We start from the raw sequence: 72089 nt of genomic DNA, 5'->3' as shown, positions 1-72089 counted from the left end.
TTACAGGGGTACAAACTCCAACAAAACAAAGAAAAATAACTTTAACGTTATAAAGTAAGGAAACAGCCACATAAGTTACGTTACCTTTGACGAAGTGGTCACTGCACACACGAGCATTATCCGACTCCGCTCCTCCCGACCGCAGACGAAGCCATTTTTGCCGGCGTTTTTCGGTCAATTTCTTGCATTTTTCCCCCTTATGAACAACAACTTTTGGTACTCGATAAAAGCACCTCGTGGTTTCTCGGTTTGATCGATTTGAGCAACCGTAAACGACGCAAACCATAGGCATTTTGAGAGCTTGTGATAGTGCCTCTTATGTACAAAATCATTTCCTGGCAATCTGACGTCCCTGTTGACAGTCTCAGCTGTTTAGATGCTTCTGGTCTTATGTGGATTTTAATAGATTTTGCTGTCAATCCATCATTATCTATCTAGACAGGGGAGGAGGCTCAATTTAACTCTCCCCTCTTCTGAATCTAACATTTGGTCTCTAGGTCACTCCTATTAAAGGATCATCATTTTCATTCCTCATGCTGGCTCACCGAGGGCTTTACACACATCCTGTTGGCTTATCCAGCCATCCTGCTGGTCCGTCCCGATACGGCCAGAAATCAAACTGAGGTTACCGAGGACAAGCCCTGTTTTTTTTTTTTCCAAGATTTTGGAATGCACCCACTGCCATGTTTTCTATAGCTTGCTCACATCCATCAAGCATCCTGCTGGCCCATCCAAGGCCATTACTCGATTGTTCTCCCTCTGTCACTGAAGCCATCAGAAGCACCTAAACACACATACACACACACACACACACACACACACACACACACACACACACACACACACACACACACACACACACACACACACACCAATGATACAGGAATGGTAGCAACACGGCCTGCCAACATGTCTGCACGTCTCCGAGTTGCATGCAAGGCCATGCATAAGAAGTTGAAACACACACGCTAATATACACGCAGGTACGTGCACACACACACACACACACACACACACACACACACACACGAACATACTGTATATACACCTAAGCACCTTTACCAATGCACACAGGCTTGCACACACTCTTTCACTCTCTCTCTCTCTCTCTCTCTCTCTCTCTCTCACTCTCACACACACACACAAACACGCCCACAGGGTAACATATACTGTACACTCACACTGTCTTCTAAGATCTTTCCAAAAACAGCCAGAGCGGAGTCTGGAGTTGGTGACTAACTGATATAGTGTAACCTGTCAGCACTCAGAATCCCTCAGGATCCACGTAACATCGATCTGTACACCTCAGCTAACTAATATCTGGGGAACCAAAACTAACAGATCATCTGTCCCTCTCGGTTTCTGATTAAGTTGCGAAAGTGTTTCTGAACATGTGCTTGTGATTTAGGGTTGCGCACTTTGTATGTAAGCACAAGATGTTGGTAAGATTTTGGCAAGTTAGTTTGGCTCTTTGCCTGAAGAGTTTCACACACTGACACTCTGTTATGAAAACTGGCCCAAAACAATCGGAAAAAACTGTCAATTCTTATCTAGACCAGATTTGGTTTCCTTTCAACAACAACACCCCCAAAAAGCGAAATCTGTTCCTGCCCATGAGGGTTTCAAGAGAGTGAGTAAAATACAATACTAATGCAATGGTCACTGAACCACAAAACTGTATTGCATGTGATGTGGTGAATAGTGAATTTATCCATCAAGTAGGTGTTTAATGTGTGTATCAGTAAGCTTTTGGCCTGCCTACCTTCCACATGATTTCAGGACCACAGAGAAAACAAGTCATTCAATTTTATTGTGTTATCCTAGTAATTATAACATCGTATGCATGCGGGCATATTGTGGTGTAATTCAACAAAATCAACCAGTTAATCAACCGACCAATCAATAAATGTTGCATATTTGCTTCAGTGATTTACTCAAAGCCCAGATGATGAATCAGAGAAGCAGCCCAGAGCCATTACCTAAATTACCATGTTGCAAATAGTTGTATAAAGAGCGCTAACGTGAGATTTACTTCATCACTGAATTCAGTAGGAATACTGGTCTACTAAATCAGCACTGATGAATTGCTCATTATCTTTAATTTCAGCGCACACAGGTGGTGGTGAAACACAGCAGAGTTGCACCTCAAGAAACTCGTTTATCTCTCTCACAACTGCCAGAACCCCCATGTGACTCGCTCGCTCGCGGTGTGAACAACTGCTGTTCGGAAAAACAGAGACATAGACGAAACAAACAGGAGATATCGCTATTGAGTTCTCACTCTAAAAGCAGAAACACCACAACTCTTCCTCAGTAAATCTGACGCCTGAATTCACAAATCAACCTTGACCAAGACTTCTTACTGAGTCTTCTCACAACTTAAAACTGCTTTTGCCTGTGTAAATTAGACCTTTAGGTTAAAATACTGCCGTGCATAAGTACATATTGATCAATTTCTGTGCTTTTTATTGAAACCAAATTCTTTTTCTATTCCTAATGTTCTATCTTTTGTAAGATAAATTAATTTCAGAGACTGTCACAAGACCCCTCAACTGCATGCGGACCACATGGCAGTGAGACACCCATATGATTTACTGAGATGCATCTGTCATGTGCATGTCGCTATAACTGTCTGAGTGTGAAACCAGTCAAAGCAACGGCCGAAAAACGCAGCGGGCCTCACTGTCGTGAAATAAGGATCCAACAAACAGGTTGGATCACGCTGAGTTTCAATTCCACACTTCTATTAAGTAAATACCACAAATGAATCAAAAATCGAATTTCAATGTTATTACGGAAATGCTCTTTTGGATTTCCCATACAAAAATACTGATTTGAATTCAAATGAAACAGACAGCACAGCACAAGTGAAGCTTTAGTGTTTTTACAGTGCTGTTCGTAGTTGTTCACTGCGGTGAGCAGCGTGGCTCTGAGGTCAGGATGAAAGGCACGATGAAAGGTGAAACCTCAGTTTACAGATTAAGCTGTCAGTGGCATTGCTGGCTGGCATTTACGGATAACAATCAATTCTGGCAGGTTTTCAACATCTAATAGAGTAGCAATCTAGGTATACATCAGGCTACACAGTTTATTTTAAATGCATTTTTATACATTAATGGATAATTATTGGTTAGTTCATGTGATATTCAGATGATCCCTTTCCTTGAGTGAAAGTCTATGAACCGCTTTAAACTGGAATGAATGGTTTGGCTCTCTGATGAAAAAATGAAAAAAAAAAACACAATTGAATAGAAGTTACAGGGGCAACATGTTCCAAATTTGGGTAAAAAGTCCTCCAGTTTTAGCATAAAATAAAGGTTGTTTCCAAGATAATTAGATACATTAAACATGGAGTTACCCCGTCATGCTGTCATTTAGTGCGAAACAAAGACAGACTAATTTAGGCTGAGCATGGAAACAGCAGGGACTGAAGCCAGGTCCCGGGGCCATGTGGTTTCAGAGGTGCAGTTCTTAAAACCTCCACAGCCACCAGTTGTAGTCTGGGACTCGTGTTAGACAAGCGTAGCCTGTCACAGCACAGGAGTGGGTACGGGGTTTGGCAGGCCAACAGAATTAGCCGACTAAACTATGCTGAAGTTGAGCTGTGTGGTTGTCTGGTGAGTTACAGTCGTCTAGCCAGGTTGAGTAATGTTGTCAGAAAGATCCATTGGAAACTCAACAACACTGAGCCACAAGGCTAAAACTAACAAAGTGTGTGTGACAGAATGCACCAACCACTAAAACATACTCTATTGAAGACTCAGGGGTCATTTCTTCCCAAGGATCTGGCTCAGCCACAGAGCTCTGCATCACTAACTGGGTCAGACAGGGGTATGGGGTATTACTCAGGAATCTGACTAGAAGTAGAGCAACATTGTTCCTCCACCTTGAATATCTTGGCTGTGTAGACATGAATCGGTAAGGCTATAGAGAGCCTAAACCAACCCTAAGGGGAAACACACACATACCTCAGCAACAGCAGAAATCCCATCAATGACTGGGAAATGGGATCCTTCTAAAAGCCTTACTAAATCCATGGGACCTTTGTTAGATGGACAAGTTTGGCAACTTTACTGAGTCTTCACATCTGTGACTCATCCAGGGATAGAAATATTACATTTCCATTAATCTGTGGCTAGTCATTTTCAGCCTAGGTTAGTGAAAAGTTGTTTCACTAGCAATAATTTTAACAGTGATGAATACAGATAGTATGGATGTGGCAGCCTAAGAAGGGCCGGTGCCATTATCCTTAACATTCATCCCTTAATTCATGTTGTGTGTGTGGTCCGGCCATATTTTTGGGCTCTTTTTCAGACAGGACTATGTTTCCCAAAGGCACCTCAGTACCAAGATCATCACTGCTTTTTGGAAATCCATTCCAGTAGAGGCATAGTCTGCAGGATATAGCCTGAGCTGACCATAGCAAAGTATCAGGACATGAGGCTAAAGTCCACATCGTTTTTGCTGAATCTGAGGCTCCACCATCAGTTTTCCTTTCCAGCACTTTTGGAATAGACTTAGGGAGGCTGAGCAGTGTAATCGGCCAATAGTTGGAACATTTCCCCGGGTCTGGCGGTGCTCCAAATTTAGTCCCTTTGCTGTTTACTGTTTTAAACTGAAATGTATTAGTGTATTATAGAGCTTGATTAGCCATTCTTTATACAAGAAGTGGCTGTGGGTGTTGCAGTCTGCAGGATTTCCTGATTTCTGTGTCAGTACTGAACTTTTATTACAAACAATATTTATACAGAGAAAAGCTATGGAGGGTTGTGGAAGATCATGGGCAACAGTTCAAGTTGATCATTTTACTAAAACTGGACAAACACATAAGAATTATTGTTTAAAAAGCTCTATACTTCATTACGAGAAGGCAATTCACTTTGTTTATAGTGGACAGCAAAACATGAACAGCGATAGACAAACTGTTAAGTACCAATGTTATTCAAAGGTTTATAATTGCAACCATATGTTTTTGATCATCCGTAGGAGTTTCCTCAAACCCAGTTGGGGAGGTTATGTAATCTCATTCCTCATGCAAAGTTCTTTTCTTAGAATTCTACTCGCGATGTTGAAAGAAATGTGACAGCACCAAATATTTTTACTTGGATTAGATAAATTTCAGCAATGCGAAGAAAACACATCTGTGTGGATTTGCTGACAAAAGCCAAACTGACCCCAGTTTACCTCCTCTAAACCAGTGGTTCTCAGCCTTGGAGTCGGGATCCCCCAGGGGGTCGCAAGATAATTTTGGGGGGTCGTGAGATGATTTATGGGATAAGAAAAACGCAAATTTCTACTACACAAATGTATTATCATGTCTATTTTTCAGATTTTTCTCTACTTTTTCTTTTTTTTTTCTTCTGAAATACTGAATAGGTTTCAGCCTCTCAGCCTCCACTGATAATGAATCAAATGAAATGACCTGAAAAGGGGAAATCATTCTTTGGTTGAACTCTGCAGCTTGTGACAGCGGGTCGCGAGTAGAGAACCACAGCTCTAAACTCAACAAACGTATGTATGTGTGTGTGTGTGTGTGTGTGTGTGTGCATGCAAGACGCTTCATTCAAGATGTGAAAACAAACCTGAGCTTATTTACTTATGGAAAGTTAATGAGCGCACATTCCAGCGTCTTTAAATTAAATATAAACTAAGGATCCAGATGTATTTTTTGAACAAACGTCCCGAGGAGCAGACTATTTTACCATAGCCCTTCATTTGATTATTTTTTTATCAATATTTTCTCGTAACTATCCTCCCTCAATTTTTCTCAGATCTGCTGTTTGTGAGAGAAAACTCTATATTGCAAACATCTGCGTCTGGGTGTTATGACTACAATGACGATTTGATGATCCAATCTTGGTCCCTGGCTGCCACTGCATCATATTACCCTGCTACTTCTGTCCTGTCTGTTGCCCCCTCGCCTGGTTTTCAGCTCAAACTTTCTAATTATAGCAGTCTATCTAACTCAGGACACGGGGCTCTGGTGGAGGACCAGGTGCTCAAGACAGACGAAAAAAGAGAGAGGAAAACTGGGCGAGGGGCGGACAGCGCTCAAAGCACAAACGTACGAGAAGAGAAGAAGCGGCGTTAGGCCTCGGTGTGCATTTAGACGCTCTTTTCCAAGCGACTTACAAAACGTGAGCATGTAGGGGTTCAGTGTCTTGCTCAAAGACACTTCAACAGGACACATGCAAGGGTGGAAGTAACTAATTACAATTACTCAGGTTACTGTAATTGAGATTTTTTTTGTGTACTTGTATTTTGTTACTTTGTTGTACTTTGTTGAAGTCAATAATTTTACTTTTACTCAAGTAACCCTAACCCTAACCCTTGTGGCTCTCCATTAGCACAATAGTAAATTGGCCACTTATAGAGCCATTGCAAGGGGAAAGTCAGTCAGCAAAGAAGAGAGGAGTAATCTGGCTGTACTTGTTAATGCAATGTTAATGTTTACATTTTTTCTGATTAAATTAAAATAATCTCCGCCCTCTGCCTTTTAGAATTGCATGGGAAAGATCACATGTAACAGTTTTCTCTTTTCTAAAAAGTAACTCAGTAACTTTTACTCTGAGTACATTTTAAATTAACTACTTTTTACTTTTACTTAAGCAGATTTTTACACCAGTACTTTTACTTCTATTTAAGTAAAATATCAGCAAAGTAACAGTACTTCTACTTGAGCAGGACTTTCAAGTACTCTTTCCACCACTGGCTGTAAACACATGGCTGTAGCAAGTATTGAACTTGTGGTCTGGGACCCCAGTTAAGGGACGTCTCTCTAACCACTGGGCCGCCCCGCCACTTCGGAAGGAGTGAGGAAGAGGACTGTCACACCGAGCTGTACTTTTCACTTGTATGGAGACATTATGCAGGCATGAGGGCACTTCATTAATGACAGACCTCTAAAAATCTATAACCTTCCCCTTAAGTGTGTAATACTGTTGACTACAGGTGAAAACTGACCCATATAGAGCAGAAACATGGCTTATCACTGTGAGAATGGCAGCTTTCTAAAAGCCCCAGGACCACTGATAAGCATGCAGCTTAGAAAATTATCAAACACACACGCACTACCAACGTTACGTCAAGTACAGTAAGGAGATTTTAAAATGGTGTGTGGTGTGTGTGTGTGTGTGCGTGCGTGTGAGTGAGTGAGAGAGAGAGAGAGAGAGAGTGTGTGTGTACGCGCTGAGTACACAGTAGGAAGTGTTTACATGATACAGTAGTGCTTCAGCTCAGTGGGGTCTATTCTCGGCCCTCTTTCATGCCGCCCCCTGCGGTGAAGTGTGTGTGAGTGAGTGGGATCTATTCTCACACTGTTGCCTGCTGGGATACCTTCACTCAGATTGTGTACATGTCTTAACCTCTGGCCAACAGCAAAGTTTCCCTCCAAAGCTAGGTCAGCTTTCAACTTTCCCTACAGCTATCATAACATCTATGCTGGGTCAGTGCAAAGAGAGAGAGAGAGAATGAGGAGGGAACGTAAATATTGAGAATGATTTTGTAAATTTTGTCTTGTAAAAAATGCACCCCCCATTCCTATATTGTTATACACTGACTTCAATTGTATTGAATGTATTGAATTTAGGGATGGGACAATATATCAAAATTCAATATATCGCAATACAAATACACACACATATCATGGGGCATAAAAATGAATCGTGATATCACCTACATTTCATTCTGCTTAGTAATCACAAATGAGATGCCCATCAAAATTTCAAAAGCTCTCCATCAAAATTATATTATTTGCACTTTATAATGATATTTTTAAATTGTTGTTTACATTCTAGCAAGCAAGTGCCATTGCTAGAAAAATGTAGGTCTCAGAAATAAACAGAATTCTGCACATCCCCAATTGAATTCCTTTTATATAGGCTACTACTAGTGTGCTTTCACGTGCTATTGTTGATATGTACAGAATGTGTAGAATTGTTTATATTGTATCCATTATGTATTAGACTTTATCCTTTGCGAATGTTTTGGCAACATACGAGATCCTGTCTGTCATGCCACTAAAGCAGATTTGAATTTGAGAGAGAGAGAGAGAGAGAGAGAGAGAGTAATGAATTGATAGTCATCATAGTAGGCTAATAATCATCATAGTAGGCTATCAGCGCAGTAGTCATGACGGGAGGGTATCTGATAGTACCGATGCTATCAAGCAGCTATCGGTAGGAATGAAGTTAAGTGCAGGAAACAAATGTCCTTTCTCACGCAAATCACCTGGCGCACTTCTCGCCCTGCGCGCTGTCAAAAGCTTGACGCACCTGTCACGTCCAAGCAGCGCACTGCGACTTTGCGACCATCTGACCTTCAGCTTGTCTCCTATATTTTCTGTTATTAGCTTTACTCCTATGCTGCTGCATCAGGACGCATGTGTGCTGCCTCCATTGTAGATAAAGCACATTTAACCGCCGCTGCAAACCAAATGTCTGAATTATCTAATGATGCTTCGCAGACCAAACCGCTTGCACTTTGTAAGCATCCCCCCCCCGCCACTCCCCCTCCTCGCTCAGTATTTTTGGCATGGGTAGGCTGTGTCAGCAGTATATATCGTCCGTCCCCCCCCCCCCCCCAGGAAAGATAGACTTACCCACAAAGCTGCCCCTGCGATGTCCTCACATTTTAACAGCGCTTCATGTCGTAGGAAACGGGCTACACGCATGCATTCGTCTGTTTTTGCTCTCGTCTCAATTTGGCAGCAAAACTCAACTCAACGCTCCGCATTCATGCAGCTGGCACAGACAGACGGGCGCAGGGCGCAGGGCTGCAGGGAGGGGGGAGGAGGAGGAGGGGGGGATGGGGGTCAAACTGGTCCAAATTCCAACAATAGCCGTTTAGGATTTTTGCAAATACCAGATTATAATCCTTCTACAACAAAAAATCGCATCAGATTTCAAAGCACAGTCAGATATGGAAAGTTCTACTGACATGGAAATATTAGTTTTGATTTTTTTTCTTCCAATCTTCCACTTACAGGCCATATTTATACCACAACAACTACCATTATTTCAGATGTGTTGGCATTAATTATGTAGGTAACCAGGGGCGTAGCTAGGAATTATGGGTCCTGTGTGGGACTCTGGATCCCCCTCCACTTTCCTCTCCTCCCCACAGCACCATTATTCTATCTATGGCAAATATCTGTGTCTACCCATCCACAACTCAAACACATCTCCACGCATTCATTTACTGATCAATTATCAGACACATCCCTAATTGAAGTTAGGGGTTTGGGGCGCTACACTAGATAGTGCTAATCAGTTGTCAGAACCAACTTCCAGCAGTAGTCCCCTGTTCAAAATATATCTGAGGAGGACAATTTTTTCTAGTCTACACCAGAAAAATCGAGTCATATTTTATTCCTGATTGTCTCAGATAACAAAGCCCAAAAGTTGTTGTATCATATTTATGCAAAAGTTTAATTTGTTTGCAGTTTTGTAGATTTCAACCAAACCCTGTTTCAAAATTATAGCAGTGTGAAATAAAGTGTAGCCTAAAATATTTGTCAATATACACTTGAGGACCACAAACGGTATTTTAGTCCAGACTTGTAAGCAACTCATAAGGCAAACATGCTTTATGGTTTTCACCCTATTCTCACATAAATTACAACAGCTTGATACCACATGCTATGATTTATACTACAAATTAACATCATGAAGATTCATATCAGCCTAAAAAGCTGGGTAAACTGAATTAAGGTGTTTTTACCCTCCACTACGTCCTCGGTTGGCATTGTGTAGCACTTGACAAATAACAGCACAGAAGAATAATGTTTGGGTACAAGATGCTCAAGTTGCTCAGTTACTGGAGGTAGGCACTGAGCTGACAGAAGGAAGTCAGTATATAGAAATTAATATATAAAAACACAGTAAAGGTGTGAGGCTTTTAAGTATCTTCCTCGTTTTTCTCCCAGCTCTCTGGTTTCAGTGGGCTGTTGTGTACGTTGAGACGTGCCCAGACTCACAAAGGCCACAAGCCATAAAGATCCTAAGGCAGTTATTTCAGTTGGATGTCACCGCACACACACACACACACACACACACACACACACAAATACACAAGTGCATATTAAAGACTTCACTTTCTTGTTTTGGTTTGTTTATATTAAAGACATTTGTAAACTCTAATTTGTAATCACTGACTGGCAGAAAAAACAGATTCATACCATACTCCATTTGTGAAAAACATGTAAACAACAACACTGGTTTGATGGCCTGAAATGAGTCATGGGCGTTCCTCTTAGGATTCCCCACATGACACAATAAGGCGATATGATTCATGGGCTTGCATCCCAGTTTTCACTTCGGTGCCTGGCTGAAATAATTTAAGAAACCCTACTGAACAAAATAGGTAACAGTTGACATGTGAGGCTTCACCCGATCCAGTGTCATCAGATCTGTAAAGGACAAGTGAACAAGGATATGTGAGGAAACAACTGTGTTGGAAGGCATCCCAAGGCAACAACTGCAACAGCAGTGTCAATCACTAACGCTGCCTTGCTTTTAATAGCAACACTTCTCACAGCCTGAAAAGTTCAGCCAATGATTTATATTCACTGGCCTAGTAATAGAAAGTAAACAATACAGCAAATGCATCCTCTGGCCTTCCTTGAGATCTTTCAAGTTGTACTTGAGTTTATATTATAGAGCTAAAACATTGACTCGAGGAATGTGTCAGGACAACAAAATGCAGGATATAATGGGAGGAATCTCAGGAAAACAGGAATCTCGGTCAGAAAAAAAAAAAAAACTTCTTTAAATTATAAAATTGAAGTTTACATGAAAGTTGCATTACCGCTGTATCCTCATGTATACTTTGTCTCTTCGTCCATCATCTCTTACATCAGACAGATATGTGCATGACGGATGGATACTGTGCAATGACTCCCACAATGAAATCTGCTAAATCTGCGAGTTAAATCTGATTCTAGACTTCAGTATCTCCCGCCTTGATTAAAAAATTATTTTCATTGCACCAGATCCTGGTTGCCACTGTGTGTGTGTGTGTGTGTGTGTGTGTGAGTTTCCAGAGGATGTCCGCCAGATGTTTGCTGTCCTCCTCCACACACCAAACCAAACCCAACCCATGCGGTTGTTATCGCTGCCAGATCTCCCCCTCCATTCCTCTCCTCCTCCGCACCGGTAATTGCCCTGGACCACCACACCCAAACCTGGGTCAAAGTGCATCTGGAATCCCCTCAAATACTTCAGTTCGCTTTAGCCTGTGTGGAGACATCACTGGGTGGGCAGGAGTAACTCAATGACCCATTTATGCAACCGAATGCCAGCAAAATTCCTCATGATTGTTGAGTGCCAGTGAAATTCTTGCTGAGAGTGTTTTTGAGTGCAAGTCATCACTTTATGTGTATGTGTCACACACATACACACGGAAAAACTACTGACCTCACCCTAACCTCCCCTCTGGTAATCACAGCACAGTTTCTGACCTGACCCAAATGAAGAAAATCCCTCCAATTCTCTTGAATAATTTTCACGTAATTTAACTTCGCAGGGGATTAACCTTTTGCCCCCTTTCGTCAGAAGAGTATGGAGCAACCTGCTCAAATAGCCACAGTCTGCATGAAATCCTTCCGCTGCAACAGGTCAAATTAACCCAGGTCAAATTAATTAATTAGTTTAACACCGTATAGATCAACCTAGTTTTGTCCAGAATAATTCCAGCCGAGGGTCTTGTATATAAAGGATAGATTTGAAGCATCGACCTAACCTAATCAATGAATAATCTCCATTAAAATACATTTATAGGCTTCAGGCTACGTGAGCTGACGTGGGAAACTGGTCCCAAGGGTCCAGCGGTGGTTGGTGGTGATTTTTGTGTCTTTGGTTCCATAACCAGATTAGGAGAGTTGGTTTAGCGTTTTGGCTGCCGGGTCACTAAGGCCAAGCTCCATGATTAGGCCTTTAGGTTCAGAATGTAAAATCTGAATCCCCTAAAGCAGCTTCCCAAACTCAGAGATTCCTGACTGAGCTCCCGTTCTGTGTGAGATTTCGAGGCCACCTGGGACTGATCCAAGTTTAGATATCTAGGCCTTTATGGTCAGCTACTTTGACAGACGAGAAAGTCATGGATGATCAGTTCAAACACTAGTGACTGAGTGAAGGAGTTTTCTCAAACACTGATATTTTGCAGCTGATTTTCTATGAAAGTGTTCAGCATTACTTAATGGTTGAAATAAAAACTGAACAGTAAAGCCTGAAGGAGTTCAGATCTTTGGACAAAAAACAAACAAACTACAGAGCCTATGGTTAAGCGCTTGCAGGCTCATACAGTAGTAGCTTTTTCAAAATGGCAAGATTAATGAAATCACATTTTGGTTGGCAACATTCTTAACTTGACCGCCCTTGAACTGAAACTGCACATGATCTGCCAAATGTCACAATAATAACCGCTGTGGCAACTAGCTCAGCATAAGCTATATTTAAATGACAGTGCTGTGCATGTGACCTACAGATACTTTTAACAGTTTAGTTCTGTGGTTAAAACATGGACAGACAAACAACAAAGAAATCTACTGTTCTTTTTTGTTTTTGTTAATTGAACCTTGACAGGTATTGTCATTATGAATATGAAGTATTAGGTTATCTAATCTCTGAAGACCTCTAACTGAGTTGCAGAGTAAATGGATAAATGAACGGCTTCTGCCACCTACTGGTAAATCACTATCCCACAATCCCACAATCCTCTCAGAACAGAAACAGGTAATACAGGTACCAAATTAACATAAATCAGTGTCTTCTCCAAGTGGTCCAAGATGGCTTGCTCATACATCAGGGATTGTTGTAATGATGTGTGTTCAATGTCAAACTAGCCATGTAGACTTTTGGCTAATCTCACAGATCACAAACATTGATCAATCGATTGCCTCATCTGTCAAATCTTTTCCCAGAAAAGCACAGAGCTTCACAACTTCCCCTCTTAGGTCCTGTCAAATAAAAATGTATATCATGATTTTGATGAGGGATTATTTGCTTTGTTTGTATCTATGTTTATACAGCAGAAGCTCACTAATCCAAAATCCAGAGAAATTACAGTCATTCAAGCATGTGAAATGTTAATCTGAGACACACGTTTAAAGCTCATCAACTTGAAACACATGAACCTATTCCACCCATAATCACAGTAAAGAACAACCTGTCAGATATTAATTAAACAAGCTTGCTACAGCCAAAGCAAAAGGCCATTAAATCATTACAAAAGGGAGATATGATTCACAACCTTCAGCATATCCTCATACTTAAAGAAAAGGATGTCCATCTGGTCTCTCGCTGTGTAATATTCTCTCACATGATCAAACCATGTAAACTGTTGAAGAATGACACAGAAATAAATCAGTCACACAAATGCAGCATCTTCTCCTAAATCCTGTTAATGCTGATATCACAGAATATCAAAATACAAGGGGAAAAGTTAACACAGATGAATGAAGACATTTTTCATGAAGGATCTGAATGAGCGGTTCATTCGTTTTACACAGAGGTGGGATTAACAAAGTAAAAATACTTCATTACTGTACTTAAGTAAGATTTTCAAGTATCTGTACTTCACTGAAGTTTTTCTTTCACTGAAGACTTTTTACTTTTACTCACTACATTTCAAAAGAAAAATCTGTACTTTCTACTCACTACATTTTCAAAACAGACTTGTTACTTTTGGGAAATTGAGAAGCAGCACGAAGAAGAGAGAAGCAACGAGAGAGAGAGAATTAACGTTAGTGAATTCAGCTGCTAGGGTTCGGGTTCGTGATCTGAGATGCAGACTCTTTCTCATCTGGGATTCAGAGGAACGCTCAACAGAAAACCTTTAGAACATTAGAAATTACTTTTTTAGAGAACAACTTTTACTTTTATACTTTAAGTAAATTTAAGTCCACGTACTTTTATACTTTGACTTGAGTAAAGGATTTGAAATGGTACTTCAACTTCTACCAGAGTATATTTTTAAATGAGTATTTGCACTTTTACTTGAGTAGGGAATTTGTGTACTTCTACCACCTCTGGTTTTACATCATTTCATATTTCTGCTACTGTCAAATTTTGAGTGTCAAAATGGTCAAATTTGGCCCACAGCCCCTGGTTTGAAACATTGGCACAAGCCATAGAAATGGTAATGGCTGCAAAAACTACTCAACAAACTACCTCAGTTATAAGAGAAACAGATAAAATGAGCCGTGTGAGGGTGAGGAATAAGGGAGAGAGGAATAGGAGATTTAAACCTTGCCTTCCATCGGTGGTCATGGGGAACGTGAGATCGCTGGCCAACAAGACGGATGAACTCTCTACCTTGGTGAGCAGTAAGACTCTATTCTATTCTATTCTATTCTATTCTATTCTATTCTATGCTGGTAGGCACAGCATGGTTGCAGCAGATCCTGTTGCAGATCATGGACGCCGCCCACCCTGATCAGGTGGAGGACGCCACCACCAGAGTGCGAGTTCCTTGGCTGGAGGCCGGCACCCTGGACAACTCTCTGAGAGAAAGACCCGACCCCCGACTATTCTGCACTCACCCGGCTATCTGTCTGTCTGTTTATCCTTCTGCCTCCACCTGTTTTACCTGTATTGTCAGATACCGTCCCCCTGCCATTATTTCTGTAAATCTCTTCTTCTCACACCTTTCCATGTTTCTCTCTGTCTGCCTGTCCCCCTTGTCATTCTTTGTTTCGTTTGTGTATACGTGTGTGTGTATATTTACACGTGTGTATGTGTGTACATGCAGGGAAATTCTGCAAAATCTGGAGCCGTGCCACCACTTGTCAAATGAGACAGGAGGAGAGCAGGGGCAGTCAAGTCTGTATAAGTGTTGTAAAAAAAAAAAGACAAAATTATTGTAATGTTCCCAAGTTGGCAAAAACATGCATCAGCAATAACTCCTAAATTCTTGAACTTTTGGAGGTCAGGAGATCTTTGAAAAGAGGGCAGGTTATAAAACTTGCAGTTAAATTGCAGGCCGATTGCAGGCTTTTTGTAAACTTAAAAGCCTTAAAAAAATATTGAAACTGCAAAACAATGTTACATCATTTCTGAATAATTTACCAGTAAATGAAAAAGTGAATCCTACTACTAGTAGATTATAGGTTTATAAGTTTAAAAGCTTGTAGAATTGAGATGGAATAATTTGTCACCTCCTGTGCATGAGCCCATAATTTGTAGCCACACCCCTGCCTATAACTAACATATTACTTAGTCTACAGTTAGGTTGCCACTAAAAATTTAGACCATTCCCTTGCAAATCACCAAAGAAACTTGTCCAGAGCTGAATCTCTTCTACAGCACCAGTGACACCGGTAAGGGGCGGGATTTCACCTCAGTCTGACAGAGAGACAATACACTCCACACAGATCGCTTAACACAAGAATCCTGGGAGGGGTTATGCATGATTGTAGTGAGTGAAACTACATTGAACTCCCTCTGATTCTGTCTGCATCTCATCGGTCTTCAAGGACGTCACGTGAGCCTCTATGGATTCTCTGGACTTGCTGAGCCCTTACCTGTTCAGGTACAAGAAGAGGAACTTTGTTGTGCAGGAAGGGTTGCGGCCCAAAGACCTTGATGCTCTCCAGCATATGGAGATCCGCCCTACTGATGTCTTCCTCACTGCATACCCCAAATCAGGTCAGTGACTCGCTATGAAGGAAACTCAGAGCAAACTGGAACTGGGAGTCCTGTTTTGTTTTGTTTTGTTTTTTAACCCTGATGATTGATAAAGGTCGACTGAGCATGATGGCTCTTTTTCTGCAGCGCCTCGTTTCACAATCACAAACTCAACAACTCCCTGCCTGACAACCACAGAGCTGACTCTATTCCATTCTATTCTATTCTATTCTATGCTGGTAGGCACAGCATGGATGCAGCAGATCCTGGTGCAGATCATGGACGCCGCCCACCCTGATCAGGTGGAGGACGCCACCAACAGAGTGCGAGTTCCTTGGCTGGAGGCCAGCACCCTGGACAACTCTCTGAGAGAAAGACCCGACCCCCGACTCTTCCGCACTCACCTCCCCCCCGACATGTTGCCCCATGGAGTGAGAGCCAAGAGAATCAAGGTAGCTTACACTTTTCACTGAAGGGGAAACACTTTATTCAGCCGTCAAATCACTGACATGAACTCTGAACAGGCAGATCTCATGTCCCAGGTCCAGTCATGAAAATGTGTGCATCTCCTGATGTGAAACAAGCTGGTGATGTGGCATGGAAGAAATTATTAACTTTTAGTGAAAATCCAACACATAGAACTAGGATTTATTGACAATTGCATAGCGTTGGCAGAGGTATGCGCTCTACTGAGTGCCATCTAGTTTTATTGGGATTAATTCAAAGTCGGCCTATTGAAGATAATTGTAAAAGCTCCATCTTATTGTAAATAAACATTATTATTATGATTATTATTATTATTATATAACACTGTACTAGTGCAAAGGAGCCAACCAATTTTGTGTGCTACTATTCAGGTTGTGTATGTGATGAGGAACCCCAAGGATGTCCTGGTGTCCTCCTATCACTTTGCTCACAGTTGGACCATGCTGGAAGCACCAAAGAGCTTTGAGGATTTCTTTCAGCAGTTCCTGGAAGGCGATGGTAGGTAAAATACCAGAGAGTCTCACTCACCAGTCTGTCAGACTTTATCTTGAAAGGATCGTTTTTATCTTATTTCTGTCTGTTTCTCTTATAACTATATCTATCTATCTATCTATCTATCTATCTATCTATCTATCTATCTATCTATCTATCTATCTATATACTGTATATACTGTATATCTAAGTAGTTTGATATGAATAATATGAAATTGTAAAATGAATGAACCGCTCATTCAGATCTTTCAATTAAAAATGTCTTCACTTGTATTTGCTTTTTGTTATTCTGCAGTGATGCTCTGTGATATCAGCATTAACACAGGATTTAGGAGAAGATGCTGCATTTGTGTGTTATTTCTGTGTCATTCTTCAACAGTTTACATGGGATCATGGTTTGACCATGTGAGAGAATATTACACAGCGAGAGACCAGATGGACATCCTTTTCGTGAAGTATGGGGACATGCTGAAGGTTGTGACTCATGTTTCCTTTTTCGTAAAACAATTTAACTGCCTTCTGCTTTGGCTGTATCTTGTTTAATATCTGACAGGTTGTTCTTTACTGTGATTATGGATGGAATAGGTTCTTATTTGTGTTTCAAGTTTAAATGAGCTTTAAATGTGTGTCTCAGATTAACATTTCACATGCTTGAATGACTGGAATTTTGGATTAGTGAGCTTCTGCTGTATAAACATAGATTCAAATAAAGCAAATAATCCCTCATCAAAATCATGATATACATTTTTATTTGACAGGACCTAAGAGGGGAAGTTGTGAAGCTCTGTGCTTTTCTGGGAAAAGATTTGACAGATGAGGCCATCGATCAGGTTGTGGAGGCGTCCATCTTCAAAAACATGAAGACGAACCCCAAAGCAAACTATAAAGACTTAGTTGAGACCGACCGCTACAAGAAAGAAACCATGCGCAAAGGTCAGTTTCTATTCTGTTCCAATTTTCTACATTTTGTTGAGGGGGGGAAATAATTGCTAGAAGCATCTAGAGGTGGAAAAGATGGAAATGGAGATTTTGCATCAAAACGTGTTCGGCCTGTTGTGTTTCATAAACTTGAAATCATGAAGATTAGTGACTTGAAACATTTCCCATGATTAGAGAGAACATCATGACACTACAGTACAAAACCATGCTAGCACATTATTCTCGTTATTTCAAAGTTTCCTCCTATCTTTTCTCTTTTACTTTTTACCTTTTTTTTGTACTTTTTCTTTTAGCTTTCAACCCATGCTTTAATGAAATGTGTGTGTGTGTGTGTGTTCTGTGCAGGTATCGCAGGTGACTGGAAGTATTTCTTTACAGTGGCCCAGAATGAGCGTTTTGATCAAGCGTTCAAAGAGAAAATGAGTGACCTGCCTCTCACCTTCATCTGGGAGCTCAAGCAGTAGCTGCAGAGGAGTCATTCATTCATTCTTTCATTCATTAATTCATTCATTCATTCTTTAATTCATTCATTCATTCAATATTTATTGTTCTGTAAGGGAAATTTGGTTCGCAGACAGGGCCACTAATCTTATTGGTTGTTTTCACTCTGTTCTCCAGGTCACTTTGCTTAAGCCCAACTTGCCAAACAAGTGTGCAATACAAAAGGTTTAAACAGATTTGATTAAACTCCAGTAAAACGATGTCATGATTTCACCACCAATGATAAAAAGTTGAGGAAGAACAAACACTGCATCTGTATTTGTCTCAATGCAAAGTTTGCCCACAGACAGTTCTACACCAGTTCCCTGATATTTATTGTTGTCCACCAATTGAGTTTCCCGTATAACCTGTATTACTTGAATTTTGTTGGCTTTTAAGTGCATAATTATCTTGAAGTTAAAATAAAGAATTCCTACCTGCAACACATTGTTTTGAAAGGATTGCTGAGAAATACAATGCCCAAACAAAAAACACAAAAGTGGTGCAAAGTGAAGAATTTAAAAAGGAGGAGAAAAGACAGCAGGAGGAAGGAACATCTAAACTCCATAAGCTGGACAAGTTTGAGAATGTAGTTAAAATTCAAACCTTCATGACTGTTATTTTTTCCAAGACTTATTTTGCAGATGAAGAACAGTTGGCCACATGGTTTGGTCATTATGAGTTTCTTATTTAAAGGACATTCAGTGAAGTAAATGCTTAAATGTTCAATGTTTAGGAAAAAACGGTTTAAAGCTGTAATTCTTAAACCAACACTACTAGTCTATTTCCACATTGTTAGCATATGAAACATAAAGACAATTAAACACAGAGGAGCAAAAGAAAAAAGAAGAAAAAAATCTACTGCGAATAGAAATGTGAACAAAACCATTGGGGCCCGTCTGGACCATGTAATACAACATAAACATATCAGGACAGAGGGTTCTTGATGCAAATAAAAGAGGCTTACATGTACACACTGACAATACACATTCTTGAAAAATGCAGTCAAAAAGCTGTTAACAAAGTAGTTGTACATGTGCAGACACAAGGCACGCTGTGGAAAGGGCCTTTGTTCTAAGAAACTGGACTGAGCTGTTCATATCTCAGCTTGTTGTTAATCTTTCATGACTCATTTAGCATTAGCTTGAAAGGTCTGGGCTGGCTTGTCAGTGGCTAACTTCACCTTAGTTATAATAGTGTGGTGTTTGCCTCTGACAGTAGTTGTTGATAGAAATTTGGTGTGTGGTTTGACTGAAAATGCTAATGGTCTGAAACTCTATGGGATAACTGATAACACAGAGAAAATATAAATCACAACCCTCCCATCCCTGTTTGTGAAAATACATAAGGTGAGATATTTATGAGGTTTTCCTGACCAATTTGTCTATTGATGAAATAAATGAACTAACTGGAGATTGTCACCACTGTTGGAATGCAATTTGAGCAAAGTGAATGATGTTGGTTTGCTAACTGACATATTGTTCAGAGGACTGGGAAAGACTTTTCTCCTCTCCTCTCCTCTCCTTGTCAAGTCAAGTCAAGCCAAGTTTATTTATATAGCTTTGTCACAAGCATGTCTCAGAGGACTTTACAGAGAATATGTCTAGCTAGGTCTAACTAAACACAATCAATGATGACCAAAATTATGTAGGACAAACATAGCAAAAAAAAGAACACAGGTAGGCAAGAGCAGATTTAGCAAGACAAGCAATCTACCTATTCTACATAGCCTAACCTACCCGGCACCCCAGCCTTAGACCCTAAATGCACACAAGGAAAAACTCCCAAGAAAAACCTAGTAGGAAAACTTGGAAGAAACCTTGGGCGGGCTGAGGCGAATAGGGATCCCCCCCCCGGGATGGCTTATTGTGCAATAGGTGCTCGGCAAAACATTGACAGAGTCATGGGCAACAATAATGACAGAAGCAAACAGAGAGAAACAAAAAGAAGGAGAAGCGGCATGCGGCGATGAGAGGGGGGTGAGGCCAGCGCTAGAAAATTCAGAGAGACAAGGGCAGCGGTCGTAGTTCAGCATCCAGGTGGGAACAGCAGCAGGGAAGAGCAAGGCCAGCACTGACGACGAAGAGCCAGGGCAGCACCCGTCAAGAGGAAGGGGAGAAAACAGCTGCACACAGAACACACTCCTCCTTCTCTCCTCCTCTTCTCTTCTCTCCTCTCCTTCTCTCCTCTCCTCTCCTCTCCTTCTCTCCTCTTCTCTTCTCTCCTCTCCTCTCTATGGTGGATGGTGACTCCGTCCAGAGCCATTTTTCAGCCAATTTATTTCTTGATGTGGTCTAACCTGGGGCGTCTCCTGCTGGGGAGGCTTTATGTGGTGATTAATGACGGGTATTTAGCCCGGGTACCTGGGGGAGCCGGAGCCCATCTGCACAACACTGACAGGTACAACACTGCACTCCAGGAGCAGACAGGACAGGACAGGCTGCTGCAGACTGCAGAGTGGCAGACAGGTGTGATGAGTTACTAAGCGGTCGCTGCCTTGTTTATCCAACTGGAAGTTTGTACAAACACTGCAACAGTGTCATAAATGTCAGGTGTAGGCTTTCAGTTTTAGTTCTCTCTATCTCTCCCTTCATCTCTCTCTGTTTTAGTGTGGATGTGACACCAAAATATTGACCCCTACCAGGGTTGGGGTCAATTCATTCATGAACTCATCGATTCCAATTCAATTGAGGAATTGAAATTGGAATTTGAAAAACACCTACAGGAAACAGAAATTGATTGAATTGGAATTTCAAGAAGTTGAATTTAAATCAATGAAATTCTGTGGAATCGCATGTTTTTTTGGGGTTTTTTTCTTACCAAATATCTGAGATTACACATAGTGTTATACATAATCAATACTAAATAAAGCCTTTCAGGTGGTATTTGATGCAATTCGTGTAATCATAATACATACATTATGATTTAATGTTTTATTCAATTCATAATGTTTGATTTTTAATGTTAAGCCAAGTCAAGACAAACTCTAATTTCATGTAATTTAACGAAATTCAATTCTGTTTCCTGTCATTCCAATTCAGTTCCAGTTCTGTTTCCTTAGAGCTGGGTGACATTCCAATTCCAACTCCAGGATTTGAATTGGAATTTACCATGCATTCGAAATTCAATTCATGAATGGCCCCCGACCCCGACCCCCACCCACTCAGACACTAGAGAGTCTCCATTCAGGTACTTCACAGCTTTCATTTTGTCTTTCCTGTGCGTTTCCCCTCATACTTCCAGGACTTCCAGTGAAAGTGCATGAGGACCCGCTGGCTGAGTCCAGATGATTTAGACGTCTATTATACACTTGAACGCCTTGTCTTCTCCACTCCATCACAGGCCATCTCTCAGCAGAACAGGCCCATATGCCAGAGGGAACCCAATGAGATTGTGTTGCGGACAGGTTGGTGGCCAGTAGCAACTACTCTGTCTGTGTGCGGAGAGATGTGTGTGTGTTTGTGTGACTGCTTGTGTGTGTAGATGTTTGTGCATTTGTGCATATTGTCGCTGTTGGGTGAAAATCTCATAACTCCAAAAAGAAAAGAAGACTTGTTTTTAGCTTGACCACCATGCATGTTTGAGTTTCTCCAGTGGGGCCTGAAGGCGTTTTATAAACCCAAGGATGACAGAATTTTCTCAACCCATAGAAAGCCATGCCATCCTTCAACTGAAGTGAAAACATGAAAATTGGAGTTTCAAGGTTTTCACGTGACAACAGCATGATATTTGTAAAGTGAATGTTTTAAGTTTTAGTGTGTGAGAGCATGCTGCCTCATTGACGATGATTAATGATCGAGGTAATCCAGTCTTGTTCTGACTCTTCAGCAGACAGCAGGGCCTGATGAACACACTGCATCTCCATCAGTCCACACAAACACACACAGGAAGGACAAATAGCCTGAGCCAACTCCATGTCACTTCCATCTACTTTGTGACAGAGTCCTGCTCACATTACTTTTTTGTGAGCGTGACCAGCATATTCAAATTATGTCCCGATAATGACTTATAATAAATAAATGCCCAGGTTTTTTATATTCTAAAGCCTCTTAGTTATCCTATGGTCTCTCACTCCATGGACCACGGACTAGGTAAGGAGTGGAGGCAGAACGAGACGAATGGATGGAAGGAAGGAGGGAAGGAAGGAGGGAGGGAAGGAGGACAAAGAGTCCAGGACAGGGCCGCTTATTTCGGAAGATAAAATCATATTTTGAGGGCAGGCGTCCAAAAATCCCCCTCTGCCTCCACCTCCCCTCCTTTCTTCTCTGAATATGGACAATGACGGTTTGCGTTTACAGAACCATAAATCAGAGGTGCCCATTGCCACAGAGCAGCTGGCACGTTTGCCAATAAATGTAATTATTAATCATGCTGATTTCACGGCCTTCAGCGGGACGGCAGGAGTCTGCACGGGACCGGGTGGGCCATGGACAATTTCTAATTCCATACTTAAGTGAAGAGTGATAAAACATAGTCGTGAACTGATATATGAAAATATAGTGAGAAAAACACAGAATAGACAAAAATACAAATTTGTGCAGGTAAGTTAAAAAGTAGTGACAGTGTAGTGAGTGAATGAAGGGTGTGTGTGTGTGTGTTAGTGTCTGTGTGCTGGTGTGTGAGCCTGTTGAGAGAGAGAGCATTTGTGTGTTTAGTCTCTCCCATGTGCCGACTCCTCATGCTGAGTTCAATGAGAGCAGCGGCATGGTGTCTCTCCTGTGCAATCCTTGTATATTGTCAGTCCATCATTTCCTTTGAATCCTTTACCACAAATCTGTCACCTGAATGGCTTCACCCCCTTTATGATTGTAGTGAATTGTTTGTTGTTGTATGTTTGTAGATGGGCTGTCAGACCATCGGTGGACTGTAAACATTTCCCACAGACGCCAAAGGGCCTCTGTGTCTTCTGTGTAAGTTTGAGTGATTTCAGTAAGCTTTCAAAATGTTTAAAAATTTTTAAATGTTCTATAAGTGCTATGATATTGTGATTAAACTATAGGCTGTTATGTCTTTGGGAACCATTGGCCTAAACCAGCACAACAACTACCCAATAATTAATGACAGACACATAATTCGTTTTAAGAAGGAAATTCTGATATATAGGAGGAATGACAACAAAGTCACAAATTATTATTCAATCTCAATGGTAACTGCAGTATCAATAGACAAAATAGTAATTTGTTACACTACTCATTCCTGAAAAAAGTACATTACTGTGATGTGTTAATGAGTAAAAGTGTTCCCACCCCAACCCGGGTCAGGAGAACAGTGGAGAGTAAGGCTGAAAAATTAATTGAAATAAAAAAAAAAAAAAACTGAACAAGGTGTTTTAGAGCTCCAGAAATCTTTGGTCCATGAATTAAGTACATTACTGGTTAAAACTTTTCATCATACTCAAATTCAGTAAATCCTGCACACTGACATCTATCTTTTTTATTTTTATTTTATACTTTATTGACAGAGATAGTGTGAGAGAGAGACAGGAAGGTATGGGAGAGAGAGGGGAGGACATGCAGCAAGTGACCGCTGGGCTGGATTCAAACCCGGGTTGCTGCGGGAAGGACCGAGCCTTATATGGTACGCGCTCTACTCGGTGACCCACCGGGGCGCCCCAACATCTATCTTTTTTTAACGAAATCACTTTTCTTTAAACAATTTTAAAGTTTGAAAGAATGTATAACAAGACAAGATATGAATCGCAATCGTTTAAATCGCAATTGCAATATTCTGTCAAATAATCACTTTTTTTTTTTGTCAATATCGTTCAGCCCTAGCGGAGAGCAACTCCTGCCTTCAGCGAATAACAAACTTTAACTCAATACTTGGGCATGAGTCCTCAAATGGCATTTCAGGTGTGTGCTTTGAAGAAATCCTCTGCCGCACACTTCACACTGGTGCGGCCTCTCTCCCGTGTGGCTTCGCATGTGCTTCCTCAGGTGGCCGCTGTGCGTGAAACTCCTGCGACAGAAAGAGCAGCAGAAGGGTTTCTCCCCCGTGTGAATCCTCATGTGTATTTTCAGATCTCCTTTCCGACTGCACTCCTTCCCGCACACGTGGCAGCGGTGCAGCTTCACCCCGGCGTGGCTGGCCATGTGTTCGGTCAGAGCGGTGCTGCCGGTGCAAAGTTTACCGCACAGGCGACAAAACCTTGAGCCCTTGTGCTTTTTGAGGTGCGTGTTAAGACTGTCAGCGGACTCCAGGTTTTTGCCGCACACACCGCAGAGGGCACCTGCGTCTTTTGAATGGATGCGCTGAACATGATTTACCAAGTGCTGCATATAGGCAAAAGACTTCTGACACAAATAGCAGTGGTGGTCAGGTTCGGCTGATTTCCCAGAAGCGATAAGGGACATCTGGGTTTTGCCTGTCAGTGTGTTGTTCGATTTAAGTTTATTAAAACTTGCCACAGGTCTTCTACTCTCACTACCATCTGGCACACTTTCATCATTTTGAATTTGAGGTTGCGAAGATGGAGTTGAGGTGAGACGAGGTAGTGTGAACTGCATGATTTTAGCTCCCTGCAACTCCTGAAGCCGCTCTCCGCTTTCAGCGTTTTGAATCTGAGGCTGCAAAGACGGACTTGGGTCTCGCTCATGTTTCACCCAAGTAGAGGAAGGAGAGAGGTAGAGGACATCTGCTTCCTCGAACTCTTGAACCGGTTCTTCTTGCTGACTTGTCCACGATTCCTGATCTTCCTCTTTAATGTGTGGGGGCTCCGGGTCCCACTGGCTCTGCTCCTCAGGGGGGATCTCATCCTTACAGACAGGGGGCTGAGGCGGGTCTGGAGACAAGGGAAAAAATGTTAGCATCTCCATCTCTCACATTTTAAATTTATTCACCCATGTTCTCATCACTGTTGGTATAAGGATGTGGTTGCTGCCAGGTGTCTTCTGGTCCTAAAGGTAAAAGCATGACACCAACGCTGTCGAGTTTAGGGGTGTGATCCCTACTGGGGCCACCTATGTTAAAACTTTATGCACTCACAGTATTATAAGGCGCATTGGATAAAAGCATACACAAATTATACTTAACAATTTAGGCATTTAGCAGATGCTCTCATCCAGAGCGACTTACAATTAATGCAAAAGTGAAATAAGTAAACATTCCTCAAGGGTCATTCCGTGTCAAATCAACCAAATTTCAGAAACTTTGCCGACTGATTTTGATAATTTTTCTTCTTTCCTTCATTAAAACAAAATTAGGGCAGATGTGACAAAAAACAAGCACAGATCCTGTGCAGACCCCATGACCGCCCTCTAGAGGCCATCTGACGAAGTGCAGGATCCTGCAAACCGTCCATGAGCCTGACCTGACTTTGCCACTTTCTGCCCCCCAGCCGTGAATTTCATGAGAGGAGCAGTACTTAATTCAATTTACAGGCCCTCTGCACAACAATGAATGTATTGGTTTGTCACATATTGCCAGTGTAGTGTATTTCTGACCCTCGAAAACATATACTTTTTTTGTCATATTTGCCCTATTTTTTTTAATGAAGGAAAAAGACACATTTCCAAGTTTTATATTATTTTTTACTTCAGAACCTCTTCTTTATGGACACAAAAGACTAGCTTCCTACCATGTGTCACACAGCTGGTTTTTGACCTTTGAAAACATGTCAAATTTGACTACCTAATTCTGGAGCAATATTCACAGGTCATTCTCTTAAGAGAAAAAAAAACACCCAGGGCCTTGCAAATGCACAGACACTGAGATATTTCTATTTTAAACCAGGAAGGAAAAGGATATTAAGGTGTCTTTGATACTTTTGGAGTGACTGATATTTAAACTTTCAGAAAAATCACTCACTCATGTGTTTTTCTGTTTTTCGGCTGCTGCCATAGGCACACATCACAAAATCAAGTGCTGAATCTACCAGAATCTTGTAGTCTACCTCCAAGTCTCTCTGTAAAAGAAAAATAGTGGAGCTGCTGCCTTTCTCAGTGTCGCTTTTAGACCCCTAAACTTGCTCCAAACCATAGGCGAAAATTATCGTTTTGACCCTCACTCTACAAAATTGGGGGAAACTGAGTAAATAATGATCAGTGAGCTTTAATATTTGGGCCTTCTTCATCATTTATGTATATCTTCCACCAGGAGAAAAAATATCAAAATCAAAAGTTCAAGCCGCCGATCTCTGGTTGAGTTGACACGGAATGACCCTCAAGCATCACCAGGGTGTAAGTAGCCAGATAATTTAGTGCAATGAAAACAAAAAGTGACACAACATTAAACATGAAAAGTTCAGTAAAACATCATTCCTATTAGCAGTTATGTCAAGTCAATAGCACACAAAATGGCATGGAAGTGATGAACTTACGGCGTGGGAAACCCGCTAAATACGTTACAGTTTCCACCTCCAATGCCTCGACAGCCATATGTTATACGCTTGACTTTTATTTTCAGGATAATATTAGACATTAAGACGTCTGATATTAGCAGATACATGACCATGACGGAGAGATAAATGACGAGCATTCAGCATTAACGTTAACTCACCTGTTTTCTGATTTGGACCAAAATCGAGCAGCAGCCTTCTCAGGCGCTCGATCTCCTGCTGAGAGCTGGAAACTTCTTCCTCATATTTTGATATTGTTTTTTCAAACACCCCAAATATTTCCTCAGCAGCGGCTGTCAGTCGCTCGTTTACGAAAGCCCTGAGAAGCAGCGGTGCAGACATTTTTAAACCCTCACAGGTTTTTGGTGTGGCTGGTCCAGGTTTTAGGTTAGCTTGCAAGCTACGGAAGTAAACAAAACCAAATCACCGCGGATCGTCTTCTCGTGAGATTTGAGGCGGTTTGGGCGAATCCCGGGCGTGTTGCTGCTGCCCTCCAGAGGAAACGGACTGGTATGGACGACAGTTACTGTGCTTTATACAAATTTTATTTTCAGGATAAAACCGCTGGAGATGTAGGCTACCATCTCGTTTTCGAGGGGGTCAAGACAAAAGACAAAATAAAATATACACAACATAAGATACAACACAATATGCAACAAATAACAGACATGGTTACAGTTACAATTAGACTAATTATAAAAGGACAAAAACAAACACACACACTCACGCACCATGCACACACCAAGAAATCTAGACACCCACACCCGTATTATAACAACAGTAAATAGTGACAATTAACAGGAGCAGTCTGTTGTGAGGTTGCTTGGCGATAGTTCTACTAAATTCAAATCTGGACAGTGTTTCCAGTAGTTTATTTCTTTTTTTGAGGCATAGACAGCCACTGCAATTACCAACTATGTTTTAGCTATAAAAGAAAATAAGGGAGTTATTTTATTAGTTTTAGCACTGCATCTCATGTCTTGATCTGATTCATCCTCCCTTGAAACTCCTCCACCTCCCATTTTCTTTCATCCTGACCACTGTGAAGGCCTGATTTTGTATTTATCTGACACTGCAGATGGAGATATGATCATTTTTTACAAAACGGTTTGAAGTACTTTCTCTACATTACTTTAGTTAACAAAACTGTATTTCTCTTTGCTGTAGTTCAACTGGTAGCTTGCAAAACTATACTTTCAAAGTAGCTTTCCCAACACTGATGAGATGGAATCATAACTTAATAATAGAAAACTAACTACACTGTAAGCCCGGATAAGTTGAGTTTACTTAAAAAATTTTAGGAAACTGGTTGCCCTAAAAAAATTAAGTAATGTTTGAGGAAAACTTGAGTGAATTTAACTTAAAAAAATGAGTGGATGGCATTGTTATTTTGAGTTCAGTAAACTTAATACCAAGTTTGTTTAACTTAAAATCATTAGTAATATCAATTGCTTTGCCCCTTTATTCCACTGAAAACTTAAAGTTAAGTGCACTAACCTCCAAGATGATTAAACTTAAGAACATTAGTAATATTAATTGCTTTACATATTTACTTCACTTATAACTTTAAGCTGAATACACTAACCTCCAAGTTGATTTACCTTAAAAATTCCTCTACAATCTGAAGAATAAAATAAAATCTGTTTAATAAAAAAAACTATACAGATTAAATGAATTAGGAAAATAAAAAGCAAAACCAGTACATTTTTGTCTACATGTTTTATTCATCTTTATCATGCAAAATCAGTGGCAATGCATAAAAAAACTTGCATATGAATCAGTGCCAACAGTAAACATGGTATTTTTAAAGTGCAATACAAATAACCAAGCACTCAGATCCAGAGCAGTGGTCTAAGTATTCAGACCCCTGTTTTAAACAGATAGTTGATTCTTCAAAGACTGAATTTTGGGTTTCAGCTCACCTCTGCCCAGGTTTAGCATGACCTGTTGAATAAAGTGGAAGGTGTTTTTCATGCACTTGGGGTAATCCAAGTGCAGGGCATACATCAGTCCAAAAAGGACACAGAAAGCCTGTGGCAGGTTGGCCAGCTCCTCCATTACCACACTCCCTTCCAAGACGATGCTCACTCTGGATGGGTTGAGTTGAGGATGTTCGTCAATGCAGAGGATTCCCACTGAAGTTTCACTGTACAAGTCCTTGTCAGTTGCATCCTAACAGAAAAAGAAACAGACAAAGAGAGGACATTGTAATGTAAATAGTGCTGTGTTGACCACAAAAATTGAGAAAGGACAACACCAATGAATTTAAATTGCCCTAATTTGAACTGTGCATTACAAGAGCTGTATAAAAACATGTGTACTGAAATGGTTTTGTGGCTCAACAGAGATGGAGAGCTTTTTCAGTCCCAGTCAAGCTGAAAAGTTGTGTAAAAACTATTTCCAGTACAGATGCAATGGGCTCTATGCATAGCTCCACTACTTGCTGAACTTAATGCTGCTCTTTTATTTCCTGTCTTACATTATTGGACAAACTGATTAATCCAGGTGTGTCTGACCAGTGACTACTCAGACACACCTGGATTAATCAGTTTGTTAGTCTATAGTGCTTAAATAGCTGTGCTCTCTTTTCACAGATGAAAGGGCAGTACTTACACGTCCACAACATGTCTTCTGGAGACCTGCAACACAATAAAAAAGAAAAAAAAACATAAGAGACGGGGAAGTAATGTTAGATTATCCTCTACAATCTATCTGTATTTTGAGACTAATTCTGGGTAGTGATAAAACTGTACAATGCCATTTGTTTGACGGTCACTTCTTAAAAAGTAATGTTACTTTGTGGAAGTAAAGGGTCACATACACATTGCAATATCACAGCCTGGTCACATGAATACAGTTAGCATTTGACAGATGATTTAGGCTACTAACAATTAATGGCAGTTATCTTGAGTGAAAACAAAACAAACAACAACAAAAAATATCAAATTAGCATGGCAATAGCAAAAATTTCCAATGCTGAAAAACAGGAGCTTCAAATATCTGTTTAAGCAACCTTTTCAACCGGCCACAACACTGGAGGTTAGAAATGTCGGTTTTGAGCGGGAGCACTGCTCACAAACAGCTAAGTTACTAAAGTCTTAGAAGAGAAAAATGTCCGTTGAAACGCTTTACACTGCTAGCCAAATGTGTCTTAACACGTCAGTTTAGCTAATGAACACGTTTTTTTTCACTGCTAACAGTCATTGGAGCTAGTGCTAACTTTAACAGTAAAATCAAAAGCCACAGAGTAAAACGCGGTGGCTCACTCACCAGATTCAGTCGTCCTGTCGCCCTCTTTTTTCGTCTCTACTCCACTCAGGCACACGTCCTCTGGCAAAAAAAACCCCTAATAAGTTGTAAAATGTCTCTCTCCGACACAACAGCAGTTGAAAATTCACGCAGGAGAAGTGACGTGCTGCAACATGCCTTCAGGTTACCTATGCTGCATTCAAGTCCTGTCAGAATAATCGGCCAAATGATTTTCCGACTGACAAAAATCACACGAACACTGATAGGCTACAGTAAATTTCTGCCCATGTAGAGTAAATTAGATAAGTGAGTTATTTATTTGCATAAATCCTGATATCAATGAGATCAAGTCAATATTTTGTGATTTTAGGTATTATAGAGTCTACTAGTAGAATACAACAACAAGTCTGAGATAAAAATCACTGATATAAAGCTCAAAAGTGTTTATGCATAGTTGATAACAACATGAATTATCACCAGAAACGGCTAACCATGTCTTTTTAAAATGTTTTGAGTATTAAAACATAAAACATTTTATTTGTAGCATCCACAAAGTTGACTAATGACCTCAGGAATACCGAACCTTCCTACACTACTTGAATGCAGCGGGAAGTTTAGAGGCGTGGTCATGACCAAAACTTAAAAATGCCATCCCACTTAACTTAAACTTACTCATTCATGACATTACTTTCAAATGTAAGTATATTCTACTTCAAATTAGTAGACTGCACTTAAATTTGATAGTTATACGATCAAACTTAAATTATCTATGTATGTTGAAATTGATTGATTGAGTAGAAATGAAATCCAGGCTAACAGTGTATCCATCTTAAATCTTTCAACTCTCAGAGGTCTATTGTTACTATATCCCCAACAGACAAATGTACTGAGAAACACAATCTGAAATCCTTCATTCAGTATTTCCTGTAGATCATTCCCTGCCACATCTTGGACATTATCAACAGGTTTTCTGACCATATTTAGGCTATCACCACCTCCATCCTCTCAGACTTTCTCTCTTCCTCCACACAGCAATGAAAGCAAGACATTTGGTTTTCACAACGTAAATAAACCTCTTTGCTCCTTTTCACTGCTTCAACAAATGACACTATCACACCAAGGCCTATTTATGGGCAGAAACTCTTTTTAAACGGCAAAGGATAAGGAGTACTTGTAACACACCGATAATAAGGCATTATTTATTTCACAATTAAAACATGTTTCACATAGATACACTGTGCAAAGTGATTGAATTGGCACTTTGTTGTGGATAATTACTGTATACAAATGAAACTGACTTGAATGACTACAAGGGAAAAGTGTGACAACATGAAAGACACCAGTACAAAAGAGAATATCTTCATGAATATACTGCTGCAAAATCAACTGTGATAGCACATTATAGTAAAATGTTGCACTGTGAACAGTAAGCATAGTGAGCGATGGCCACTCCTTTCATTAGGAACGATTTGGGAGGTTTTTGGTGGATTTCCCACATGAAAATGTCCTTTGTAAAGTGATGTGTCTTCACAAAGGACAAATACACCATTAAATATGGAAACAGATCACATGAGGCAACTGCAGCAGCAACGGCCATATTTTTAGTATCCTACTAAAAATGTAATAAGCTATTATCCCCCAAATCTCCAAAAGAGATCAAATAGTAGCCTAAAACAGAAACAATGACCTTCTGTTTCACTGTGAAGCTCAACTCTACTACACTCTGTTGTGTGTAGCAGAGTGAAGGAATGCGGTCTGAATTTTATTTGAATTCAGATTTCTACTGCCAGTGCCCACTGACAGTGAGTTTACATGCACACAGTTTCCACTTGATACTTCATATCCTGGTTAAGGTGTCATTTTGGGGAAAACCAAACTTTGTATATCTTCATATGTATTGCGTAGGTATTGTTGAGGAAGAAATGGAAAAGTACCTATACTTAGCAACATTCCTAATTGGTCAACTTTTTAGATTGGCTTTTCTGTAAACTTTTTGCTCTATGCATTTTCAAGTTATCATTTGTCATTTTATGGTTGTTTTCTCTGTGTTGAATTGTCACTGTTTTACTGTGTTGCTTTATTATTCTTTTACTGTGTAAAGCAACTTCTGTTTTGAAAAGTGCTACATAAATACATTTATTATTATTGTTGTTATTTGGGCATTTGCACATTCCACGCTCACAGTTATGTGAGAAACACACAAGATGTTACTTTTAGAGTTTAGTCTTATAATGGTGAAGCAGATTCAGTATTCTTGAGTTTTAGGCACTTAAGGTGTAAATATGGGTCAAAGGTTACATATGAATAAGTGAGCATGTGAATGTTGCTTAGTATAGGTACTTTTCCATTTCTTCCTCAACAGCATGTAAACAGAATAATCTGAATATTACCTAGGAAATACAACTATTCCAGTCTAGGCACCAAGAGGCATAACACAGATTCTTGTCATACAGACCGAAATTTGGAGTAATGTCTACAAATTAATTGACAGGCGATACATTCAGCTGCAGACTGTGAGCCTCAGAATGAGAAGTCATGTGTCGCATCAGGCGAGACGTCTGAGTGAAGCCTTTGTCACAGACCTGACAGCGGTACAGTCTCTCTCCTGTATGGCTTCTCATGCGCTTCTTCAGGTGGCCGCTGTGAGTAAAGCCTTTACCGCAGAGAGAGCAGCTGTACGGTTTCTCTCCTGTGTGTATTTTCAGATCGCCTTTGCGACCGCACTCTCTCCCGCAAACGTGGCAGCAGTGAAGCTTGACCTCTCTGTGGCAGGTCATGTGTGCCACCAGAATGTTGCTTTTGGCGAAACACGCGTGCCACAGATGTGACACGTGTGTTTGTCATCGTGAGGCCGGTGAGGCTCTCCAAAGACTGGAACTTTCCTCCACACACGCCGCCAACTGCCTCCTCCTCCTCCTCTGCGTGGGTTTGAAGAAGATGCTTTATCAAAAATCCCTTGTGCTGGAATGACTTTCCACATGCTTTACAACAGAAGTTTGCCGATTTCCAAAGTGAAGACTCCACAGACTTCCTGCTCTTCCTGCTGACAGCAGACCTCTGCCTTTTCACCGTTTGCATTTGTTTTGTTTTTTTAAAGCATTTTATAGAGACAGTGAGAGAGAGACAGGAAGGTATGGGAGAGAGAGAGAGGGGAGGACATGCAGCAAATGACCGCGGGCCAGATTCAAACCTGGGTCGCTGCGGGAAGGACTGAGCCTTGTGGTACGCGCTCTACTCGGTGATCCACCGGGGCGCCCCCGTTTGCGTTTTTGTGGCCTGACACCGCTGAAGCTGCATCTCATCCACCTGTTCGCTGTTTTGAATTTGAGGCTGTGGGGATGGAACCGGATCTGGATCAAAGTCACTCCTCGCAGCAGGAGGAGAAGGCAGTACAAACTGAATGTCAGCCTCCTTGTCCCTGAAGCAGTTGTAGCCCCTGACTGGCCCAAAGCTCCTTCTGTTCCTCTTTATGTAAACTACAGGGAGTCGGAGTCCCTCTGGCCCAGACTGGGGCTCCAGTCCTGCTGCTCCAAAGAAGCCTCTTCTCCACACACAGCAAACAGTGACGGGTCTGTAGAGGGACAAGTGAGAACAAACATCATCAACACAAACAGTGATCAAGTAATTAAAAGACAGCCAGTGAGCATTGTTGTTTTTTTCCTGGAACCTTTTTGATCAATGACAGCAAGTGGTGTAGGGGTTTAGGCCAGAGGTGGGGACTGACTTGGACTCGAGTCACAATTTGAATTGCTTGATGAATGAAGAGAATATTTGAGACTTGACTTGAAAAGGTTTCTAAAGTCTTTATAAAATATCTTCTGTTTGTGTAAATGACTTAAATTGAGAGTTCTGTCTGTTCCACGAGACAAGTGAATTTAAATTCTGTTTTCTGAATTAGAATAGAATGATTGAATGATTCTAGAAATCACACTCATGATGCACTCCAAGTTTTTATACTACTGAAACAATATTGCATTGAAAAATTCAAGATTTTTTTTCTTTAAGATTTTAAAGTGATACTGGACTCTTGATTTGTTCTGACTTGACTTGGTAACCTGCATTTAGACTTGAGACACGCAACACATATAAACTGTAAAGCGGAATGATACATATGATAAGAGAGAGAGAGAGAGAGAGAGAGAGAATGTGTGGGATCATTCAGGGAGGAGGAGAAGTCTAAATATTCTAAATTCCCCACAAGGAAAGAGACAAGGAAGTGTCACATAGCATTTCAGTAAAGTGGATGTGATTGTCACATATAAGTCCATGTTGGGAAATAGAATAAAATAAAATAAAACCTAACATGGAAGACAAACTAATAACTCTTTCAAGTTACCAATGTTCCCTTACAAACAAACCTACCTGTAGTACTCCAGGTTAGTGTTGTTTGCAGTGTAAAATTGAATCATTTGTCTGGGGCAACTGCAACATCTAATACCTCTAATACAGCAAAGGGGCCGAAACGTTACGCTTTGTGGTATTTGCATCCTTCACACACACATACAAAGCAGTGGGAGTTGCAGATGTAAAATGGGGTTAGTGTAGTGGCTGTGGGTCCACTTCACCTACAGCCAATGAGCTTATATGGTACATAATGTATAAGCGAGGCCCAATTTCAGGCGGCTCTCATGGCCCAGTTTCGTACCTGTGGTCAGGGTCTGGCACTTTGACGTTAAAGACGTAGATGGCACTGTTGTTTTGCGAGAAGGGGAGGCGGGTTGGTGGAGCTGCGGTTCATGATCTCATAGGGCTGGTCCAGGTCGCCACGGCTCGTCACGGGTCACCTTGAAACAGCGAGAGAGAGAGAGAGAGAGAGAGAGAGAGAGAGAGAAATTAACTTATTCATTCCACTGCTCTATTCTTTTCACTCCCAATTCTATTTCATCATTCATCATTCTACCACTCTATCATTCATATGAAATTAATTAAATAGATGGATAAAGATAAAATAAAGCCTTTCAGGGGCAGATCTGTGAGCTTGTTAGAAGAGCCGTCCCAACAAACCACTTTTGGGTTGAGACCAACAAGGTAAGACAAACTGAGCTATTGTTTTTCATTCACTGCTATTTCTGTTGTCATGTGTTGTGTTTCTATTCTCAACTCCGGGCCCCAAGCCTCCTCTAGACTCTTGCCTCCCATCAGCATGGACCTCCAGGATTGGTACATGCCACCCACACACACACACACACACACACACAAACACACACACACACACACACAAGCATGTGCATACACAAACACAAAATAAAGCCATTATTCTCTCTCTCCTCTCTTACACAAACGTACATACAAAAAAAAAACGTTATCCACTGTACATTCATATAGGGTGAGCATTCTCAAACACACACACACACACACACACACCTTGTGCAGAGTTACACACAGGGTAAGCATGCACACATACACACCCCTGACGCATGGTTTCGTTGAAGTAGTCTTGCCAATCGAACTGCAAACATATCTCCATCATACCTGGGATGTTGTGCAAGTGAAATCACTGTCACACCATAATAATTACACAGGAAAAGAAATTGCCATAATTGCCTAGCTTACCGTTGTCAGTATCATCATCAGTGTTATGCAAAAAGCACATATCTCTAAATTGGTGTTTATATTACTCTATTTGACAGCTAGCATTGTCCACCGTGTGCCAAAAAATGAAAAGGTAATGTCATCAATGGGACAAAGACAAAAAAGAAAAGACCTAATTTTTCTAATTTCCTGAAAAGGTGAGTTTCTGGAGTTGTGATGTTTTCGCGTGACAGAAAATACACTGTAATGCTTTTTCGCACCAAACGAAAATGAACTGAACAGGTTTTAACATACAAGACTGACACTGACACACACACACACACACACACGCACACACACACACCTTATTTTCATAAGTAGTTCAACAGTATATTTGAGTATACTTCAGTCATTTCTTTTTCACCACTGCATCTACCTTGCCACACGGATGTGTTTATTTGGTGGGCAGCCAACCTGAACTTGTGAAATCTGGGACGGAGAAAGAATGACAGTTGGCAGACAACAACAAATATCACAAGTCCAGAACCCAATGTTGAGAAAGATGAGATAATCTGCTGCCAACTGCCAAACAAACTGAAGAAATTATAAAGGGATTTATAAGGGACGGAAGGCTCAAATAAATCAGCGATGCAAAAACAAACACAAAATCCCCACTGAAAACCAAATCACCATTTTCCTCCGGCAATCCTGTGAAAGCCAGTGTGGTGTGAATCTTAAGCGAGCAAACTCGGAGCGGACATACCCGGTGCCGAGGCAATTTGCAGGTGTTGCCAATCTGGCTGGGAAGCAGTTCCAAGTAGTTCAGTACACCACTGTCTGTTGATTGTCTGTTTTGGTCCATGCAGACAAACAGGTATGTAGATATCCTGCCAGACACAGAGCCCATTGTTTTGCCATGCCTTTTCACCAAGCTGTAACCACTCACGTTAAATCAGTATCGCTGTAGTCCAATCGCTGAGAAAATCTTAAATGTCTGGAAAATAAAAAGCATCAAATAAGACGTTAAATGCTAAGACAACTGGTTTACCCACAGACATTAAAAACACAGATAACATCTTAATATGGCTTACATTAAATTATCTTTGTATTTACGATTTACACACCACAAATATCTACCTGATTATGATGGACTCTGATCTGACCACACTCACAAAGGAGAGACTGTCCAACTATCACACTGTAAATGTAGTTATGGTGCCTGCCTGTATGTGCTTTACTGCACTGTTACATACAGATTCAGGATTCTCTCTGTACAACAGCTAGAACATCCTGATGCATATCTTTTTTAAAGGGAATAACAGGTTTTTCTTCTAGAGCTTCACTTTTTTGCTTCATGAATGATGTGAAGGAGTAGTGCATGTGAAGCAGGGCGTTGCTGAAAAAGAACATGCATAGTCAACCTTCCCAGGATGAATAAAGGTTGAAATAAAAGACATGAGGCACAGGCCATTGGTTGGAGTTGAACCCACAACTTTTGCAAACACATGATATTCACATTAAAGTGGGACTTCTTGGTGACCTGCAGCAGGGCCGAGTTGTTTAAGAGCATGTTGACATGCACACTCTTGTCCTCAGGGTGCACCAACTGAACGCAGTGTAACGGACAGCACAAGGAAACAACACAACACAACAGGCAGGGACCAGGCACACATCTAGCTAGGCAATGTGGACTGATTAAATCTAATATTAAAAACTGAAATACAACAGATAACTTGTTTATGAGCCATGTTTGTCTGAATACTGACATACAGCAAAACCCATTGGGATGTCATCATTAAATAAAAAAGGCTTCTTCTATGAGGAGCCTGAGGTGTGACCTGTGCCCATTGCTCCAAGCTGTCTCCCGTGTCCAGGTAGTAGACCATCTGTCCCAAGCTGTGCTCAAAGGAGGTGAAAGGACAGTCGTGGTGCGTGCGGGACATGGCACTGCGCGTCTCCATCTGCAACCTGTATCTCTTGTATCCTTGTATCTCCAGGCACGGACAAGAATGTCAAGTCCATACAATCAGCGCTGTCTAAAAGTGGATATTTTTTACATGGTGAATCAGCAGAAAAAAACGCAAAATGATTTCAGAATGACTGAGAATGAATGTACAATCAGCCAGAGCTCTTATTGCTTTCTATTTTTGACACAAAATTGTGCATTCCACATTCTTTTTCACCAATGTTTCACAAAAAAGTTTCCTATTCTCTTGTGTTCTGTTCTATGTTATGGGCCCTAGTTCTGGATGTGCAGCCGTCCCTCAGGAGTGAGTGTGACCATGTTAAACTGATCTTGCTGGTTCAGGTACAGCACCATGTGGGCTTCAGCTCAGTCACGCCCACCTTTTGGTGAATTGAGCAATAAACTTTTATGTTTATTATACCTGTGTTTGTAATTATAATACATAATCATCTATGGAAAACCATGAGAAACTATTACAATTCAAAGAGGAAATGAAGCATTGCTAGAGATGCTGTAGTGGTTAAGACCCAGTGGAACCAAATATACCATTAGCCTGGGAACAAAACTCCTGCTGGATGTTCTCGTCTGTGTCTCCCACGCTCCACACCTCTCATCCTCTGTACTATGTCAGTGAAAAAATACATGGGGCAGGTGGACTGCCCTGCAAAAAATACTAGTCAAGTCCAAGTCACAGAGGTGCAGATTTAGACATCAGAACTCAAATTTGTTATATTTTCAGCCTTCATAAGGAATGGTCTGGCAACCAGGCATTTGAAAATAAAAAAAATGCTCAGTTCTACTTTACAATATCTGGCAATGCATAGGCTGCAGTGCCTGCTACAATACTTTTGCAGGATTAAATGCAGGCTAGAGGCACAAGGGAATTTCTATCATGACTAGCTCTGTAGTATGTGCGGTGAACCCACCTTACAGTAGAACAGATTGTTGTCCATCTTCACCAGCATGTTCATCTGGTGGTCTAGAGAGAGGAAATACACCAGTGTAAACACACACAGATACATGCCCTCTCTCTCTCTCTCTCTCTCTCTCTCTCTCTCTCTCTCTCTCTCTCTCACACACACACACACACACACACACACACACACACACACACACACACACACACACACACACACACAGTCATCAGTCTAACCCAGGGCTACTTGGTTTATAGAGCTGTTTCCAGAGGCCTTGCTCAGGTCTGATGAACTGGCCGGCCGGGGCTCTCCCCACTCATTGTTGTTTTGGAAACTGTACATGATTCTCTGGTCACTCCACAGCAGCAGTGATACTAGGGAATGCAAGCATGCACACACACACACACACACACACACACACAGATGTACTTACTTCACACAGTGATCATTAATAACACTGTCATTGCAAAATCATAGATTGGTATCAAATCTATTTAACGCTTTCGTCTGGGACCTCACTAGGTTTGGAGCGATTGAAAAATATTTAAGAATTTTAAATATTCATACTCAGAGCTGAATCCAGGAACAGCATGAGGTAGGGCCCTCTGGTAATGTCTTCTGGCCTGTACTTAGTCAGGAAGGGAGAGACTGTCCAATTTTCCAGGTGCCTAGAAGACAGAGGAGATGAGATGAGAGCAGAAGATAGGATGGGGGAAGGCGAGGAAAGGAGAGGAGAGGAGAGGATAGGAGAGGAGAGGAGAGGAGAGGAGAGGAGGAGAGGAGGAGAGAAGGAGAGGAGGAGAGGAGAGGAGAGGAGGACAAGAGGTGAGGAACGAGGGTGAAAAAGAGATGTGTGGAAGGGATATGACAAAGGGAGAGAGAGAGAAGACAGCATAGCAGAAGAAAACAGATGAAACAAGAGATAAGTGACGTCAACCAGCGAACTCTTCTCACTCGTTCCAACTATGTTTAACAAATCACAGCCATTTTATGAGGTTTAAAGGGCATTTTCCCTTTATTTCAAGTTTCCCTTTCAGTTCTGGCCCTGGTTACAAAAATAATTTGGTGGTTTACAATCGATTGGACTAGATATGAATGTTGTTTGAAAGTTAGTCATCACAACTGACTTCAATACCATTTTGAAGTCATATCAGCTGATCTGTGACTTAAAGCACCTTTTGGAAATTGCATGCTTTGTTTGTACTTTGTACAACTAAAGAATAAGTAATAATGGCAAAGAAAATTTAGTTCCCTTAACAACATTAGTTAAGTTGTTTTGATTTTTTTTCTTATCTGTAAAAAGGATCATGTAAGCAAGCATTTCTTCAGTTATTTTCCGTATAACTAATCCATTGTATCATATGTATTGCACAGTGTAATGTCACCTTGACCTCCTCATAGGTGTGGAAGGCGTCATTGGTTTGGAAGGTGCCCATGTCAGAGAGCACCAAACAGCGGTAAGACTGGCGAGACAGGATCCGCAGGTTGTCATAGCATTTTTTCCTAGGGATGACCAGGTTCCAGTACCTACAACAAGAGATAGACAGACAGACAGATAGAGAGACAGATAGATAAGACAGACAGACAGACAGACAGACCGATAGATAGATAGATAGATAGATAGTCATGACCTACCCTGTTTCGTTGAATTTGCTGTGAACTGCAAACCTTTAATTTATTTCTGATGCAGCACACTGGGCTCTCCGGTATGGCATCTCATCATGCTAATCAAAAGTCTCACTCGGAGGGGTTAATGTGACAGCAGTGGGATGCATGTATGCATTTATTACACCAGATGGAGGCAGCTAATATCTAACAGAAGTGAGTAAAATTACACAACTCTGGGGAAAATGTCTTCATCAGCTGCTTGCAGCATCAGAAAGCCCTATTTACCAACCTTAGAGAATATCTGAGTCTATTTTATTTCAAGGCTGAAAAACCTTCTGTAGCAAAGGCATTATTCAAGCTACTTCACCACACAACACAAGATTAATCCTCTAATACAGTACATCTTTGATATGTTTTTTGCCTGCAGTACACTGATGAGGTAAACACGTACACACACACACACACACACACACACACACGCACACACACACACACCACTGGCCTCTCACCGTTGAGGGAAACAGAGCAGTGTTGTTAACTTCTGCCTCGTCTGCTCGCTCAGGATCAATGATCCACATTCTTACTCTGCATGACGAAGGAGGCAAGGCAAGGCAAGTTTATTTATACAGCACATTTCTTACACAAAGACAATTCAAAGTGCTTTACACAAGGTGTATAAGACATTAGATAAGAATGGAGGAGTGAATCAGGACAGAGGTGACAAAGTTAGGAATAAGTTAGGAATATGAAAGTAACTCGATCTCACTGAGAACCATGGGAGCCATTTTAAGTCCAACATGGGAACAGCATTGCAAAATGCACTGTGCCTTGTGTGATGACACAGAATTGTTATTACACAACGTCAACTGCCAAAACATCAAAAACTGTAATCCACTCTCTGGATAAAATCGCCTGGGCATTTCATTTGAGGATGGATAGGAGAGTTGGCATCCTCCAAAATGATTAAATGTCCATCAAACTTGATCCATCCCCCTTGAAAAATGTCATAACCTTTCTCTCTACCTCGATGTTGCTCATGCACCATTATATTATGGTAACTACATTGATCAGAAATAGATTTAGAAGATAGGCTACAAAGAGATTTTGCTTTTCATCATCATACTAATGGTGCTAGCTAGCTGGCATCAGTTAATGACGTCATTATGTCTACGCCAGGCAATATCAGGTGAGTTACCTCCACACCTCTAAACTTGGTGCAATCTTCATGAGCCAGAGGAAGGTGAGAAACATCAGTGATCCAAGCATCTTGCTGCTAAATTGCTCCTGTCTCCCTGCTGAGGTTAAGAAAGGAGACATATTTTTTTTTATCCATTTCAGTTACAACATTAAAGCTACTTACCAATAAAAATTAAGTTGTTACTTTTGTTATTACCCCCTCTAATGATCAGATTGAAGTTCACTTATCCAAAAACTATTTCCCTTTATTTCTTTTCGACAGAATATTAGCCTAACGTTAGCTAGTAGGCTATTCCTAGCTAGCTCTGGATGAAGTATCCGGACTACTTTGATTTTGTTGAATGAAAGGATATAACAAAAACATTGCACATTATTGCTTTTGGTTCTCTTGATCACTCACAAGAAATGTAGCTACTGTACATGACTTATCCCGAGTTTTGAAGAGAAGACTATGGGGGTAAATCGATTTCGCCAAATTCTTGTTTCTGTAGCCTAGCTAACATTACAGCAAGTTCACACCTTCCCTTCTTCCCCGTGTGTTCACCTGTTTACTAAAATGAGTGCAATTCTGACAAAAAGGTATTGGAGGGGATGGTGGGTGGGAAATAGTTTTTGGATAAATCAATAAATCTGATAATAATTACAGGGCGTAAAAACAAAAGTATCAACTTATTTTTTATTGGTAACTGTATTATCACTGAAATGTAACTAACTATATTTTTTTTATAAAGCCTAGGTCTGATTGACATGGGTTATGTACAAAAATGTCCCAAGATTAAATGTCTATGCATTATTCCCAATTTAAAAATAATATCAAATTAAAAACTAATGGAACAACCCTGGATGTTTTTTATTGGGTGAGGTGGGGTTGTGCTCTCTTGAACACACCCCAGTGGGTGTGTCTGTATGGGCTATATTCTCCCAAAGATGATGTAGAAGCAAGGAATATCACTGCACATGCTTGAAACCAAATCCTTCCGCTAAAGGGGAAACGCACGCGTACAACTGTCTAACGGACGCGTACAACTGTCTAAAAATCACGAGTTTGTCTCACCTTCAGATAAATATAATTTTTTATGCAAGATGGTTGTTTTATTTAGGCATAACAGCGAAATGTTTAAGGTCTTGGTAAGCTATGGATAGCGGTATTACATCCAGACGTGTCTTGAAATGAGTAAAAAAAAAAAAAAATTGTTTAGCAGGTGCCGCCGTTTCGCACATGCGTTGTATGGTTATTTTAATTGTAAACAGTTGCACGCATGTGCGAGATGAATTCCCCGCCCCTACGCGATTCCGCTGTAGCGGTGAAGTATCTTCCTCCCCTGTCCCTCTCTGTTATCTTTGGTACAACACAGCCCAGTGGGAGAGAGCGCACAAGTCAGGCAGGGACACAGAAGACATGTCGGAAAGTGGGAGTCAGGAAGCCGCTGGGGCCCCAAACGGCAGTGGCAACACAACGAAACCCAGACCGACCGTCGGCAACAGAGTGACTGTGGTGCTGGGGGCTCAATGGGGCGACGAGGGAAAGGGGAAAGTTGTGGATCTGCTGGCACAAGACGCGGACATGGTGTGCAGATGTCAGGTTGGTTAACCCATGCTGCCTTCATTGGTGCTGCGTCTGTCCCCGGCTAGTCTGCTCAAATCCAGCAGGTAGCTTGCTAGCTAAATACCGCCGCTCACAGTTTAGTTGACAGCTGCGAGCTAAAGTTAGTGTTTCCAGCAAGCTAATGCGAACTTGCTAACCAACATTTCAGTCAGTGTGTTGTTCTCAGTATCTTGCTAATGTCACCTTGAATTCTTGCTAGCTACTTAGCTCCCCAGACACCTAACGCTGTGATGAATTGTTTCCTGTCGTGTACACATGGCTAGATCGCTACTGCTGTGAGCTAGCGAGGTACCTTTGGCTAAATGAAGTGACCAAGTGCATCACTTCAGAATTGGCTTTTTGGCCGCCGGTAAGGTTACTCCGAGACAGCTAGTTAACTTAGCTCGCTAGCAAAATGTGTCGATTATGTTGCAGTAGGTTGCGTTTTTATGTTATTTTGGCTGTACAGTGCATCACATCCTACCAGTGAGAAGTTTGATTCGATCAACCAGCGACCTGCATAATCAGATCGTTGTGTTTACAGCCAAGCTGCCTTGGGGGGGCCGCACACAACCTTATCGTTTCAGTGCAGACAGAGCGTGGGAGGGGATGGGGCTAAACATGACAGCAGGCTGCGTGTGAAAACATGTAGTTTAGGATGTCGAGCTGCACAAATCGTGTCTAAACACTCAGCGATGTGTTGGGTGTGTTGAGATGAAGGGTGAAAAGTTGTACAATGAGGTTTCCTCTTAACTGATTTATGAGCTCTCATATACACCTGCTTTTGGCTCATGATGCATGCAATGTGTAGTTACAGAACCAAAGTTGATTTAGTAATGGCATACCCTAATGGCAGGTTATTGAACAGCTACAGCTTTTCAGCAGACAAAATGACAGTGATGGATATTTTAGCCTGTCAGGTTCTAATCTTGATAATATACACGTGACCCAAGCTATTCTTTATCAGGACTTGGTTGTAGATCAGCAGTATCTACACACCACTGTAGAAGAGGGGGGCGGCAGGGTGGTTTGCGCTGTTGCCTCATAGCAAGAAGGACCCTGGTTTGATTCCCGGCCCTTTCTGTGTGGAGTTTGCATGTTATTCCCATGTTTGCGTTTGTGCTCCGGTTTCCTCCCACACTGCAAACACATGCAAGACAAGTGGATTCCCCGCCTTCTGCCAAACGTATGCTGGGATAGGCTCCAGGCCGCCATGACTCTGAATAGGAATAAGTGGGTAAATACAATGAATGAATGCAGTGGAGGGAGGCCAACAAATTGATTGATTCCCTGCCTCAAAAGCTACTATTATGATCCCTTTTAGCAAGATATTTAAACCACATGCGCTCCAGGGGAGCCGCTCTGTGGCTGACAGTGGAAGACTGGATGTACTCCACAACTCCAGGTTATCAAGTGTAGAGATGTAAAGTGTGTAACTGTCAGTGTGCTCAGTTAACCTACCCTGAGTAAAAATGGAAATTATAATAATCTTATACAATATCTGTTTGGTAATAATGGAATCAATAGCATCCGGGCAACAAGATACTTTTGAGAAACTCAGTTCAGTTCAGTTTGGCTTTGGTTTCGCACAGCAGTGTGGAATACTCCCTATTCCCTGTTGGCTGGTTAGACTTTAAATCCTTGCAGCTTGGTGTCTCTCAGCAGTTCCTCTTCCCTCCTTGACACTATTATATTTACTATGCCTGGTATTGATAACAGGTTGACATAGCAAGGATTCTCCTCAGCCAAGGAGCTTCCTTGCTCCCTGCCAAGGCTGGAGGCATGTAAAAATAAACCACTTACTGGCAGTGTTTCTGCACAGCACACACACACACACACACACACCCCCAATACCTAATAGTGTGTGTGTGTGTGTGTGTGTGTGTGTGTCGATGTGAGGTGGGGGGTTGATGTGTGTGTGTGTTTGTAAGTGAGCAATAGAGTGTGTGTTGGGAGCAGATAGTGTTCATCTTTTTATAAAATCAGCTTTGCCAGCACTCTTGTGCGGTGTGCCTTACGCACCTCTAAGAACTAAGAAGGTGCAGTGGGGTTAATGTGAAAGAACAGGGGTCTGTGGGTGCGGGGGTGGAGGGGCAGCACTGGTAAAACACATCCCAAGTGGATTGGTGGGTGGGGTGGGATAGGGTAGTCACGATCATGGAGCATGTTTAGCATGCTTCACTAATGAAGTAAACAGAGCAGATAATTGCTCATTAGCCTCCTGATCTTATGTCCCCTCAGTGGTTCTCAACCTTTTTGGCTCGTGATCCCTCAAAACGAAGACATGCCTATTTGCGACCCCTCATCACAGGCTGCATAATGCAGAGTGATGAACATTTCAACCAAAGAATGATCTTTTCTTTTCAGCTTGTTTCATTTGATCAATTATCAGAAGAGGTTTAGGAGCTGAAAACTATTCAGTATTTCAGAAAAAGAAAAGAGCACAAATTAGAGAAGAATTAGGAAAAAATAGACACGATAATACATTGTATAGTAAAAGTATGTTTTTTCTCCAGACCCCCCCCCAAAAAAAATTATCTCACGACCTCCTTGGCAGTCCCTACCCCCAGGTTGAGAATGTCCGCCCATCCTATGGTTGGGGGGTTGGGGTTAGGGTTGGTCTTCCACTCAAGCTTTCCATCTTTAGTATCCAGTTTCAGACCATCTCCTAACTCTTGACTTTTTAGCATCTGTCCCCTAGCTATGACCCTAGGTTGGGGCTCATGTCCAACTTCTAAACCATAGCTTTAACCCCTATCCACTTGTGTGCCTAGCTAGCTTCCCGGCCAGCTGCTCTACCATGCCATGTTGCAGTCCTGCATGTTGTCTGTCAGCACCTGCATGGCTGGAGAGGCCCTACATGCAACCCCAAACCAACAGTGTCCCGGGCTGTTACCCAGCGCAGTGTCCAAACGTCCCCTATACCTTATCGCCTCCTTCCCCATATGATTTGTTGCCTTATAAATACGGCTCAGTAAAATCATTTCAGACCCAATGTCTACATAGATATTGAATAGATTTTATTTGTGGCCCACCCCAACCTACTTAATGGGTCATATCAACACCTGTAGTATCCATTGCAGGTGGCTGTTGATTGTGAACAAGAGATGCCAATGTACTCACAAGGAGTAAAAAATACTTGAGACTAAAAGTACAGACTCATGAAATTAATCAAGAGGATTAGAGAATAACTACATTATTTGTATTTGGGATAATTAGGGATAATTGCTTCCTACCTCGGCTTCTAGATAAGAAGCATACCTAAAACAAACCGCAGGGCTCTGAAACAAGTTTATTAAGTTAGATGGATGTCATTACCTGCCGGTACAAATAACTGTTTGAGCAGCCCAATCACCATTACACTTTGGGTTTATTCAATATTTTGTGTTTGTCAGCCACAGAGTTTTTTCAGGCAGGCAGGGACCTATTTATTTCCTGTGGGGCATGGCAGAATGACGTATGGATTCAGCTAGAGGCACCTTACGCCACATTTGGCCTCAATGCAGTGGATAAATGTTTTACCTGGGCTTGTAATGTTGTTCTTGGAGACAATGGGTTGCTATAGAGAAGTTTGCGGAAACCAAGGCTTGGCTGGCTTAACACAGGAAGGAATCTAGTCTGTTGTTTATGTGTCCTTTCACTGGACAGTGTGGTAAATGGAGGTTGTGTGTGTATAGTGTCTTTAAAGACTTACAAGAGTTGAATAAGCATATGTAGCTAGACCTACCTCCCTAGCAGAAATGACTGACCTAAGTAGGGATTCTTGCTCAGTGATACTTCAGCAGGGCATATTCTTGCCGACATGGGGGGCTTGAACTCGAGACCTCCAGTTGAAGGGTGGTTTCCCTACTCACTATGCCCCCCTGCTGCCCAAAGAGACAGTCAGAGACACAGTAATCAGGCTGTTAATCAGAATTCACCAAAACTTCCAACCTCGTGTTTTTCCATGCTCTGGTTCTGTGAATCCCTCCATCCACTGTTTCTGAAAAACACTGAGCCCTAGTTTTGTCGGGTGAAATTGTGGTTTAACTGTGGCACCACTATGTGAAGTGGAATCATTTGTACCTCCCTATCGTAAATTGCAAACACAATGTGTAGACTCTACCCTTAAGTCCTCCCATAGCTTCTCACAAACCGCAGCAGCAGGTGATCCGGTATCCAAAGTAGAGCTGTCCCGTGATGGGAATGAGGGGCCGATCATGGGGTGTGTAGGAGGATCGGGGGTAGGTCCATCGTAAAAGTATCTAAAAAGGAGAGGCATCTGCCGCCCGCCAACCTCCCCACCTCCAGGGTACTGCCATGGCCAGGAATAACCCCATGTGGCACATGCGTATACACACGGCTTGATTTACATCCACAGGCTACATCCTGGTCACAGGACAGATGAAGTTGACTCGGAACCTGGGGTTGGTGAACACTGATATTCAGGCTGTGTGGAAATTAATGGATACACAGCTACCTTATCATCATGGCAGCAAAAAAAAAAAAGTCCATCAGCCACGGTGGCTGGTACACCTCAAACTTCACGTTCATTATTTTACTAGCCAACTTAAATTTTCAGGATAGAATAGGTCAGGACCTCCAAATGATATTGACAAAAAGACTGAGAGAATGGATAAACTTAGCAGGCACAGACAGATTTTACCATTATTTTACTAGTGGCTGGCGTTCATTTCCCATCCGGCTGACTATGACCGGCGTCAACATTTCCTCCGATTGTTGAAATGTTGCTGCTGTACCCCCTGCTGCTCCAAAACCTAATTTCTTCCTTCAAATGATTTCTTTTCTCCTCCTTATCTAGTCTTTTCCCTTCTTTTTTTCATTCCTTTCTCCCCCCCCCCCCCCCCCCCCCCCCACTCTAGTTTCTTTCTCCTGTGCTCTATTCTTTTTCCTCCTAATATCTTCCTTCCCTCATTTCTTCCTTCCTTCTGTCTTTTTCATCTTTTGTTTTTTTAGATTTTAGTTTTTTGCAGAGCATGACCTCTCTTTGAGTGTGTAACGTTGAGCAGAGAGCAGCAAAGCAGGTCAGGTTGTGATGTTCCTGTCCCAGGACTACATGTTCTCTTTCTAGGCTCCACTGTCGCCTTTTTGTCTCCATCCTCAGCTGTGGTAAATCATGTCCAGGCCCTGTCTGCAGGGTCCAAAATTAACATCTGCCAAGCACCAAATGCCAGTAAAATTTTGTCTCTGCCTTGTCTTGTCTCTGTCTTTAGCGTATAAATCAGTAAGGGTTGCTAACTTTTGAGTCAGTTATAGACAGTCTTTGGTCTTTGTCGCTTTCAAAATTTGTTCCTGCTAACCTAACCAGTGGAAGCATTTTAACTTCTGCAAACCTTTCCTCTTGTTTCGCTGCTGCCTGGAAGGTTAACTAGCCTAATGTTAATTGAGGATTAATCTCAAAAATGCAGTGTTTCCTGTTTCCTCACAGCTGTGGTGCTTGGGGGGGAGAATTCTAGTTTTGTCCCATATCTGTCTGTTTGGGTCTAAGTTGTCTTTCAAGTTGAGGCTGTAGCGCTAAAAATGTCCTTCAGTCTATATAGTCATTACTTCTAAAACATTTGGACTACACTTAGTTTTAGATGCTAGTAAGACTAAATTACAATGCCAATTTTAATTTCACATTTTCTCTAGCAGTATGCTAAATTAATACAGAGGAAACACTGAAATGTGAAACTTAAGGAGGATCACACTCTTGATCCATTGTTTAATTAAGTGAGCAAGTTTTAAATTAACACAGTACGCGACTCTATACACAAATAACATTGAAAAGGAGTTGGTGACATAGCCTATTTCTATTAAATATGTATAATTATTATGTTAATTGATCTGGCTGGTAAAAAAAATTCTTGGCAGGTCATTTTGGGGGTGGGGGGGGGGTAATAGCTTTTGACAGGTGAGCCAAAAAGTTAATTTTGGACTCTACTTGTATGGATTGAGCTCTCATATGGTTTCTGATGATTCAGAGTGTAGAATGTGGTTTAGCCCTGAACAGTTTGTGCTTACCAGCCAACTGATAATGACAGCCTAACAGTGTAGCCTTGGTTTCATCACAGTACCTGCGTACGTGCCTGAAATGAAATGCAGGTGAGCTTGTTGGTGTGTTGTTTTTACAACACAGTATTGCTTTAACTACATGTCCTCTGGTGGAATATGAGGCCCGGCCAACTGAATTGAACTTTCCCAGTATGAACACTGTCAAATTCTCCTAACCTCCTTATTCAGCCAAGATTGGTGAGATACTTTCCATATTATCAACAGAAAACATTCCTAGATTTCATTGGGGTTTTTCAATGTGGATGTCTTGAGAGTGGAAGATTATTCACATCATATTTTAACCATAGTGCGAACAATCCATTCTACTTTTCTTTTGTTGACAATTTCCCAGTAAGTTTATATTCGAGAGAGACCTTCAGTTGGCTCTGGGTTTGACTGAATATCGAACAGGAGTCTCTAAGCAACAGTGGAGAGTAGCAGATACTGGCAGGTATCCTGGCTTCAGTTTGTATATGCTGCTTGTTGCTACTCGCTAAACTATTCAGCCTGCCTTCCACCTCATCTAAACAAAGTCTCAGAGCTTCCATTAAGTTCGTGTCTGTCTGTGTTTCCGTTTGACTCTCCGTCTCTCTCTCCGCAGGGCGGCAACAACGCAGGACACACAGTCGTGGTTGATTCAGTGGAGTATAACTTTCACCTCCTCCCCAGCGGCATCATCAACCCCAAGGTCACCGCCTTCATCGGTGTGTAACACATGCACACACACACACACGCATTCATATTCATGTGTACCACGCATACACATCACATGCACACCATCTGTACTCGGTCTCCGCCACACGCACACACACTGAAACACACGACACGCCACTCTCTTGCGTGCACACAGACTCTCTCTCTCTCTCTCTCTCTCTCCAAGGCCGTCTTGCCTCGCTATTTTCTTGACGTATCGATCGAGACTACTTTTAGCTCGGCTCTTGTCATCGCCAGCAGAGCAGACTCCATTTTGGTGGCTGCTACAGTTAAGAGTGATCAACTTGACTGTGAGCCAGCCTGCAGGCTACGTCAGGTCCACTCTTCTGCAGTAACTTCATTAGCTAATGGTGTCTTTCTTTCTCTTTCTCCTTCTGGCTCCTAACGCTCCACACATCTCCACTTTAACATGTATAGCCGCATAGTCTGTCGATACTTAATCAGGTCTCCGCGTTTTCCTTTTTGATATATGGCACATTAATGCGGCTCTGCAGCTTCGGTCATCCAGAGAGGCTTGCTGCATGGTGCGGTGTGTGTGTGTGTGTGTGTGTGTGTGGCATCATGTATGACGACTTGAGCGAGGGGCCTCAGTGGGAACTGACCCATTAACCCCAGGAATGGGCACTATGCGTTACCCACAGGGCCAGTCTAAAGGATCTTGTGACATTTTCATAACGAATGCCATTGAATGCTTTTGTCCGAAGTGGCTTACAGTACAGTGAGTGCATACTTTTTACTGTAGTCGGCTCTAGTGGGAGTAGAACAGTGTTATGCTCTATCTATTGAGTTGTACAGATAGTGCTGGGCAATAAAAGATCTTGATAATTATCTTGATTAAATTTTCCTCGATTCCTAAATAAAACCAGCTCGATAACTTTTGATAACGACCATAGCAGAGTTCCTCTCATTCTTAAGAGATAATTCTGGTTATTTTCAACCTGGGTCTTTTGCAATCATGATGATTAATTGTGTTCAAAATTTCATCACTTGCTTTACTGTAGAGCTTGACAAGCAAGTGATGAAAAACATCCCCACCAGATAGGCCGGAGCCACACACTGCACTTAAACATGTCTTTAAATAGCTGCAGCTGAACAATTATCACAACATGTCAGTTACAGTATAATAGTCTATTTGTTACTTTTTTTATATCATTGCTCACACACTTCCTTATTTACTTTGCTGGCTGCCAGTGTCTCGGAAGAACGGGTTTTGTTGCTTCATTTTGTTTCGTTTTCCTGATTTAAAGATGGTTATAGTGTTGAACAAGCAAATAGTAAACATGTTGTCCCCCACCAGTGATGTAGTTCCACCCTTGGGTCAGTCAGTGATTGCTGAGTGTACTTGAAATATGAGTGAAATTGTATAAGCATTTTCGTATGGGACAATGAAAGGACAGATTGACCATATATTTCTGTTTCCTACTCCTCAGAATTAGGCTTACAATTTATATCTTGAAATGTAGTAACTGCAATTGTCCTGTTTTTACTCAATACAGTACAAAATATAAGAACTACAATACACAATAAATACAATCCGTACATTACACAATGTACACTACAATACAATTTATAATACAACTTTGTAAGATAACTTTAACTGTATGACCTGCTTTACCACTGAGTCCCCATTCATTGTCAATGCCGCCCCCTAGTGGCACAAAGTCAACATTACAGTGTGACTAACTAACTAACTAACTAACAGACGGAGACTGATCCATAGTCCCCCCTTTGGTGGGGGACAAAAATAAGACTGAAAAACTATTTCACTCTTCCTTGTTTTTACTGTTGTATTCTGGCAATAAAGAAGTGTTTTAAGTGTAAGTTACCCCTTTAAACTTAACAGAAATAGTGATTTTACATATGTCGTAATAAAAATTGGCCAATATGAAAATTTTAATTAAGATAAAATTTTCTGCCATATTGCCCAGCAGTATGTACAGGACCACATACTGGGGTGTACAGCACACCTGGACTATAGTGAATGAGCTGAGGTGAATTTCCCTCTCTGATGTTGGGATCACCTGTGGGATTCATTGTGCTGTTGAAGGTGTTAAGATTATTCTTCAAAAGGATAGCAGGCTAGTCTGTCATTCATGTATGATATGTTCTTTTCATTACTGCCCATGGAAAGCCATGAAAAGTTTACTTCACATTGAGATGGAGACCACAGTGGAAATTTAGAGCTTTGTTCTTGATGAATAATCTATATGGTATTGATTCCCAGATGCGGAGTAGACTGCAACAAATGGACCTTCTTCTTTTTCCTTTGTCTTAAACAGTATCACATGATCTCAATCAGTCAGTCTGTTAATGAGTCACTCAGGTAGTCCTAAAGTCAGGAACAACCACACCTCTGATTTCATTCAGGGATCAAGACCTGTTTTAGTGTTCAAAATCTTTTTTATTTGTGGTGTTGATATGCAAAGACTACAAATAATGAAAAGTAAACTACATATTAACCTGTTATGATGAGATACCTAGACATTTTGAGTTTTAGTCAGTTATTCTGTTTCGCCAACGGCTTGCCATGTAATGCGGGAAAAAAGATCTACATTTGTCTTGGTGCTCACCAGAAAGCAGTTTGTTAGCATTTATTTGAGTTCCTCGTTAGTTTCAATCACAGTTGGTAACAATATGAAAGAGTCACTTTCTGAGTAGCTCAAGCGCCCTCACAGAAACTTTGTCATATTTTGACTATGGTTGGATAACAAAAAGGACAGATGGACATTCAAACTCTCTAGTCGTCACGGTAAGATAATGCCTTCACTGTCCCCGAGTCGAGATGTTTTTGATTTATTATTGCGTGTTTGTCCTCTTTCATTTGCTACGGCACATTCACTGCCTCCAGCGCTGGAGAGCAAATTTGGGTTCAAGTCATTCGGTCTAAAAAACTGTTGTCTTAACTCATGACAAGCAAATGTTAAATATATACAAAAACTGAGGTATGAAACATTTAAAAAAAAATTATTTGAGTTTTGTTTGAAATCACACTTAACATTACCATGCAGCTCAGTGCGATGAACATCAATTTGATTATTTAACAAGTGATTTTGTATGCATAAGCTTTATTGTGATATATATCAATATCAAAAAAATCCTTATGATTGTCGTGATATTGATTTCGACCATATCGCCCAGCCAGTCCTGCTTCATAGTCAGGTGAAATTTGCTTCAGACATCTGGAGCACAACGTGGAACACTTTTATCACTTGTGGATGATTTGACACCCAGCGCCTGGGTATCAACGAAAAAATGAATTATCCATCTTCTATTACTACATGTGAAAACAAAGGGCCTCCACTTACAGTGCACCTTCTTCACTAATTTTACAACTGCTGCAAAGTTCCCTCTCTGTAGTAGTTTCACACATATTGAAACTACCTACTGCACTGTTCCCGCCTCAGTCACGGAAAACATGAGTGAATGAATGAGTTTGAGGGGGGCTGAGTCAAAAAACACATCCTGTTTTTCTAGTCAGTCCAATATAGTTTTCCATGCAGTGTGAATCATATCATGTTAAGCTGATGCTGTACATCCTGAAGGCCCAAGAGCACTTTCAGTATGAATTCATCTTCCGAACTACCGAACGTAGAACTTTCTCTACTTACTGTGTTTCTGTATTATCAGAGGCTGTAAACTTAAGTCATATTATATTTTCTCACCTCAGGTAATGGTGTAGTGATCCATCTTCCTGGCCTGTTTGAAGAGGCAGCGAAGAATGAACGCAGAGGAAAAGGTGGGTGACGTACCAATTTTTTAAACAGAATAAGAAGCAACATAAGAATGTTTTGAGTCACAGAGATTCAAAGTGAATTTGTGTGTGTGCAGGTCTAAAGGACTGGGAGAAAAGGTTGATCATCTCAGACAGAGCACATATCGGTAAGTCCTGCCAGGTCCCCCCCCTAGGCAATTTTATCTATGTGTGTGTGTTTGAATGTACGCATGTGTAGATGTGTGTGTGTGTGTGTGTGTGTGTGTGGATGTGTGTGCCCTGCCTTCTCTGAAGTGTGTGAGTGTGTGTCCCCTCTCTGCCTCCACAGTGTTTGACTTCCACCAAGCGGTTGATGGCGTTCAGGAGCAGCAGAGACAAGAGCAAGCAGGCAAGAAGTAAGAAACCAGTTACTACAAAATGGCTCCAACACAAGACACCATGTTCACAGACATGGATTTTAGCTGTAGGCCAGGACTAGAGCTTCTTGTGAGTGTGATTCTCCGTTTGTTTGTTTTAGTCTAGACCCAGACTTGGCCATTGTCCTAGATGCCAGCCTGCTTTATTTTTTTGTTTAGGAATGAGCTGCAGTGATTATTTATGGGACCCACAGACCACTAGTCATATCTTCCTGTTTGTCTCCAAAGCCAGGAAGTAGTTGGCTCAGTTTCCATGAGTTCTTATGAGTCATTGTTCAGTACAAAGACTAGGGAGGTGCATGCATCTTTTTCCTCATGGTCGACCTTTCAGTCTTTGTTCTAAAAGAATGTACAAAGACTGAAACAGATTATGAACAAAAACAATCGCAGCACTTTTTGCTCTCTACAGTACTGACTGGTTGAATATTTTTAGCAGTCATGTTAGCGGTGAGGGCAGATTCTCTCTCAGTTCAACTTCTGAAGAATCTTGCACAGATGTGTTGTCTTGTTAGTTTGGCTCGGGCCATCTTCTTCCCTCTAGAAGTAGCCGGATGCCTTCGGTGATGATTCACTGTAGTGGAGCCATGGTGTGACAACAACTCTGTCCACATATGTCTCACTGGGGCTACACGATTATTTATCTGGGGAAACAAAATTATTTTGTTTTCACTCTTCCTGTCTTACCCGTATTTACAAAATTACTTTGGGGCTGAGCTACAACCCTAAGGCGAATCTACTGTCTCTCTAACTCTGGGCTGACCCTTTCTTTTCCACTTGGCTCGTTGCTCCATTTTCCCAAAGATGGTCTATGTAAGGTTTCTCTTTCTCTTTCCCACCGGAGCTGCCTCTTATCTTAACTTTTGTTTTGGTAATATGATTGCACATTGCACAATCAAAGGTTGTGCTTGGTCATTCAGTATCGGTATCGCCAAATTACATGATTGTGTGTTTTGTGTGACTTTGTTAATACCACAATTACTGCTGAAAACAGCTACATGAGGATGAGTACAAAACAGTTGTTTTTTTTTTTTTTTAAATGACACCAGACTCAAATTGAGCACTACATAGTTCCACTTTAATCATGTATCTCAATATTTTAACAGCCAGATTAGAAAAGTCAAGGTTGATCCCTGCAAATTAATATTCGAATATTTGGTTTTTATGACCCACCTCTAATGAAGACGTAGCAGAAAATTACATTTCTTGCTTATTATTTTGCACATAAATATTTCTGTCTCCACCTAACCTTTACTGTTCATATCAGAAATGTCTTTCCACACCCACACACACACACACACACACACACACACACACACACAGACACACACACACACACACACGTAATATCAACTCTGCCTGGAGGCATCCTCAGAGAGGGCAGAGTGCAGGCAGACAGGCAGTGCAGCGGCCCTGGAGCAGGTGGGGATTATGAACGAGAGAGAGAGAAAGAGAGAGAGAAGATAGCGATGCTCCATTGGTTAGAGACTGACTAAACCAGCAGGAGCCTGTTCAGCAGCATGAAACTTAATTGAATCTTTACAGAGGCAAGTATTCCACGTAGCAAATCTAGGTATTCCTTCATGTAGCCTTTCAGTACTACAGCGCAGTCTTGTGACATTGCTTTTCTCAAATCGTGGTGTTTCAGTATTCTGTTTTTATTCCGCTCCATTTTTTCTTTTTTAAAAGTCTGCTCTGTCATTAGCCCAGACAGTGAACCGTACCCATGTATGCGAGGAATGTTAAGCCAAGCTTGTGTGGAGCATTCAGAGTAATAAGCTCAAGAGAGACCCAGGGCATTCCTGTTCAAAGCTGGGTTGTCTTTACCAGCTCAGCAACCAAAGCCCCAAACACCCAGTCGGGCTACTGTGTGTATGAGAGGGAGAGTGTGTGTGAGAGTGAGAGAATGCATGTGCTTTACCAGGGTGCCTTAATGGCATAGTCATTATAAGCTTTCAGCAGATTGATATGATAGGCCGGTGGATTTCCAGTATCGCCAGGCATTTTACTCGCGGCTCTACTGGAAGTCAGAACAGAAAACACTCACGCAGTCACAGAATCAGATCAGACTGCTTAGGTTAGCCTGTGTCACCCTCATCCAGGTATTTCTGTTTAATCAAAACTAGAAACAGGGATAACTGTAAAGACGTCTAGGGGTATAAATCATAAAAGGAAAGGCTGTCACAGTCTTGTAGTTCCACCAAGGTGCTGACATGCAGCAAACTCAAGATATGAAAATATTTGGCCCCATTCAGAGAACAATTGATAAACAAACCAACCCTTCAGTTCTATTCAAACTCATTTCAGTCATTGCAGCATTCATTGGGGCTACGGATGCAATGCATAATAAAGACTATTTACATGACCCATATTTATAAATGGAAATAGAAACGCCTAACAGTGAATGGCCATACAAAACACCCTGACGTGTGACACTAAGCTCGAAAATATTGGCTGCCTCGTGGGAGTAGAACTGGGTGTTTGTAATAGATGCAGGTTTTGCTTTTATAGCAGGGTTGCCAACTAAATAAATACAGTTTGAATGTGACACTATAAATGCATGCAAGACAATTTCTATTCACCCACCATCCACATCCACGATTTCCGACACCATCCTCTACGCCCCTGCTCTTTTATATTTTGTTCCACCAAAGATCCATCACATAATATTGGGGGACTGGACACAACATTAATTAACTTCTCCATCTTGAGAGGAACAAATGACAGGCGTAAGTAGTTTTGTGATGTTTCTTGAAGGAACTTAATCAAGCAGACACACGCTATTCACCTGATTGGTTATCGCCTGTGTTAGCCACTTGAAAATTTGCATTAAAAAGACGAGAGGTCGTCTCCTCCCTGCCGCTACGCTCGCAAATTCTGGCCACTCACCTTCCCACAATCCTCTGCAAAATTTCTACTTTTTTTTTTTTTCAAATTTATGGAGAGCGTCACTTCGCCTGTGAATTTCCCTCCCAGTGGACATTCACTGTAACAGACACTTGGAGTAGAATTTAATCAATTACAAACGTTTTCGAGACCGGACACAATGTCACAAAGTCGCACCACAGTGCCAAAACAGTAACAGGAATTCTCTATCCTGTTAGACTCATTGATTCGGCCTAAAGACTATATCAGATGTGTCCTGGGCCATCTCTCCTCAAGTGGTCCCGACGTTCTATAGTGCCACAAGAATTTGGGGGGGAATTGTATAGTTGACATGATGGACTTTGTGACTTGTAAGGAGTCAGCTGGTATAACGAGGTCACATATTGTGACTAATTCTCTTTTTTTTGTTTCCCTGCCTCCTCTCTTTTGGTGCTGCCCAGCCTGGGAACAACGAGGAAGGGGATTGGTCCAGTGTACTCGGCCAAGGCGGCGCGTACCGGCCTCAGGATATGTGACCTGCTGTCCGACTTCACCCAGTTCTCTGAAAGGTCTGCTCCAATATTACAGGATCACTCCTCTGGGGTTTAGGAGAACCTACCTAGTGGGTTAAGCCTATCACTCTTTAAAGACCATAGGTTTTTGGAGAGTCTATGATGAATTATTTTGCAGTACAGGTCAAGTTTATGAGTAAGATACAATTATGATTAAATTATTTGCTGCACGCCTTAGACATTGATCTCTAAAGCATGGGGAAAATGGGTTAGTTTTTTAGGGTTATTTGTGAGCTTTCTGATATTTTTGATATACACACATTGCAATGTAATGTAGGATTGTGTCCTATGAGCGCAGGTTGGCCAGTGACCGAAAGTGGATGACACTGAGATGAAATGAAATCAATACTGATGACTTTTCCATGTTGCAGGTATAAGGTTTTGGCCCAGCAGTACAAGGCCATGTACCCAACTCTGGAGATTAACATTGAGGAAGAGCTGGACAAACTAAAGGTAATGAGGAAATCAAATAAAGAAAGAACTTGTAGAAGCATTGAGTAAACTGTCCCTTTTGCAATAACATGTTGTGTGTGTGCATGCGTGTGTCTGTGTGTTTAGGGCTATGTGGAGAGGATCAAGCCCATGGTGAGAGACGGGGTGCACTACATGTACGAGGCTCTTCACGGTCCTGATAAGAAGATCCTGGTGGAAGGAGCCAATGCAGCACTACTGGACATAGACTTTGGTCAGTACTTCAGGATGTGTGTGTGTGTGTGTGATTGCGCATGTGTGCTGTACATTTGTCATACTCTTAACTGGTTTGCACATTTTCCAATTAGCTTTTCGATAAATACTTCATTTTGCCAACAAGTATGCTTTTTTCCTGCTAACATGTACTCTCAAAATCAATGTTTTTTTGTTCTGAAAACACTTAAGCTATGTGATGCTCTTTACAAAAGCCTGCTCGGAGCTCAGACTAATGAAGACGGTGAGTTTACCAACTATTGCTGACGTGCTCTGGCATCCAGGCTCGATGTGCACGCTCACAGTTAAAACCACTGAATACCACCTTGCTGTGCATGAGCACGAAGGCACCCTGCATCAGCAGTCTATCAGTCAGTCAACCAGCCAGCCACTTTTAATTTTACAGGTGTTTGTGCAGAAACATACAGGGGAAATACTGTCTTAAATCCAGAAACCAAAAGGTGCGAGGAGCTATTTGATGTTTAAAAGCTCCATAGTTCTATTGGTTGAAGAGTTCTTGTGTTTTTTTTCTCCTTCAGATCATGACTTATCAGGTTCATACCGTACAAGCCTCCTGGTTATTATAGTATGTCACTGTAACTTCATAGCTGACATGCCATTATCAAGAGCTCTGACGGCAGTGAGCAGATTAAATTACAGTCAAGGTCCCTCGCTGTACCATTATCCTAACACCATGCTTGTAATAACAGTGGCGACAGCGTGACAGGAGGCACAGTGTACGACAGACTGATATGCAAACAACCTTGTCTCTCTCTGTCTGGTAGATAGCAATGTGGCAGCACCTATACTTGGTTAGAAAGTGTGACGATCTTTCATAGAAGCATTAGGCCTAAACTTTACTTTTCTTTGTCGTTTCACATTTATGTATTTGCCAGAACCTTTTATCTTAGTAGTGTTAGTGTTAGTATTAGTGTCTTGGAATACGTGAGCAGGTTCAGTGTCTTGCTCAACTGCACTTAGCTGTCCTTCTGATTACACAACAGAACAGTCTCTCTAAGACAGTGGTTCTCAAACTGGCGGTCGGGACCCTCAAGGGCGTCGTGAGATGATTTTGGGGGGTCACAAAATGACTTATGGGATAGGAAAAAAACATATTTCTACTATACGGTTTTATTATCATGTGTATTTTTTGTGATTTTTCTCTAATTTTTTAACTGTTCACCACTCTGCATATGCAGCCAGTGACGGGGGGTCCACTGCTCCAGGAGGCTCTGCCATGTGGGCGGTTTCGTGTATCTGGACGGAAACTCTATCCGTCTTTGCTCCTATCACAAGAGCTTTGCTCCTTATACACAAGACAAGCGAAATGCAACAGACTGTTTCTGTAGCAGGCAGGATTTTTGAAATATCTGAGGTAAAACCATTTCAGTGTCAACTTCTAAGTCGCTGAGGCAAATCCTCCAGGACGGTTAGCATACAACAGACCAGGCTAAAATTACTTTCTACATTCAGAGCCCCACCCCACCTTGTTGGGTTGGACTTTTCACATGGCTCAAATATTGACAGGCCAATTAGCCTCAAGCAAGCTCAGCCACAGAAACGTATTTGAGAACGTTTGCTCATTTGGTGTTTCACATGATCCCATGCATGTGCAAACAGACAGACAGACAGGTCAGAGCAGTCCTGGTCAGGTTTGGAGACAGGTTCAAGTGAGGCTAGGCAGCCAGACAAGTCGGGACAGGTGGTAAAACAAATCACTCTGCGCTGTCAACATAAGGCCTTGTCCAGAAACAACCCATAGCCCTCACCTGCCCAACCCTCACGCTGCTGTAGATGCTGTATGAAATGGCTGGTAAGAAGTAAAGCCTTTATTACAGAAAACAGTTGCACGTCACTCTTTTGAGAGGACAGTAAACGGTGAAGTCATGAAACTCAATTCCCTTCCTCTCTTTTGCCCGCGTGTTTGTTTGTAACGAGTCTTTCTGAATTCATTAATATGAAATACGTGCTCAGTCTTCAACCGCCCCTGTCTTTGCAGGGACGTACCCGTTTGTGACATCGTCCAACTGCACGGTGGGCGGGGTGTGCACGGGCCTCGGCATGCCGCCGCAGAACGTGGGCGAGGTGTACGGGGTCGTCAAGGCCTACACCACCAGGGTGGGCATCGGAGCCTTCCCCTCGGAGCAGAGCAACGTGAGGGGACACACACACACACACACACACACACACAAAATATTTTATACCTCCCATCGAACATGGAAGGCTTAGTCCTTTAAATCATGTTTCCAAAAGGATAACCCTGTCACAGGAAGCAGAATCCTTGGAAGGGACCACAGACCTTGTGATACAAAGATAGACAGGATAAACAAGAATAACAGGATAAATTCTAAAGGTGTACAACTTTTTTTATGTGTGTAAACATTAAGAGTGGATTAAGCCTGTTTTTTGAGTTACACTTAAGTAAAATTGAGATATCAAGGACTTTGAAAAAAGCTTATTTTACATTCTACGCGTAGAGCATGAGCATGTGATAAAGCGATTGTTTACATACTCAAAAGATCCAGGCCTTAATGTGTACAATATACAGCAGACAGGGACTATAAGGACTCCTGAGTAAGTTTTCAAACAGCACCACCTAGAGGACATTTTATTACACTGCCACCAATTACCAGCTATTGATTAATCTGTGGCCACTCATGGTCTCTGACTCCTGTTCAGTACATAGACAGCCCCAAACCTGTTCTAAGTATCTGTGCTAAACCCATTGTCAGGGTTCCCACACTCCTGCAAAACAAGTACACTCCTGGACAAGTAATGTAGTAAGTAAAGTAAAGTAAGTAAACACTCCTGGACAAGTAATGTCATTTTAAAATCTTATTTTCCAGGCCTGGAGAAGTTCTGAAAAATTCTAAAAGGGAAAAAAAAATTGTGATGTTGATCAATTTTTTTTCTTGAATGTACTGTCAAATGTTACAAAAAGCTGTGACTGGTTCCAAAACAGTTGGTTGGTTTTTGTTGATGAGTTAAAATAATAATCGTTGTAATCCTTATAATCCTTGAAAGTGAAAAGCAAACTAATGCTTGGAGTTAGTGCTAAAGTTGTACTTGTCCTTTTAATTATTCAGTCTCATTAAAATGTGGTCATGGAAATTTGAAAAGGGGTCATGGAAAAGTTTTTGAATTTCATCAGTGAAAATTTGTGGGAACCCTGTACTGGACATTACAGCATGCTGTAGAAGAAAATTATCAACAGGCTAGATAACAATTTGAGTGAAACTGAAGCCCAAATGCAGATATGGGTCTAGTGGCTCATTATTGTTCTTTTCTGTGGTTAATTTTACCATCACTCATGTCATGTAGGATTATAGGAAGTTCTTAAACAGTGTGCAAACAAACCCACATGATGACAATGAATTCAGACACACAGACTGTCTGCACTTCTCTTTAGGAGATTGGAGAGCGGCTTCAGACCCGGGGGAAGGAAGTGGGCGTGACCACAGGCAGGAAGAGGCGATGTGGTTGGCTGGATCTGGTGCTCATCAAATATGCACACATGATTAATGGCTTCACCGCGTGAGTTCTGTGTGCACACGTGTGTGTTTGTATTCATGTCAGTTTGTTTACATGTGTGTATGCCAGTGTTTCCCCCAGAATTTTATTCTTGCATTCAGCATTTAGATCGTCACAGGACACTAAAACTCCCCATTGAAACCCAAGCTAATGAAATTTTGTGTGTGTGTGTTAACCTTCTTGTCCCTTCTGTCCCTCAGCCTAGCGCTCACCAAGCTGGACATCCTCGACGTGTTCCCAGAGATCAAAGTGGGTCTGGCTTACAAAGTCGACAACCAATCTATACCTCATTTCCCAGGTGAGCCGGTGTGAGCACTTGTTTGTGCAAAAGTTGTGGAAAAGCTGTGAATTAGATTGTAGAAACCTGTTCCTCTTCTCCTCTCTTCTCTCCTCCTCTCGATTTTCAATTCAATAGATCACACCATTACACAGTTTTGATTTTCGACAGTGAAAAAGTGGGATCGGATCGATGCATCCCTACCTGCAGTGGTTATTGTCTAACCCGTTGTTGCTCCGTTACAAGCTTTTACTGCTCTTCCAACAGATGTGATTGTTTTTGGCGTTTTTGCTTTATTTGATAGTTTAGAGTAGAGAGAGATACTGGGCAGATGGGAGAGAAAGAGGAGGATGACATGCGACAAGGGTCAGAGGCCGGATTCAAACCCAGGGTGTGACGGGTAAATGGTACACACCATTTACTACGAGGTCTACGAGGACGTCCTGACTCCTGAAAATAGCTTTTCATATGGAAGACTGGCATTTTCCACCCACATCTATCGGTCTATCAGCTTAGTGTAGATTCAAGCAAATGTTTTGGATGTTGATAGGACAATGGGCAGTCTGTTCTAATCAAATGCACATTTTATTTTACTGACTGGCTTCTTTGGGTTGGCTGTCTTTTTGTCATTGTTTGTTTTTGTTTTTTGTTTTGGAAAGTACATGCTGCTGATATTACTGTTAGATCAGCACATAGCTAGGAAAGGTAGACGCAGAATTGTAGGAATGGTAGGTTGGATATGGACTAGGAGAGAGTGCAGGCTGTATTCACTCCCTGACCAGCCATTCCAGAGGAATGCGTACACAGTTTGTCTGTATTTCACACTTCAAGGGATTCCTTCAAAGCAGGCGTTAGTAACAGTATTTGTATGATGTTAGCATTGCTAGACATGCAGTGTCCTGCTGCCTTAGCAGTTTGATTGGTGTCTCCCATAGCCAGTAGTGTGATGTTGTCCCTCCCTCTCGTTCTGTGCCAGCCAATCAGGAGGTGTTGCAGCGCGTGGAAGTCCAGTATGAGACGCTGCCTGGCTGGAACAGCGATACCTCGGCTGCTAGAACCTTTGAGGAGCTCCCCGAAAATGCCCAGAAATATGTCCGCTACATTGAGGAGCATGTGGGAGTGCCTGGTATGACTACACACACATACACACACATACACACACATACACACACATACACACATACTCACAGATACACACAATCTGTACACACACATCGATACTAAGGCTGCACAATTATGGGTGAAATGATAAGCCCAATTATTTTGCAAGATACTGTCCTTTGTGTATCAGGTAGTATTAATAACAGTTATTACTCTCAGTGGTTAGAGGAACAGAATTATTTTACCACATGTTACATCAATATCTTATTTATTTACAGCGAGCATCCAAATGAAATCAAATGTATCAGTATTGCCAATATTCTATGATTATTAATGTAGGAACCTAAAATTGCAATACACTGTTTTTCATGATTAATTGTGCAGCCCTGTAGATGTAAACAAACATAAACATGAAAATGTAAATATGTCCTCAGTATATCCTTTTCATTCAGACAAAGACACACACATTCTCACTGTATCTTCTCTTCGCACACAAGAATTTGATCAGAAAAAGTAAAAGAAATGAGAGTTGTGTGTCAGAAATAACTAAAACAAAACTGTAAACCACATCCCTGCACGCACAAACACCCATAAGCAAGCGCTTGAAGTGCAATCATCAAATCATTGCTAAACCTCCATTTGTTTGGGATCTATACAGTAATGAACCTCTGCCTGTGTGCTTGTCTGTTTCCTCAGTCAAATGGATCGGAGTGGGCAAGTCTAGGGAATCCATGATCCAGCTGTTTTAGATGGAGAGGGGGGGAAAAAAAGCAAAGAGGACACACAGCAACGAACCAACTGTACCCTACTTGCATACCCCACACACAGCCTACCTACCTTTCCCAGCTCTCCAGGAGGGGAGGAGAGGGTAGGACATGACCGTCATGTCTATTATTAATGCTTTACCACTGTATCAGATCAGATTTCCCCACCGTACCGGCCGGACCTCACTGGATCAGACTCCATCAGACTGACTAACCTGTATGAATGGTCCCCAGCGTCTCTCAAAATGGATTTCTACTTGTTTCCAAACCTTAGGAAGACAGCGCCACACACCTTCTAGGCACATACGCTTGGCCTATCGCCCTCTTCTTCTTCTTCTTTCATTTGCCCCAGTTCATGTCATAGCCGCTCACACAGAAACGGACACACTCGCCAACACAAACCGCCATGATGTCTGAGAAAGGACTCAGTGGAAGAGACTCCACACACACACACACACACACACACACACACACACACGGGATCACTGCCCCGAAGGATCTGTCTGTGGAAGCTCGGTTGGCCGGATGTCGCTCCAGTGTATTTCTGTTAACCTGTGCTGTGTTTGAAACCCGCAGTGCCAGTCTGTTGTAAATCAGTTGAAAGGTTTTGATCTTGGCACTTTTAGATGCTTTGGACAATATCCGCTTTGTTCTGTTCTGCTTTATTCTCCCATGTTACAAGGATCCTTGGATATTTTGAATTCGTCATTTTGGGGGGGGGGGTTTGGTCTCTTCTCAAACAAGCTGATCTAGGGTAGATGAAATATTGAGAACATTTTGACTAAAGTTTAGATGCTAATATTTGGGTTTATGTTTGGACAGGTGAGTTTTTCATTTACTGACACACAGGATCTGATGTAACAACCCCCTGTAGTATTTAGGGAGAGCACCTACATAGAAAACTGCTGGGGTTTTCAAGTGGATATCAATCCAGGAGGCCGCCATCTTTGTACATCTGCATCATTCTGATTGTTTATCTCATCGATTTCCTGGCTCTTTCAGCACACTGTGATATACAATAACCTACGGTAGCACACAACACAACGCCAAACAAGATACAATGCAACATAATTCTTCTAAAAAAGAAGGAAGGTATAGGGTAATGTCAGTCCTTCAGCAGAAAGGAATATCTAGTGTAAATGTGGGTGTTGATATAGATAAGGTGTTTTTCTCGGTTGTTTTGTTTGATCATTGTTTGAAAAGAGGAGACTGCGATCTCAGACGCTTACTGTGGTGGAGGTGAATGCAGCAACAGCTCCCTGATTTATTCCATTTTAAAGTTACTGTGCTCTGAATGTCTTTTCATATTCAAACTCATGTCGAATGTTAGGAATTCATGACCCTCTTTGCAGTGTGCAGAAAGGCAGTGTTTTGCACTTAGGGCAGTTGAACAGTATTTCCTAAAGCTACAAACCATGTCCAATTTGACACCCTGAGTGGGCAATTTTAGGCTTTTATTCCAAAACACTATATATACATTTTGGAACCATTTTGATACCTGAAATTTTACATTCAATATTTAAAAAAAAAGTGTTGATTAAATCGTCAAAAACAACTGTTTTGTAAGCAAAAGTCTTAAGATGACTCATAACTTTAATAGTAGCCCATTATGTGCATTACTTTTATGCCAAGAAGCATTTAGTAGGCATCTTTTTTTTCTTCTTTTTTTTTCTCAAATGTTCGATATTTGATTTTAGAATGAGACTCTTCAGTTTCTCAAAGTAAGGGATATGAAATATTATATTATAATCTCCTCTGGTGGCCTAAGCATGCCTCACATATACAGTCCCAACCTGGCAGAAAGACTTTGCGCAGGATATGAATTAAAAGGGATTTTGTTTTTCATATATATATTATATAAAGTCTTCACATGCTGCTTTCTTTTTCTTGGGATAGTACGCTGCTGCTGTCACCTAAAACCCTTGTGTCTCCAATCTGAGTCGTGAAACCCACTCCAAACCCATCGTATAGTCTCAAAAACACATAGAAGGCGATCTTAAAAATTGGGTTGTTGTTCTTAATTCCTGAAAAGCAGCTTTGCCTTGTTTTCTTCCTGACAGCAGCGCTATGTTTTCTCTCCCAGGCTGTGTTGTAATGGAGCATTTATCCCCTTACATACCCACACTGCCAACACTCATTGAATCCCCTTTTTTACTATCGGCCAACCAAATTGGAAACAATTAGGCGAGCAGAAAAGTTGCAGTGGCTCTTTCTTCCTTTCCTCCTTCCCTCCTACTGTCCATCCTCCCCTTCTTTTTTCCCCTTCGTCTATCCTTTACTTCCTCCCTCCTTCCTTCACATCCTCCCTCCCTCCTTCCTTCACCGCCTTTCAGGGCAGACTTTGCCTTGGCACCTGGTTAAGACTAATGAATGTGTTTTAATGACCTTACGCACACTATACACACAAAAACCCTCACCGCGGCAGTCCGAGCCTTTGGTTTGGCTGCTGTGTGGAACTCTTTAGTCTTTGTTCCCATTTAAACACACGCCTCAGCTAATTAAACTCTGGTGGGGGGGTGTGTGCATGTGTGTGTATCATTGTTTTACTCTGTGTGGAGAATGTGTAATATAATTAATTGACAAAACCACCTTTTAAACGTGTCTCCGCTGTATGTTTGTGATCCCTTTACGAGACGACACCAAGCCTAAATGGAGTATGTTTGTGTGAGTGGAGCTCACTTTAGATGTGTCAAAAAAAAAAAAGAAAAACAAAAGAAAGTCGTGGGAAGTGTGTTTGAAGTTGTTTGTCAGATATGTGGGCAGAAGATTTCCTTGCGGCCCACAGACTAAATTTGAGGTTTAAGGGTATGTTTGAAGTCATTGTGCATTGAAGCTGAAGACTTGAGGTTTGCTCCCATGATTTGTCAAACACATGACCTTGTGTAGTCTTCAGTTTCATGTTCTCTTATCTGCTATACAGACTGGGGAAACCAGTTGACTCAGTGACTTGGTGCTGCATCTGAAAAATCGCACTACCTGTAAAGTAGTACAAAGTAGTGGAACACCAAAACTATCAATTCTTCTGTCTCAACTCATAGTGCGTATTAGCAGTCATGGTTATGTTTGAAAATTGGTTAATTTTACTGGCGTCTAACCGCTCTGATTGAGTATTAAAGGCCCCTTACAATTTTGTTTCTGTGGTGCTTTGAGGTATTACTGAGAGAAACTGTCCAAAAATACGTTATCAGTACCACAAGAAAACCACATAGTCAGTGTCACAGTTATGAGTTCTGCAGGAAAAAGAGCAGAGAAGCACCACAGAACATGTAGTTGTGGTACCAAGAGTATTTTTTAAAGCGCCAAAATGAGATTTTGAATCCACACAAGTCTTATCAAGGCAAATAATCGAGTCTGTGTTCATCAAACCAGAACACAGATCGCTGCCCAGAAGATCTGTGACCTTCTCAGAAGCTCAACAAATATACTCTGAGACACTTAATCAGTACTGGTTGGGAACTACCGGTCTGTGAAAATATAAAGCTCCCAGCTTCAGCAATCCAATTGATTGGTTTATTGGTGATTGATTTATTGGTGGTTGTGGTAATGAACGCATATTTGCACAAATATGTCGGTAATTCTCTTCCTTTGGGTCTTGTGTTATCAGTTGAGTTCTGCGCTGTATGTGCTACAGTTTTAGGTCTGTACATGTAAATAGATGTAACATGCTACCATTCTGCTCTCACTGTAGCCTTGGTCAATTATGGTGTTCAATATGCTTTGATATAGACGTGTGTGTGTGAGAGAGAGAGCGCAAACGTATGTGGAGTGTGCATGACTATCCAACATTGTTTTTACAGTACTGGTTTTACTCTTTGTAATTACAAAAGAGTAATTTTAATATCAATCAAAGAGGAAACATCCATACCTCAACAAGATTGCAGCCAATTAAATTAAACTATGGGAAACTCTTGCTGTTTTGTTGATCTATTTTTTATTTAACATTAACATAATGTCTATCTTTCAGTGGTGTCTAGAAACGAGTGTGATGGTTTCATGCTATCTTTGATCAGACTGCATGACAGGTTGTCAATTCAGGAGTTAAATTTGCATTTACTTTTCCAAAATGGGGAAAAAATACTGTCCAGACCTGGAGTTGGAGTTGGAATTGCAATGTCACCCAGCTCTATGGAAACAGAATTGGAATTGAATTGGAATGAATTCTATTTAATTCCATGAAAGTCCACCTCTAAGAGAGGCTGTCTTGACTTGCTAAACATTATAAATCAAACATTATGAATCAAATAAGACAGTTAGACAAATGAAATACATTCAATCATAATGTATGTATTATGATTACATGTTATGCATTAAATACCACCTGAAAGGTTCCTTTAACATTTGAAGATATCCGGTATTGATAATAATATATAACGCTATGTCTAATCTCAGGTATGTGATAAGAAAAAGACAAAAAATTTCACAGAATTTCATTGAATTAAATTCAACTTCTTGACATTCCAAATCAATTCCAATTCTGTTTCCTGTAGGTTTTTTCAAATTCCAATTCCAATTGTTCAGTTGAATTGGAATTTATGAGTTCATTCATGAATTGACCTCCAACCCTGCTGCCTAGATAGAATATGATTCTTTTCCAATCATATCTGTGAATTTATATAATGAAAAGTTTATGTTCTTTTTCAACGTCAGTGTCCAAATAATGGACATATTTTAGGGACACTTGTACCCCACAGTATCTTCAACTATGGATGTATAGTTTTCTGCATGAACACTAGAGGGAGGCATGTAACTGTGAATGAGAGTGAAACATCTAAACACTCTCAGCGGTTTAGGATTACCAACCTGAGTGGTGATTGTTCTGTCCACAGGAATCGGGGACAGGGTCATTTAGGGAAAGTATGATTTGAAAGCACAGTCATTGATAGGAACATCTAACACTGCAGGATAGTGGAAGGTTACATAAATATATACCATAGTCCATCCACAAGCCTCCAGTGCAGCAATTCAAGATATGGTAAAGCACAGACAGATACAATAAGGCAGAAGACCAGGTACAATAGTCTCTCTTTGTTTTTTAATGCATTCTATTAATATTCTCTGTGACCACATGTTGGCTTTGACCACAGCCTCACCTGGAGCTCATTTCCCTGCCTTTGCCAAGCTTCCTCTCCTATTTGACTACATCTGAATGCACCAACAACCTCTAAAGACCCACACACACACACACACACACACACACACACACACACACACACACACAGAGGACTGCTCTAGCTGCATCTGGAGATTAGAAAAAAATGGTACAAAGACATCTTTTCTGAGTCCAGCGGCGGTGTGGAACTGGACGTTCGCGCACCCGATGTACCAAACTACACAGCTGTCTAGAAAAAGGTCATCCTGTTGAATAAACTGTGTCACCTTGAAGCACGCACACACACATACACACACACATACACACACACACACACACACACAGTGGCAGCTGGCACGGGGCCTAGACTTCCTCAGCATTGTGTGACTATGTTGATGAGAGGTTGGACCGCAGCGCAGCAGGCCGGAGGGCGCCGCTGCCCTGTCTTTCCAGTTGGGGAGCGCATTATTCGGGTCGGGCTGCGCTGACGTTGTGACCGGCTGCCCCTCCCTCATCTATCACCCCCTCCTCCCCCCCCCCTCCCCCCTTCACACACACCTCACTCAATCCCTCAATCCTCTCTACCCTCCAAACTCAACCTCCTTACACCCCCCCACCCCACCTTCTTTCCACGCTCTACTCTTCCCCCCTCCCTCCCCTTCCCTCCTCCATCACATTTGAATCCCACAGTAAGGCCCTTTTGTCCAGCGGCAGCCGCTGCATTGTGCTGGAAGGGGAAGCAGAGTAAATGGACAACCAAATGAGTTTTCTCCTTTAGCCAACTGCGGTGTAAGGACACACATGCGCACAGATACAGATGCGTGCGCCCACTCGCAAAACTCTCCGTCTCTTTCAGTGTGTCCTTGGACATAATATCTTTCCTTTGTGCGGCCGGGACCTTTGACCCGGACACAAAGGCATCTATATGAAAAGAAAATGGGTGGTATTCAACCAGGACATACAGCAGAATGTCTACATGTGCAGCATGTTCATCTCTCATGGCTTTAGCCTCGCTCCATCTCTGTACACTCGACTCCAACTCCAGCACTCAGAAAAGGCTGATGATTACATATTGTTAGATATACTGTATATATACAAGGCTAGGAAGCCCACACAAATATCAATCCAGCTAGCGATTTTCTTCTTGTTGCTGTGTTTTTTATGTTGTCTTTTTGTGTTACTGTATTTCCAGAGTTTATGGTTAGAGTTTTCTCAGCAGAGAGTTTAGCTAAATAGCAGAGATGACTTCACTCATGCACTTTCTCTCTGCTGCTCTGTCTCTCTGCCTCTCTCTCCCTCTTTCTCTTACGGTGGTCTGGCTTGTGGTTGTGTGTAAGGGTCACCGGTGACTTTGAGGTCACGGGGGTTTTGCTCAGGCAGAGAAACACACATTTTCCTACATTCTCATGTTTAAAAGGGACATTCCACCCCAAAGCAAGTCGCAGATATAAATTGAGCATCTAAAATATTTCCCTTGAACTTGAGCTGGGAGCGTTTTTGACGCTGAAGGTCTTGACTCTTGCAAACAAGACCCTGAGTCTTGACTCTTGCAGTCAAGGTGAGGGCGACGACATACTCATTCATTGTGATACTTCCTCTTGGATTTCTTTTTTAAATTAAATTCTTCATGCTCTCCTCCACTCCTCACCTCCCGTGTCTCCTTGGCCCAGGCTGTAGTTTTGCCTGTCAAAGCTAATGAATGTTACCAGTTTCTGGAGAGAGGCTGGTTCAATCCCTGGTATCCATGATCGAAGGCTGTGTGACAGTTCATCTACACTGCCAAGGTGCTCTTGAGCGAGGCAATGAACCTCAAAATTATCTAGCAGCGCTGTTCTGCCAGTGAACTTTGGCTTTAACCTTCTTGTGGAATGTATAGATAGATAGATAGATAGATAGATAGATAGATAGATAGATAGATAGATAGCAAAACTTTATTGATCCCAGAAGGGAAATTGAGTCGTCATAGCAGCCAAGACACACAGATGACAAAATACATTAAAACACAACAGATAAGAACACAAGAGGCTATGATGGCTAAAAAGCGAGTGACTAAATGAATAAATAAAGATATAAATACTTGACAAGTTTAAAATAATAAAAGTTAGTCCACAGACAGTTTAATGCCACCAGGCCTGGCAAAGGCAGATGAATTATAGAGTCTGATGGCACAAACTATGTGGAATGTACGTGTGTGTCCCTCTGTAAAAGACTATAAAGTTGTTTTTACTCACTACCCCCCCCCACACACACACACACACACTCCAACTCTTCTCTTCCCTCCTCCTCCCAGCCCTGGAGCTGCAGCCGCTCTGTAAAACAGCCTAAACGCAGCAGATGTGTGACTGCTGCTGCTGCTGCTGTGTGACTGCTGACGCTGTTAACAGCTGTCTCCCTCTTTATCCCTCCTCACATATCAAGTCCTCCCCTGTCGCCACCCCCCCCAGCACAGCAACCGGCCTAACCTATAGCCTCCAACCCACGATCACCACCATTTGTGAATTCAAACCTGCCACTAGGGAACTGAGAAAGACATTACAAAGGAAATTTACTTTGTACTTTCTAGCAAGCAAATATGGATGCTTCCTGAGGTTCTATATGATTCAAAACACTCGTGTTTATTATTCCAGTGCCACTATGAAAGTATATGCAGGGAAAAAGGGTGATTGGAAACGCACAAGCCGTCACGATGTGTCCCAGGTTAAAATCCTCTCTCTGCCACAGACCCCAAGCCACACTTGGACCCCCACATTAACTTTCCCACAGACATAAATTCAAACACTGATCCATATTCCTATAATTCCAGCCGCTGTACCCATACCCAGCCTCAAAAACGCTTCTCTTTGTCCTCTCCTCAGACCTTTTCTTTCTCCCATCCTCAGCCTAGTCTTCCTCCTCCTACTGTTTTCTGTCTTTTTGTCTTGTGACTGAAACGCTGACGGACACAAGTTAAAGCACAGGTGATCTTGTTGTATGCAGGAATTTACTGTTTTTTTCTATGGACTTGAAACTTCCGGGGGTTCTGATTCCCTGTGTTATTCTCTATCTTCCCTACTTTTTGCTCTCCCTTATCCCTAATCCCATTGCCTTCTTGTAGTGTTCACCCCATCCTCTGGACTTTATCCCAGGCCCATCTCCTGGCAGCCCCGTCCCCAGCCTGTCGCCCCTACTGTTTCCTTTCTCTCAGCTGAAACTCACCCCGTCTCCGGCCTTTAACGTGGCCCAAGCCCCCAGCTTCAACCCCAGTCCCAGTCCCTTGGCCCTAATCTTCGACCCCCTCAACCCCAACCTCAGCTCCAACCCCCGGTCCTAGCCTCTGGTCCCCGAGTTTTTTTTTTACCTTCTCCCCAACCCAGCTGCTGTCCCCTTCCCTCTCCTCCACCCCAGCCCCGGCCACAGCATGAGAAGCCTAGCAGCTGTTGATCAATGGGCAGCCTGGGCCAACGCCTGCTTGCCCCCTCCCCTGACCTCCCACCCTTACACACACACACACACACACACACACACACAGATGCACGCACACACACTCCCCAGGGAGGCAGCAGATGGGGGTCAGCCAGAGGAGAGGGGTGTGGTGTGGCTACAATGGGCTGGGTTAGGTGTGTGTGGGTCTGTGTCTGTATCTGTGTGTCTTTGTGCGCACAAATGTGTCTCAAATAGGTTTTGTTCCACAGACAGACAGACAGACAGACAGACAGACAGACAGACAGACAGACAGACAGACAGAGATAGATAGATAGATAGATAGATAGATAGATAGATAGATAGATAGATAATGCTTTCATGTACTGTATGTGCGTGCTCTTGCATGTGTGTTTATATGTGTGAGGGGCTGTGGCTGGACATTTGCTAGCCGCGTGTCTCCAGTATGGACAGGTGTTGGCGTCAGCAGTGTCCAGACTCGTTTCGGCAGCTGCCGCCCCCCCCTTCCCCCATTCCTCTCCTCCTC

General features: G+C 41.8%; 3 protein-coding genes and 2 long non-coding RNA genes across 5 annotated transcripts; 2 read left to right on the top strand and 3 right to left on the bottom strand.

Annotated features, from left to right (window-relative positions):
* The first annotated feature begins 15490 nt into the window (after positions 1 to 15490).
* LOC139639918 (amine sulfotransferase-like) lies at positions 15491 to 18004 on the top strand. Its single transcript, XM_071514070.1, has 6 exons — positions 15491 to 15644; positions 15867 to 16075; positions 16481 to 16607; positions 16981 to 17075; positions 17360 to 17534; positions 17886 to 18004. The coding sequence occupies exons 1-6, from the start codon at positions 15491 to 15493 to the stop codon at positions 18002 to 18004; spliced, it is 879 nt and encodes a 292-aa protein (XP_071370171.1).
* A 5112-nt stretch (positions 18005 to 23116) lies between these two features.
* On the bottom strand, positions 23117 to 26722 carry LOC139639930 (zinc finger and SCAN domain-containing protein 22-like). Its single transcript, XM_071514090.1, has 2 exons — positions 26517 to 26722; positions 23117 to 24801 (listed from the first exon to the last, which is right to left on the bottom strand). Exons 1-2 carry the CDS (start codon positions 26695 to 26697, stop codon positions 23831 to 23833), a joined length of 1152 nt encoding a protein of 383 aa, XP_071370191.1. The 5' UTR covers positions 26698 to 26722; the 3' UTR covers positions 23117 to 23830.
* A 1348-nt stretch (positions 26723 to 28070) lies between these two features.
* Positions 28071 to 29753, bottom strand: LOC139639931 (uncharacterized). Its single transcript, XR_011694891.1, has 3 exons — positions 29626 to 29753; positions 28969 to 28994; positions 28071 to 28527 (listed from the first exon to the last, which is right to left on the bottom strand). It is a non-coding gene; the product is annotated as an uncharacterized lncRNA (long non-coding RNA).
* A 5795-nt stretch (positions 29754 to 35548) lies between these two features.
* Positions 35549 to 36350, bottom strand: LOC139639932 (uncharacterized). Its single transcript, XR_011694892.1, has 3 exons — positions 36253 to 36350; positions 35879 to 36109; positions 35549 to 35604 (listed from the first exon to the last, which is right to left on the bottom strand). It is a non-coding gene; the product is annotated as an uncharacterized lncRNA (long non-coding RNA).
* A 5806-nt stretch (positions 36351 to 42156) lies between these two features.
* adss2 (adenylosuccinate synthase 2) lies at positions 42157 to 66952 on the top strand. Its single transcript, XM_071514089.1, has 13 exons — positions 42157 to 42385; positions 49023 to 49125; positions 52803 to 52871; positions 52964 to 53014; positions 53176 to 53242; positions 56587 to 56694; positions 57069 to 57150; positions 57256 to 57382; positions 59381 to 59535; positions 60791 to 60915; positions 61113 to 61210; positions 62166 to 62315; positions 62987 to 66952. Exons 1-13 carry the CDS (start codon positions 42203 to 42205, stop codon positions 63037 to 63039), a joined length of 1371 nt encoding a protein of 456 aa, XP_071370190.1. The 5' UTR covers positions 42157 to 42202; the 3' UTR covers positions 63040 to 66952.
* The last annotated feature ends 5137 nt before the right edge of the window (positions 66953 to 72089 follow it).

Source organism: Centroberyx affinis, unplaced genomic scaffold (assembly GCF_046629955.1).
Source record: "Centroberyx affinis isolate AG114_WGS23_722 - 3 ecotype Tasmania unplaced genomic scaffold, CSIRO-AGI_Caff_v1 ptg007942l_1, whole genome shotgun sequence".
Classification (NCBI taxonomy): Eukaryota; Metazoa; Chordata; class Actinopteri; order Beryciformes; family Berycidae; genus Centroberyx; species Centroberyx affinis.
This window is presented reverse-complemented; position numbering and strand designations above follow the sequence as displayed.

Bases quoted from the DNA above. Each gene is read 5' to 3' on its own strand.
- LOC139639930 (XM_071514090.1), bottom strand. From the start codon at position 26,697: ATGTCTGCACCGCTGCTTCTCAGGGCTTTCGTAAACGAGCGACTGACA. The intron at 24,802-26,516 runs GTGAGTTAACGT...CCTTGTCTCCAG, and splicing joins TGGTCCAAATCAGAAAACAG to ACCCGCCTCAGCCCCCTGTC.
- LOC139639918 (XM_071514070.1), top strand. From the start codon at position 15,491: ATGGATTCTCTGGACTTGCTGAGCCCTTACCTGTTCAGGTACAAGAAG. The intron at 15,645-15,866 runs GTCAGTGACTCG...CTATGCTGGTAG, and splicing joins CACTGCATACCCCAAATCAG to GCACAGCATGGATGCAGCAG. The intron at 17,076-17,359 runs GTTGTGACTCAT...TTTATTTGACAG, and splicing joins AGTATGGGGACATGCTGAAG to GACCTAAGAGGGGAAGTTGT.
- adss2 (XM_071514089.1), top strand. From the start codon at position 42,203: ATGTCGGAAAGTGGGAGTCAGGAAGCCGCTGGGGCCCCAAACGGCAGT. The intron at 49,126-52,802 runs GTGTGTAACACA...TTCTCACCTCAG, and splicing joins CAAGGTCACCGCCTTCATCG to GTAATGGTGTAGTGATCCAT. The intron at 57,151-57,255 runs GTAATGAGGAAA...CTGTGTGTTTAG, and splicing joins AAGAGCTGGACAAACTAAAG to GGCTATGTGGAGAGGATCAA.